The 72,089-nt window shown below is 39.3% G+C and overlaps 1 protein-coding gene across 1 annotated transcript; it reads left to right on the top strand.

Moving 5' to 3' along the window:
• Positions 1 to 18,233: 18,233 nt before the first annotated feature.
• Positions 18,234 to 68,500, top strand: TAF1B (TATA-box binding protein associated factor, RNA polymerase I subunit B; the record flags this gene model as incomplete). Its single annotated transcript, XM_081998171.1, has 15 exons — positions 18,234 to 18,251; positions 19,268 to 19,366; positions 19,862 to 19,949; positions 21,765 to 21,862; positions 22,145 to 22,240; positions 22,859 to 22,988; positions 26,427 to 26,583; positions 33,104 to 33,203; positions 55,343 to 55,490; positions 58,003 to 58,180; positions 58,481 to 58,527; positions 61,269 to 61,359; positions 61,829 to 61,899; positions 63,967 to 64,192; positions 68,308 to 68,500. The coding sequence occupies 15 exons, from the start codon at positions 18,234 to 18,236 to the stop codon at positions 68,498 to 68,500; spliced, it is 1,740 nt and encodes a 579-aa protein (XP_081854297.1).
• Between the last annotated feature and the right edge of the window lie 3,589 nt (positions 68,501 to 72,089).

Below are 72,089 nucleotides of genomic sequence, written 5' to 3'. Positions count from 1 at the left end.
ACAGGCTTGGGGAGGAGTGGCTAGAGAGCAGCCCGGCGGAAAGGGACCTGGGGGTGCTGGTTGACAGCCAGCTGAACATGAGCCGGCAGTGTGCCCAGGTGGCCAAGAAGGCCAACAGCGTCCTGGCCTGTATCAGAACTAGTGTGGCCAGCAGGAGTAGGGAAGTGATTGTGCCCCTGTACTCTGCACTGGTGAGGCCGCACCTTGAATACTGTGTTCAGTTTTGGGCCCCTCACTACAAGAAGGATGTTGAGGTGCTGGAGCGTGTCCAGAGAAGGGCAACGAAGCTGGTGAGGGGTCTGGAGCACAAGTCTTATGAGGAGCGGCTGAGGGAACTGGGGTTGTTTAGTCTGGAGAAGAGGAGGCTGAGAGGAGACCGTATCACTCTCTACAACTACCTGAAAGGGGGTTGTGGCGACGAGAATGTTGGTCTCTTCTCCCAAGTAACTAGTGATAGGACAAGAGGAAATGGCCTCAAGTTGCACCAGGGGAGGTTTAGATTGGATATTAGGAAAAATTTCTTCACTGAGAGGGTGGTCAGGCATTGGAACAGGCTGCCCAGGGAGGTGGTGGAGTCGCCATCTCTGGAAGTGTTCAAAAAACGTGTGGATGTGGCGCTTCAGGACATGGTTTAGGGGACATGGTGGCACTGGATTAATGGTTGGACTTGATGATCTTAAAGGTCCTTTCCAACCTAGTGATTCTGTGATTCTGTGATTCTGTGATTAGCAGGAGCTATCCATCTGCCTGGTAGAAGTGAGTGTAAATACACACACGTACACATGCTGTACAGGACCTCACGCTTCCAGGTCTTCAGAAAGAGGTATGAAGACATACACAGACATACAGGTCTTCAGGTACAGGTTCATGCTTAGGTATGGAAACATTGGTTCCCCTTGCCATTGGAGTCATTTCTGTTGGCAGAAGAGGGTGAAAATAATTCCAGAACAAGAAAAAAGAGGTTCTTAATGCTGAGAAAAACCAATACACCAAGGGAGGCAGGATGCAAAATGGGGGTGCCTCCATGCACTGGGTGCTGGGAGGTCGCAGGAGAAAGTGGGGTGCATCACCCTCTTCCGCCATCAGCAAAGGTTTGGGAGCTATGCGGAGGAAAGGCCTGGGCCCTACTGCACAAAAAAAAAATCAGTTTCCAGGAGCAGGTTTACGCACGAGGAACAAACCTCCAGGACCCTCGAACGGTGAGCAATAATTTGCTGACTGCAAGTCAGCCACAGCTACTGGACTGAGAAGATGGAAAAACTGTTCGGCATATACCACAGAGTCTCGGGAAACAAAGTCATCCCAGTCCAGATCCCCGTGGCGTGCTGAAAATCCCTTGCAAAGAGAGCTCTGAGAAGAGTTTGGATTCCCTTTGCGGTGATACGGTTTTCTCTCCGAGCACCTGCCCTCGTGTTGTGTGATTAGGTGATAAATTCTGCCTTGCGATCGCTCATCAGGCTGGGTAAGACCAACAGGGACAATTAAATGCTGGAGGAAAAGATAAGGATCACTAATCAACTTGCAAATCATCTAATCAAACAGTGCTGTTCACATCCCACTGTTCCAGTGGATTTATAACTATAATTATCCTATTTTAATTTTTTTCCCAATCAATTTTACATGAGTATTTATTTTCGTGCGCTAAACATATTGTCCTCCATAGACTCAAGGAGTTTTTTATAGTCATGCTTCTTAAACAGCCACCTTGCATGGCAACTCTTAACCTTGATGCATATACAAAGACAAAAAACATTTCCAGGGTATTGCTCTGGGCTAAAGTACAGCATTTTATGGTGTATATATATGTTTTGCTTATATATATTTTACTTTGCATTAGGGATTTTGTAAAAAATATGAATACTAGTAGATTATTTAGCTGTACCATAAAAGATTACAGATTAAAAGATATACTATAAAAGATTGCATAAATTGTTTAGAATGCTTGATTCTCAGAACAACTAAAATCCTCACATCTTCATCAGTTTAGTTGGACCCTGTGCACGCCTTGCCTTTTCACATCAGCTAGACCTAATATATTACATATTCCAAGAAGAGTGGTAAAGAGGAGGAAACCATTAGCATGCACTTAGGTTACCTAATATTTTACATTTTAAAGGTTTTTAAAGGAACTTTTGGAAGATCTCGCTCTTTTCCATAACAGGTCAATCCAACAGGAGTCCAGCAGTTAATGTGAGGCCTCTTTTAGACTTCTGAAAAATCTCTCTAGACCTGACAACATTGAAAATAGCCAAGGATCTATAGGTTCAGGCATATATCTGCTAGCTGGCTTTAATAGCATGATGCCTTAATGACTTTCAATAGAGTCTTGCAGGTGACACAAGCTGTTGAATCCTGGCATGAGTTTTGTTAGGTAAGGATTGAAATTCTTGGCAAGAAATTCAGAGGCTTCACAGTTAAAAAAAGGGGACGGAAGCCACTGAGTTCTTGAATTATCCATGTAGGAAAATGTAGTCCTGTCCATCGTACTGAGCCAACATGCTAAGGATAAAAACAAAATTAAACTATTATTTCTATACATAAAACTTCCCAAAACTATCCAAAATAATATTAATGACAGAATAGCTATCAGGATTGCACAGTGTGTCAAGCCAAGGAAAATTTTAGTCATTCTAGGTATAAAGCTTTAGAGCAAAGAAAAGGATCTATTTTCCACAGCTATAAATGATTTCACTTCACCTTTACGCTGGACTGTTCAACCTGCTATGACAAATCCCACCATGAAAACCCTCTTACTGACCTAAGAATTTCAACCCCCTGCCATGCGTTGCTCCATTGCAATAAGAACCAAAGTAGGGCTCATCACAGCAAATATATGACACTCAGGAAATTAGAGAGCTTTAGTAAAAAGAAAATAAATCCCACCTTTTAAATCAAGAAGCTTTCGTGGCCCTTTATGTTTTCCATATGCAGCGATACTGTGAGCCGAGCCAAGAACATATTTACATCCCCAGTCTTAAAGCATAGAGGTAGCTGCAACATATCAAGCACAGGTCTATGTTGCTACTGCAATAAAAGACTTCACCAAGATGCCAAAAATAAGAATAAAATGAGCCCCCCCTCTAAAATGTATTCCTGCATTTCAAATGGTAGCGAGAGATGACAAATAGCTGGCAAAGGCAGTGATTCATTGGATCAATAGATAAACTACCCAAATTCCAGAAGAAGCCTGGAGAATGGCATTACTGAAAAATAAAGCACAGCCTCCGAGGCAGCTCCTGCAGTCAATCACACCACACATTTAAGGCAATTCCGCTCCTCCTGGGTTCAGGGAAAGTTGCCCAGAAAGAAAAAAAATCCCTGGAAGACATACAGAAGACAGAAGAGCAGCCTCTGCAAGCCTGGCTTTAGGGCTTGATTGGGGGTTAATCCCGATTGGCACTAGTGGACGGGAGTTTTCTGGCTGGGCTCCTCCATTGCAGTTTTACAAGCAGTAAATTCAGAAATACGAAATAAATGCGGAGGCTGTGTAGCCCATCGCTCCTTATCTGACTCCGGCCGGCGCAGGTCCCTGCTCCGCGGGATTTATCGTGCCTGGATCCAGCCGTCAGCAGAGGCTGAATACATGCGGGAGACAGACACGGGCCAGGAGAAGAGCCGTGTTCAGGGCTGCGCCAGCCGAACTTCCCCCGGGGACCCCCCAGGGACCCCCCAGGGCCGGCTGTCGGGACGCTGGGCATGCTCGTCCTGGTGCCCGCTGGCAGCCAAACCACACCGAGCTCCCAGGCTGATAACAGGATTATTAAATCTGCTCAAACAGCAACAGTCTGTAATTCTGGCCAGACACGAGAGTAACACCCTTTGTTTCTCTCTCTGAGCCCCGCTTGGAAATAAATCCTCCAAATCCCAGGACTAGCTATTTTGGCAAAGGTTCTTCCCCTACGAGAATGACCACGGCCCCTCCTTGATCACTGCCGCAAGAGTAAGCTGGAAACTGCCAAAAATCCCAACACTTCCAAACGTGCAAAACAAATGAACAAAATTAGAAGAAGTGGAAATCCCTGACTGATGAAAATCCTGGGAAGCCAAATATATTAGAGAAGTGGCTGCTTATAGCTCTGTGTTGAAGCAGCAGATAAAAACCCACAATATTTAAAACATGTGATGAATTATCACCTGTCAGTCTCTATAGTACAATCCAGATAAATCAATGATATGTTTAATGGGACACTGGTGTGAAAGCAATATTGGGATTCAAATAAAGAAAAAAAATGAAGACAACAGTAGAGGACTACATTTCCATTCATACTTTATTCATCAATGCTTGGGATAGTACCTGCACTCCAGTAGGCTCCTGTGCTATTTATATACCAGAAAGCTGAAAAAATGTGAACCCTTAGAAACACATAAGTTGAAACCCTTATTCCTACAAAAACGTCTTTGTTAAGGATTTTCCAGAACTGGGATGTAAAGCTGTACATACACCTTCAAGAGAATTTTAAAATGTTGTTGCCAAGTGCAGGTAAGAAATTACCTAAGGACAACGAACTAAACATGGTGTTTTGAAGATGGTGGCATTGCATCAGTTAGGAATTCATCCCAATTTTATTATTTGGATACATTACAAATGATTTCTTACTGTAGCCATTTGCTTATGGGCTCAATTAATAAATATTTATGCAGCTGTTTCTGCTATATATGGTTTATCAGCAGAACTTCAGTGGGTATGAATGATGTCATTTAAAACCAATATAAATTTAATGGTCTATTCAAGGTTAAATTAACCCGTATAATGCAATGTATGATATTAATGTGATGCCATGATTTTTTTACTGGGAGGCATCCAGATACATACATCTATAGCAAGTACAAGAATTTGTTTATTAGATGGCTTAACTGCCTTAGATTAAAAAGCAGAATTACTAGGCGAAAGCTTTGAAGAACACCTTAGTACTTTGTGATCTCTTAGGTGTGCAACTGGAGATGGAAAAAGTATATTTCTACAAACAATATGCCGTAAGCATCGTTATTTGTATTGCTTGGAAGTAAGATGGTGCCGTTTCGTATCAAGGAGTGTGTTGGGAGACCTCGGCCTGCATCTCTCTCGCAGGTGCAGCCCCCATCTCCAGGAGAGGTTTGAGAACAGCCCCCAAAGGGCAGTGTCCTGGGCTCTCTGAGGAGGTGACTCTCCCAGCAGAAGGAGGTGGCCTTTTACATCCCAGTCAGAAAAGATGGTGGAAAGGACTTTGGCAAGAGCTGGAAAGGAACCATACCCCGTTCTGAGCGGCCTGGTTTTGTTTGCCATCCGTACCACCTGAATCAACCAAAGGAAGGCGTGAAGAGGAGAACTGAAGCTCTCCTCCTGACGCAAACTTCGTGCATCTTCTCCAAACACTGTTTCTGCCCATCATTTGATCCTCCCCAGCTGAGATGCTGGAATCTTGCTTTAACGAGACACTGCGATTTTCTACCTAATTCACTGCCTCACCGTCACACCAAGGTGCCTGCCTACAGACTGGATCCACGTGGGATGACGCAGCTCCATGACCAGCAGTAACTGTACGAGCTGCTGTGTGCACAGGGCTTACTCACTCCGTCAATATTTTAGCAGGACGTGTGTTTCTACATCGGGCTGACATGCTGAAGTCATAGGTTCCACCACTTCTATTAGTCCTGGGACTGCATCTTCTTTTTCAGAATGGGGAGAATGTTTTATGCATCTTATTTTGCTTGTAGGGGTGAAACTAGAAGTAGGTGCAGACATGTAGACACTTCTTTACTGTTTCCCATTCTCTGAATTAGGCTTTTTTCTTTTTTTCTTTTTTTTTTTTTTTTAGGCAAGCCCTCTGGTCTCTATTATGCTTTTGCTTCAAGAATGTCGTCACCAAACTCCCCATAGCTGTTATTTATAAAGGACCCAGAAAACACGGGTTGCATTGACGGCTCTGCGGCCGCTGGTGGCCCACAGCCAGCCTTGCAGCGCCGCGCCGGGGCTGGGCGCAGCCGCTCCGCTTGTGCAAACCGCGGCTACATTTGAAAGGCTGAAAACTCCCCTGCTCTCTTTGTATTTGCTTGGCCATATTTACTTGTTTCTAATTTGGCAATCAAGCACATAAATGTGGAGCAGTATAAACTGTATTGGAAGGCAATCTGTGTTGAAGAAGGTGCCATCACCATAGCAGCCTTGGTGCAATACAGCAGCCAAACCAAACTTCTGTCGTGCCATTGAAATCTTCCGTGATGTTTTTTCTTGAGAGGCAGTAAAAAGTGGTTTAAGAGTGTATCCATACTGATGCTTTAGAAACTGTAGTGTGCAGCAAAGAGAAACTACCAGTGTAGGGAGTGGGAAGGGAGGAACGGGGTTTCCTCAGGGAAGGTGTGAGAGCAGTCACTGCAGCAAGGCAGACGGGGAGCTACGGCGGCAACACTGTGCGCTGCATGAAGAAACAAACTGCTTATAGCTCTGCGTTGAAGCAGCAGATACAAATCCACAATGTTCAAAATGTGTGATACCTGTCAATCTCTGTAGTACAATCCAGCTAAATCAATGATATGTTTAATGGGACACTGGTGTGAAAGCAACACTGGGACTCAAAGAAAGAAAAAAAAAAGAAAATGTAGAGGACTACATTTCCATTCATGCTTTATTCATCAATGGTTGGGATAGCTAGCCAGCATTAAGGGTGCTTAGAAAAGGAAATGGGCACAGATATGAAAATCTTTTCCACTTTCTCAGACAGGGAACTGAGAAATACATTATTTTTTAAACTATTGTACACCCTTCAGTATAAGGATGAAGGCATGCAATTATGGAAATACGAGTTCTTTCAGCAGCTCTTAGCGTGTTGGGAGCAAGGCATGCTTATCACACTGCCTACTTTAGGCATCTAACCCAAGTGTGATACAAATGATTGAAATTAGGAGTTTGACTTTATTATAGATGCTCCTGAGAAGTTGAAACGAGAGGACCGGCGTGCACTTTCTGAGTGAGGATGCTCTGGGCAATGCCAAGAGCTTACGCCGCAGAAACCCAAGTAGCAGCCCAATACAAGTGAATTTGGATGGAGAAATCAGTGAGATAGCTTTGCCGCGCAGCAATACCTGTGAGAAGAAGGCAAGTGATAAGAGTAAATAGGAAACTTTGCAAAGGGTCACCAGCTGTTCCCAAGGGGTCCCATAGTGAAAATCCTGAGAGAGTTAGGAAATCGTCTCCTTCGGGTGCTTCACTTTGCATCTTTGAGGTTAACAGGCTACTGATAAGAGTGACCAGGAGAGAAAAGGAGTGAACATCCTTCTCTCAGGAGGGTGGGGAAGGTGAACAGAAAAAAGGACTCAGTTTGGCATATGCATGACACAAACGACAGGTTCCTGCCCGATCGCTGTGTACTGACCACAGCAACTGCATCTACAAAGAACCTCACACTCTCCTGATGATAAGCATCCCAGACAGAAAGTGGCAGACCCTGGGGTTCAGTGACAATCAATTCGTGATTCATGAATAGACAGGTCCAAAAAGAAATAACAAACAGGAACTTTTCTATATCTTTCTGCCTCAGATGAAGACTTAGAAAAATGATCTGTATTTTCTTGTTCTAGTGGGAAAGTTCTTCATCATACTTTTCTGAGTTAGGCCTGGAGAATATTTAAGCTGTGTGTTAATCCATACTCAATCTCTGCTTCTTAATACAAGACATTCCCAGAAAGTGATGGTTGAGTGGAGAGCTGTGAGAATTGCAGCTGCATATTAAATATACATATAAATATATAAATAGTTAATTTTGCTTCTCCTCAGTCTCCTCACGTATTACTTTAGCTTCTTTAATGATGAAGTCTTTGGAGTGCATGAAGGAGTGCATAAGAGCATTCGTCTGGAAAGCGCCTGGCAAGCCCAGGGAGCAGCAACGTCGCAGCCCTGCCAGCCCTGCACACCCCAGCACCATGTCCCCAGGTGCTGCTCCGTGCTCTGCAGCAGCTGATCAGCACCTGCGCGGGGCACCCAGACTGTCAACGTCAGGGGAGGCTGTAAAAACCTGGATCATATTTTCCATCTTTTTTTATAGCCAGAATGTGTATATGTTTTAGCCGCTCTTTCTCTCAATGGTTACACCCCGTCCAAAGAGTGATGAAGACGCAAGGACGGAGCATTCAGACCTGACTGCAGGTCTCTGATCTGTTTGCCAGGCTGGAAACTCTCTGCTGCCCAACAGAGTGCACTTTTTCCTTCAGAAGGATAATTCTGGGCTAGACTGTTTTGTTTCCCTGTGTGCTAGCACACAGCTACTCAGCCATGTATGTTTTCCTGTGTGGGTGGAGATAATGTCTGTGCCTTTGCCAGCGCCTTCTTAACTCTTTTGAAGCTAAGGGTCACATACGAGCACTTTCTGTTGCTGTCAGCCTGTGCTTCAAAGTTATTTCAGACTTGCTTTGTGAATGGATTATTTTAACATACTTTATTATATAATCTTGTTGAAAGAACCTTCCTGCAAGTTTAGAAGTCACAAAGTTAACTAATAAACCATGTGTTGTTTTTTCTCATGGGTTTGTGAATGAGTAAGGGTGGAAAATGGACAGACTTTCACTTCAGATGTTAATTCTGCACCAATTTCATGTATTTGCCTTGTATGTGCAGACCTTTTGTCTGCCAGGCGAAAGAATGCACTGGGGTGCAGTAGAGAGGCAAATATAGACAATTTCTCACTTCCTTGCCAAAGCTTGAGATATCTCAAGGACCGTCACGCGAGAAGGTCAAAGCTCATGCGCCAGGCCCTAAGTATCAGGCAAGTAGCCCCAGTTTCTTTGGAGAAGTTGTGAATTTTGATCTGTCTCTTGATATTTCCAAGACTTTCTTGTCCTTGGGTGTAGATGGTGGAGAACTATGGTATCCCCCACATTTCTGGAGCGTAGTCCCTGATGCAGAAGTTCTCATCCTACATCTGTTTCCCCTTTCCATTCCCAGCCTGTACACCAGCCCTCCTCCGCACACCCATCCAGCCCCAGGTGTGCTCCTCTGCCTACTCGGGGAGTCCATGAAACTTCAGGCAGAGGGGGAAACACCGCAGGCTCCTTTATTCCACCTTCCCAGGTCTGGTGTGGAACAGAAAGACAAGAAGGAAGACTGATGAAGGCAACCCAAAACAGATGGGCTCTTCCTACTGAATTCCTGTACCTGAGAGGTTAACCAAGTTATGGCGTGGCCTCCAGTATCCGGGCCAGCAGAGTTTTCACAGGAAAGTGGAAAAGACTGAAACGTGTATGAGCTACAGAAAAACATTTTGACAACTTTAAGTAATTTTCAACTTTTTAGCCTAGCAATTATTTCATTGTGGATTTTAAAAAATATTTCACACAAAAGTTTAAGTATTTTCCTCAATGTTTCCATTTTTCAGCAGCAGAGAATTTACAAAAAGGGAAAAACATTCTCCTGCCACCATCCCCGAATTTATTTTTTCAAACCTTCACATATTTCCTTCTGCCTTATCTCTCCTTTCCCCACTTCCCTGCCTCTTGAGACAGAAATTCTGATCAGATGGGGTTTCCCCTCCAGACTGAGCTTTGTAGGGCTTCTCCACTTCGGATATCGGCTCCAGTCCCAGCAAAATGCTATGAGCTACGGGGAAAAAACCAACCAACCAACCAATGTTGGCAAGACCACAAAATACAGTGTGTCTGTAGGAGGAATATATTCTCAGGCTGGGGAAATACTGAATTTTCACAACATTGAAGCAGATAATCTGGAGGAGGATGGAATTTTTTTCCCGAGCACTCCCTAGTACAAATAAACACCGCTGAGAAAACAAACTTGTTTAGGTGAGAGAGGTTTGAATTAAACAGCGGTATCCATTTGTGGTCACCTAAAGCTGCTTCTATGCAGATCGCTTATCTTTGTTTACTGCTCTAAATTGCCTAAATGGTGTGAGCAATTCTGGGGATGGGTGTATGCTGTTTATGCCTTTGTTTGGGTTTGCTTGCCCTTGTCATATGGACAGGGATAAGATGAAAATAAGATTCCTGGCCTGACTTTCAGACCTCCTTTTTCTTCTTTTCCAATGATTGTGAAGGATACTTAAAAGTACATTAGGATTTTTAAATCAGTAGGATTAATTAAATTATTCTTTCCCTATCTTGCATATACTCTTGAATCAGCATATAGTGTCTTATGTGTGCAGCTAAAAAGAAGAAATGGAACAAAGATTGTAAAAGCACAAGTAATTTGGGCACGTGGCCTGTTTACCACACATTACATTCGTGTGAGAAGGAAAGGATCTATCTGGCTACCGTCGAAAATAATCCCTGTGTAAAAGCAAGCCCCAAATCCTCACTCCATGAGGCCACATGATTTCACATGTTAACTTCAGGGTGTGATCAGACCACTAAGCAAAGGTGACTTTATTACACAGGTATGTGCTGGCTTTTTCTCAGGGTAAGGGTGGGATTCCCAGAGCCCTCCATGTGTCGGGGATTTGCATCCCATCTTCCCAGTTTCAAAGTCTCTTCTGAGGAGAGCTCATTTGAAGAGGTGCTCTAGGTAGGCAGCAGGGATAAGGAAAGAGAATTACTACTTTTTTAAACCTTTATAGCCAATGTGCAATGTTTTCTGTGTGCAGACTGTCCCAAGCAGTGGGAGCTGTCAGCAAATTCATTATTTCTAAGTTCTTCACGTGCCAGGAACAGAAAAGAAGGTATTAATAAATAAATAATAAAGACATGGCAGGGAAAGAAATCCCTGATGCAATAGTAAGCTATCGCTCCAGAATTACGTGCTGCAGGATTATGTGCTGATCTGACTAATAGAACTCGTGGTGTGCAGATCTACAGATCCATCTGCAAGTGGTGACAGCGATACTTCTGTTTCCCAAGTGTGAGCTAAGGCTAAGTACATTAATCTGTGATAATTGCTACACTATGCATACGCACACCTAGTCCAAGACAGTGTCCAAGAGGGCATGACCCAAAACCCATTGAAACGAGTGAATTTTTTTCCACTGTCTTTAATGGGCTTTGGATGGGATCTTGAAGTTTATGCTTTAATAAGCAACCATATAGTTTTATGTTTAAAACCAAGAAAACAACTAGTGCAGGAACACCATGAATAATTTTAATGGTATTAAAAGGTCACCAGATGAACAACTGTCAATCATAACTAACCCACTCTCCTCAAGTAGAGACTATATTGTTCAAAACCTAAAAAGTCTGAAAATGAAACATATCAATAAGCTGAAAAAAAGCATGACTCATCCCTAGCTTTCCTCTTCTCATCCTCATTACACCAAACCTCTTAAAAATTGGTTTCAATGTTTTTCTCCTGATTATAATGCTTGATTCCTTTGTCACTGCTAAACGCATCCTCTTAAACCAAAAATTTGCTAGAACTGAACTGGTAAAACAGGGGTGCAATTCCATTTGCTATACTCAAACAGGTCCTCATAGAGTCTCAGGTACATCTCAGTCCTGGCCAGAGCCTTTCTGCACTTCTGCTATTCCCATTATACAATTGATACCTGAACCAAAGACGTGTGCAGTCTTCAGCGTTGCAGGAGCCAAGCTTTCCTCTGTGACCTTTCAGCGTATCTACAGAAATAAGTTGTTTTAAGGATATTATTATTAAGGGTGAGACAAAAAGGAACCATCATGGCTCTGTCCCCTTGCCATTACGGTCTATTTCAGTAACACCACCACCACAAATGCCCCAGTGCACAGGTGAGCTCAAAACAGCACTGAACCTTGCTGAGGCACAATATATTCACGCTGGTGTGAAGCTATCTAGGTACCACAGCATGCTGTAACGTAAAGGCTTAATCAGGTTTTGAATAGAGATGGTGACCTTTTCTTTCTTCAGAAAGAAAGGACAGAAAAATAGATGGTGAGAAAAGGAAGGCAAAGCCATTGGGGAAATGAAATTGTAAGTCAAAGCAAACCTATGCCTCTATTTTACTGTTTTTTCATTTTTATTATTATAATAGCAATCACAACTACTTTGTATAGCTCCCCTCTTTGAAAAATAGTTCATGAACTGCAGGGGTCCTAGAAATTCTATTGCAATTTTTTTTACTGTTGTAGTTAGAGCAGAAAATACATGTTTCTAAACTCTCCTTTTAAACTCCACAATCCTGCATTAGTATTTACAATAAAAACTATCTTAAAAGCTGTGTATTGTGGGTGGGGGATAGAAATTGAGAATTTTTTCTTTATTTGAAGGGCATATTAAATATAATTTTTGGTTAAATTTTCTTTGCGGAACATTCACTTTGCCAGGACCATATCTAGTTTAGAAAGGCATTTATCAAACATCATTTGTAACCTTGAGGACGCATGTCGGTTTTGAAGAGTGCAGCATCCTGGCTAGGGTGATCCTACTGGTTCTTCTGGATTCTCCTGAATGCTGCTGCATTCTCCTTTTGACAGAGACAGCCTGGGAAGTGCAGATTTGAGTCCAAAGCTTGGGAACATTCTGAAAATAGGGGTTTGCATTCAGCTCATTTCTATTTCTTCTAGATTTGGCTCTCCTTCATCGCTATGTATTCTAATGTGGAATCATCTATCATGGTTTTTTTGGAACAAACATTGGGAACCTGCTCTATGGATCCATGCACCATGGTCTCTTGGAAGCACGACAGAATGAAGTATGATAGGAAAAGGTGCAGGGTTTTTTGAGATTTCTGTATTTTTGAAACCAGAACACAAGTTCTTGGCTCCTTGCCATAGCCTTGTTGTGTCTTTGTATTAATTTTCTCCTACTGTCACATGTCATCTTATATGTGGTTACATTTAAATTAGTCGGGGAAAATTTAAACCAGTTTGAAGCGGCCATCAAGGATACCAATAGATATCTCCTGTTTACCAAAACAATGTTTGAACAAAAGGGGAAACTGAACTCTATTAAGCACAAAGGATATGTTGGGCAATGTTTGTTAAGACTTGACCTAAAAAGAATGACTTCTCATGATTGCTTTCACATGCTACTTGCTTTGTAGTAGTCTTTGGGGTATTAATGACTGGTTAACAAAGATTTTGAAAGTGGCATCTTTTTTGAAATTTAATTTAACTTAGCGATCTGCTAGCATGTAACATTAAAAAAGCTTCTGGAGCTGAAACTTAGCTCACTAGAAGATGGGTAAAAGCGTGGCAGACTGCTCAGTGTTTAAGTCCTGCTCTGGACTCGGTGTGTCAGGACTCAATAACCAGACTGATTACGAGCAGATTACCAGCCCTTTACCTCAGCAATGGCTTTTCTAGCACCTGGAGAATGACTCCAGCATCACAGTCCCTTCTCTTTTGTGTGAGTACCTTTAGATATTTAGGGTCTACCACATAAAAGTCTAGACAGACTTTTAAAATTTGTGCTTATAGCAAATACTTTTTTAAGACATCATCTGATGACAATATGTGCTGAAGATGAAGTTGCTGCTGCATAAAGGTACTGAAAAAAAAAATCAAACACCTCCGTTTTTGGTAAGACCATGTGCTGGTATCCACATATTGGTACTGACAAGCAGCTCAGGGTTCATCATGAGAAATGATGGGAGAGAAATGGTAAAAAGACCATTTTATAGTCCCTGTTGCAACCTCCAAACCAAGACTACTCTTTACTTCTAGGCAGAAACAATGACTGGTGAATACTCCCAGTTATGGATTATGTCCATCAGTGAACCCATCTTTGCTGTTTCTCAGGTTATGGAGCATGGGCCAGTATTTGGGCCCTGGAAGTCCAGTTCTCAGTGTTAATGAATGACTGAAGAAGAAAATAAGCCTGTAACAGAAATCTACATATAATGATTCCAAAACTTATCAGCAGTTTTGAGGACTTAATTAATTATAGGGTGAAAAATGCCCTGTGACCAATACTACCCCCCCACCAAGGTTGTGTGGGACATGAGTACATTACTTTGCTTCCCTGATTCTGCTGCTTTCTGCATTTTTCTGACAGTCTTACATTCCTGCTTGCCACTGCCTGCAAGTATATTTCTTTGCTGCCCAGTTTTAGTCAGCAGAGGAGCTGTGTACTGTGCACTCACTGAATATGCAGCCATGTGCATGTTTACCAGGTTAACAACCTCCAGGATCCCATTGGATCTGAATTCCCAGCAGTGAGTAGCTCTTCCCAGCAGTATTATTGGGAGCCCCTTCATGAATCCCAGCTCCACAAGGTGGCTCTCGATTCCTGTAAAAATACTACTGTGTTTGTGGATTAAATACATCTGAGAATGATCTTGAGAACGCTCTTCAGGACTCTACGGACACACAAGGCTATAGTGGAACCCAAGACCCCCTTCAGTATGCTATGTACTTTTCTTTCAGTAAAGCTGGAAACTAGCCAAAGTCTGATACTGTTAAAAGTATTACAATTTGAAGGAATGTTTCGTGTTAGCTGCTCAATAAAATCTGAAAAAGGAGAAAATAAAGGCATTATACATGCCTGGAATGAGAAACGAGACATTGAAACACTCACTGCCTGCTCTATTCCTTTGTGGCTGCTAAGATCACCTCTCCTAGAAGGTAGCTCTGTAGGATCAGGTTAAGACGATCACCAGGTACTGGGGTGGTGCGACCTCTGCTAATATGGAGAGAGAAAGCAGCTTGGTGCTCCTCAGCAAGGAGATCCCGCCTTTGAAGGCCAGTACCCAGAACGAGGTCTTTACTTGACTCGAGCCAGGACTTCAGCATCCCCAGGCAGACCTCCCAAATCACTTCGCTGCTGACCACATGTTAGCATGGCTTCAGATCACATGAGGAGGTTGAATGTAAAGAGTTATACATCCTAAAGCAGCTTATCTGAATGCAAGGTCCTCCCCTGTGGTCTGTCTCCAAACACCCCATGTTAGATGATCGCAGATGATCATCAGCTCTCTGTAGCATGGACAGTCACATGTGAAACTGGAGCAAGACTGTGGCACCACAACGTACCTCCACTGAGATGGGCTGGGCCGCAGCATATGCGCAAAGCAGAAGCTGATGGTGCAAACCCCAAACTCAGTGCATAAGACTGGATAAGTCTGCCCTCCTTCCTGGGTGGAGTATTGCTGCTTTTGGTAGTCAAAAATGCTGTTGTTTTGGATGTTTAAGGTCATATTTACAGGTTTTCCAGGGCTAGAAATGTATTTAAAAAATAAAATTTGAGAGTCAAAGTGATAAACACTATCACAAGGCAATGCTGGGTGTGTCTAAGCTGTAACGTTAAATTCATTCTTAATGTCGCTTCCTTCAAAGCTACGCTGAGCTCAGCCCCTCCCTGGTTAACCTCCCCTGCCGAGCCTGCTGCAACCCCTACGCTTTGCTGCTATTCCCACCTTTGTCCCTTCTCCTGCCGGCTTCTTGCACAACTGTCTCTCCGTGCTTTTGCCTCCACCACACTTCTGACTGGCACAGATTTTCCCCTTGACCCTTTCTATAGTGTAGTCTCTTGTAAAAATCAGAATGAAGCCACCTGCTTCTTGTTTTCCTAATTTCCCTTTTGTTTTCTGTCTGTCTTTAAACATGAGTTCTTCCATGGAGAGATGGTGCAAAAATCAAATTGTGGGTGCTAACAACTATGTATATTTTCCATAAACTCAAGTCAAGTCTGGTAGATCTGCCCTCTGTTGATCTGCACAATCTTTAGGGCAGCTGAGGTTGCCTTTCTGCTCTGTAGTAGGTGTCTGACAATGGGTAAAGAGTCTGGAGAGAATCTCTGCTACAGAAGTTTGTATCCTGGAGCCAGCACAATTTCATGAGCAATATCCCGAAGGATAGGCCGAGGGACATATCTTTCAGTCCAATATGTAGTTTTTTCGTTTTCACATGTAGAAAATCTGCAGTTGAGAGCCAGAAATGTGATATCAGCAATGGAACCCAGTTCATTAAAAATTCAAATCAATGGAAACAACAGGACATATTATTTATCTAAGCCTTGAATCAATCTGACTACCATGCATAATGATCTTAATTAGAAAAGTAAGCCAAAGCAGGAAGACAGTCTGTCTCCTGGCTTTGAAATTATCATACCCCTATCAGTATGCTTGGGTAACTTGTAATTAGGGACAAAGGTTACACATAATTTTATATGCTGAAAAACCGGTTTTATACATGTCATTTCAAAAAATATTTAAGAAATAGATGTAAGACTTGCTACCTCTATTATGCTTTGATTTTTTGCTACTAGATTACTCGTCTGCACTAATTAGTTGATGGTCTTAAGAAATACCGATAGAAGCTTTGCATTTAGATAGAGCCTGGATACTAATAAGTAGCTAGTAATATCAGTATTAGTCTTTTTACAACTTCCCTTCTGAAGTTTGGTAGCTTTTTGTATCTCTGTTTCACCTGCATGGAAAATGCAGCTCAGAAAAGCAGTGTGGGTTGTCCAAAAGCAGAGAGTAAGTGCTTGCCTGTTCAAAAACTTTACTGGCACATTACACCAGTATGCCCAGAATTACACCAATATAGTTCCCCGTGCAGTCACACACCCTTTTCTTCTTGTCATGCTTATCTTCAGCTGCTGCCATCGAGTATGAAGTGTCCTGGTTTTGACAAATTGGCAGAGTCCTGTGATTACTCTAACATTTTTTTGACCAGCTATAATTAGAAAAGAGAAGTCCTAACTCCGAGGTCCTGCCTCATCAAAGCAGTCACTTCCACGCTTAATGTAAACAAGTTCTTCCATTTAGTTAGATCCACTGAGCAGGCCCCCTGCCTGCTCACAGCATCGAGTCACACATAAGGACTGCTCTCAGCAGGAGCAGTGCCTTATCTTCTGAATTGGAACACAACTCTTCCTGCTCTATCCCAGATACAGCTACCCTAATTTTTTCAAGGTAGTATGTCATCTTAAAAATTCATTACAACAAGATCAAACTCTTTCCGTCACACGAAACGGCCTTGCTTTCCCAGAACAGTATTTCCACAAACAAAAAATATGGAAATGAAAATCACAGGTAGGATCTGTTTCATCAAAGAATTAGCTACCTTTCTGTGAGGTTGACAATCACCTTTTTAACATGTCAGGAATTATATGCGTAATTCTCTTTAATGGGTGTTACAAATGTTCATCCCACACTGAAAAAAGATCACAGTTGGTATGAGTAATAACTTTGCTTCTTGAACATCAACAGTTCCCCTCTAGCTCTGTACATATCCTCCAACATCAATGTAACCACAGCTGTCAAGGCAGCCTCACCTCTTTCTATGTATATTTTAGCTTTAATTTTTTCCCATGCTTTCACTTAGTGGACCTTTTTTTTTTTTTTAAGGGGCCTAAACCTGTTCTCCAATTTTGTGGGCAAATTCATTGCAATAACAGATCTCAGTGTTTAGACATCTTTAAACATTATTATTAGCGTGCAAGAAATTAGAGACCTACATCAAGATCTGGAGGTTTGGGGTTGTTTTTTTTAATTGAAAGCGAATTTCAAATCATAGTTTCCCTCATTCAAGGATCTCCAAACACTTTACATAGTTAAATGGGTTCTTGTGGCCTCCTTTTGTACAGGAGTAGCCGTCCCTCTTCCAACAGCTTTGGCACAGCCTCAGCGGTCACCCACTGCGTGTACGCGGCCAGGGCAACGTGAGGGCGAGGACGCAGGAGCTCAGCGCAGAGGCATGGTGGTGGGCTGGGCCTGGAGGGGCAGGTGTCTCCTCCGGTCCCTGGGACACCGCTGTGGAAACGCATCCCATGTCCCCTCAGGAGTGAAATACCCATATACCCTCAGTGAAGTGCACAATGTCCCTCTGAGGTGAAGCACCCGTGTCCCCTCACAAAGTGCCCATGTCCCCTCACTGAAGCAGCCTGTGTCTCCTTGAAGCACCCATGTCCCCTCTGAGGTGAAGCACCCATGTGCCCTCAGTGAAATGCCCCATGTCTCTCTCAGTTAAGCACCCCGTGCCACCTCAGCAGGGACGCGCCCATGTCCCCTCAAAGGGGAAGGGTCCCGTGCCCCCCCGGTGCCTGGCTCTCCCACCGGGGCCCGTACGGGCCCCTTGGCCACCGCGCTGGGCCTGTCGCCACTCCAAGCAGCGCCGGGGCGCAGGGGTCCCTCAGCGCCTTCCTGCCTCACCGCCAAGCGCTCTCCGGCGAGGGGAGATGAGGGGACGGGACGGGACCCAGCGGCGCCCGGAGCGGGCAGCAGGGCAGGGAATGGCGGTACCTCAGCCCGGGACAGGCTTGACAGAGGCAGCCAGGCCGGGGGTGCCCGGCCCCGCGGCGGGCGCGGAACGCAAGTGCCAGGGTTGCCGTTTCCAGGCCGGTCCGCAGTGCCGGCGCTCGGCACGGTTGCCATGGTGTGGGCCCCGGGGCGGCTGCCGGCATGGACGAGGAGGACACGGTGGGGCCCGGGCGGCTCCGTGGCGCAGGGAACGGTGGGGGCGGCTGGTTTCGCTGGGCCGGAGGGAGCTGGCGGAGCGCGGCAGCTGCGGCCGCGTGGGAGGCGCTTCCCCGCCGGGCATTCAGCGGCTGCGGGCTGTGTGGGGGGGGTCCGGCGGCGCTCGGCGGCTCAGGCGGGCGAGCGAGCGAGCGGGCGGGCGGGCGAGCGGGCGGGTGGGCGGAGGCGCCGCTGGGTGCTGCCTGCCCCGGCCCGGCCCGGCCCGGCCCGGCCCCGCCTCGCCTGGCCTGCTGGGCACGGCCGGGGCCTGGAGGCGGCGGGCGAGGCCCTGCCCGGACCCCTCGGTGTGGCGGCCGCGGGGTCGGTGCTTGGCAGCCGGCGGTGGCCGGGTGCCCTGTCCTGGCCGGGGGCCGGAGGAGGCCGAGGGTGTGCCGCCAGCCGCCCCTCGGGCCCGCAGGGAACTGGCCGTCGTGTGTGCACAGTCGTGTGGGGTGCTTCTGGAAAACGCTTTTTTTTTTTTTTTTTTTTTTTTTTTAAAATCTGTTGTTTTCCCCCTTTCTCCTTCCTCCTCCGGTTTCTCCGGGAAGTCTGCTGCCTTTCTCCCGGCATGTCTCTTCACCGGCTTGTGCAGGCTTTCTTCCACTGCATGTGTTTCTTTACAGCTCTAGAAGTTTACTTTTACTTTGATCTCCCGCTGGCTCCTGTTGGTCTCTGCTCCCGTTTCTGATGGATTGTGTTTTTCAAGCTGTGTTATGTGTGCGAGTTGTGGATTATTATTCCCCTTGCACTAATGCACACACACACAAGAGCTGATGCTTGCCAGCTGAAATTATCTGTTCACAGTTATCTATGACTGATAGCAAATACTGTGATTACTCGATATCAACCAGCGCTAACATAAACGGCATAAATATTCTCCTCTATGAATAATCTCAAAAGCTGTGCAGTAGGCTAGTAGTAGTGCCATTTGCTCTACTTGAACACATGTGAAATTCTTTTTTTTTTTTCTTCCCTTTTAGAGCGATTTTGATGAACGCTGTGCCCAGTGTTCAGAAGTGAACTGGGGTCTGACCGATGGAGGCAGATTTTACTGCAAATCTTGCCACAATGTTACTGAGGTAAAAAGCTAAGCTACTGGCCTTGAAAAAGGTTTATTTTGATTGTTTCTTGGATGTATATTAAGAAAATGTTAGACTTCCTTCTTGGCATTAGGAGTTGAAGGCAGTATTGTGATCCTTCCTTTTTCATGCTTTACTTGACACTGTTTAAAACTAATGTTCCCTGAAATCAAAAAATTTAAAATGAGCCATTTTAAGATGCTGTGTTGCTGTAGCTGTAGTGCCGGCATGCTGTCTAGATGCTGTAGAGGTATTGCCTGGATATTGTTGCACTTTAGTACAATACCGATGTAGGCAAACCCTGATGCATGTCACCTGTGTGTCCAGGATAGCAATCCTCTATCTTTGCATTGTCTGAATGAAAAGTTCGGAATGCTCTGTCTCCCTTTAGTTTAGGAAATTTGAACAAGTTCCTCCATTAGGTTTTATGATGGGACAATCTATGCAAGTTAGGCCTGGCTTTTTTTCTTGCTAAGATATATTCCTGTCTTGCAGAGAACTAGAGAAGTTGTAAACACTGATTTTATTTCTAATACAAGAATCCAGACAATCTCCAAACGTTTAAGAAAGCAGGAAAAAACTGGTACGTATGAGTTTCCCCCCTGTATTTTTCATAAGAGTGGCTGTTCAGCCAGGATTCACCAATCCCATTATATCTGACGGTGGCCAAAAGCAAATAGCTAGGAAAGACTATAAGAACAGGAACAAAATACACCCCCAAAATGCTGTCAGTACCTTAAGTGCTCGCCTTTGGTGACTTCCTGAGCCACAGGTGGTGTTTGTTGTTTTTTTTTTTTTCCATTGAACAGAACTATGTGTTACTTATTGCCACTGTGGCTTCCACAAATCAATACTCACTGAAGATACTGGTGGCATGCATTCAGGTGTGGTCATGCCTTTGTTCCTTCCTTGTGATGGCTATAACAAAACCAGAGAAGTTAATATGTCTTCATAAGTGAGATGTGATGGTGGTCCAGTTCTTAGAATGTCAGTCTGGCTTGCATTACGGGTACTGGGCCCTGTACAAACCTACATGGAAGGGATTTCATAGAGTTACAATAGCTAAACCAATATTACATCTTTCATCCAGAGTCACTTCTATACTTTTAATTTCATGATTCCAAAGAATAGTAGTCATTATATGTGATATGTGCTGTAAGGATGTTATGGTAAGGCTGCTTGCTGGAGCTATGTATGCATACTGTGGTGGCTGGATAGATGTTTTACTGTTGTGACCACTTTCAAAAAGCAAAAATGCATTACAATGCTAAGTGAAGCATGGGGTTATCTTTGTCTCTGATACGCTGACCTATCTTCACTTTGCTGCGGTGGGAATGGATTACTACATTCCTTTGGAAAGAACAATTGTGGGGAAGCGAAGGGAGGAGTCGAAAGGGGAACAACCTTAACACCTCCTGAAGTCTGAGCTGTGTACGACTTCACGCTTTTTATTTCTCCTGTTAAGAAGGTCATTAGACATCGCCCAGGCCTCTTAAGAAAGAAATCCTTAGCTTCGTACAGTCCCTTCTGCGAGCGCAATTACATTATACTATGGCAGCTTATTTTCATGCATTTATAGGAGTAAGCTGTATCTGTGGTTAACAGTTAAGCCAACATCATTAAAGCAGGGCAGAAGCTTTGGGCAGGTAACTTCTGCGATGGTGAGATGCAAGGTTTGATTGGAAGGAAAAATAATGAAGAAGAGGTGTGAAGGGAATGAAAAAGAAGTTGAGAAATGCAGAGAAAATTTTTAAGACCAAAAGCCTGTAGAAAAGGAGTCGTAAATATAGAGAAGTAAGGGTGAAAAGTAAATGTAGCGCAGCCTGAGGAATAAGGAATAGATTGGAGAAGGACCATTGCTTATTAAATTTGTGTTATGCTGAGATTTGCTAGAAAGTTTCTCAGATATTCAGAGCTTCTTTCATTTAAATATCCATGATTTTGTGGGAGAGAATGGTGAAGAATGTGGTGATATTGGTTGTTTTTTGCCTGACTCACCACTGTAATGTGTTCCAGTTTTCTGTGCTGGGGATGGGAAAGAAATGATCATATTTCATTTTCTAATGACAGGTTCTTAGTTATTTTAAAACTGGTCACTTAACAACTCTCCACTTCATTGCCACACTCAAAATTATAGCGAAATATATTATTATTGGGAAATGTGTGGAGTGCTGAACAGTGCTTGTTCAGTAGCTTTTCTTCTGATTAAGACTGAATAAATGGAAGTTAATGGAGTATTTGTCATAGCTAGTCTATGCTCTAGGCTCTGAAATTATTTGAGACATGTCTCTGTCCTCATAGCAAGAGAACAGAACATTAAGTGGAAATAGGTGTGCATAAGGTTAAAAAAAACACAACAAAACACTACAAACAAAAAAAATTATTTTTTTTTACTTAGATGGAGGCTGTGAATGGTATGTTTGTGAAGGCTTTCAGCTTGTGCTCAAGAAACAAGCTGAAGCTTTGGAAGCATTAGGAGTATGTCCACAAATGAAGGTATGTAGACGTCAGTGTGAGTTCTCCACACTGAGTGTGTAACAGGGGGTATTACCTAAAAAGATTGTAATTTTTAAAGTTAATTGAACAATTCCCTGTACAGAAACATTGACAATATGGAACTTAGTTTCTCTGGTAATTTGAAAACATAGTTTATAAATCTCAGTAAAATTAGAGCTGGAACATTATTCAGATTCCTGAGTTAAAAATTACACTCTCTTCTCTCAGCAATTAATGATCTTGTAAACTTTGCACTACTCACTGTCCATTTGTATTTATCAGGATGAAATTTTGTGCAATTTTTGGAGGCGTTATCTTCAGAAGAGCAAACAGGCATATTGCAACAGACCAGCTGGGGAAACTGTCAAAGCATTGTCAGTAAGTGAAAAGCTCAAATCCCGTGAGATGTTGAGTATCTTTTTAAAAACCAACACCAGAAATGTTCTTCGTTCAAGCTACATATCTAACTTGTATTAATGTCACTTCAGTATAAAGGATGACTTCTAAATAGGGTTCCATATGTCGGTTTTGTTGTTTGTTTGTTTTTTTCCCATTTTGAGAGGCAAATACTTCTCCAAGTGTGGAAAACTGCTTCTTTAAAAATATTGCTTTATCTTGGCATAGATAGTCAGTAGATAGAGCAGAAATACAACACAAAATGCATCATCAACTATCATCTTTTCTTGCTTGCTCTCTTGAAGTTACTTACTTCATCAAGGTTTAATTCCATGTATTGCGAACTTTCTGATCATTGTAGCAGATTGAAATCTAATGTCATCACTAGAAATCTTTTTATCTTGAGAACTTCTTTTAAAATACTTTTTTTTGCAGGGCTTCTTTACGTACTGGTGATGCATAGAGGAAGTAAAAATGTGAACAGTTGGGGTTTAAACTTAATTTGCTGTTCATCTTGCATCTATTGTGCTTTATTTGGTTTCTTCAGATTGAAACAATAGCTAACAGTAGATAATACAATGACTTATTTACAAAAAACAGGTATGCGATAGCAGTACTGATGTGGACAGTGAAGCAGAGAGACGTAGCCTCCTTTACTCGTCTCTGTCTGAAAGTGAGGGGGATCTACAAACTGATTGCAGCTTTGCCTCATCAACTAGCAAGGTCTCAGGTAGGAGCAATGAATGGAACTATCTGGAAACCATTTTTTGTATATTTTTTTTTAATATAGATAAATATATGTAAAGTGTATGCGTGTACAATGAATTGGAGGAGCTGGTTGGAAAGTGTAGAATTTTCAGTCCTGTTTGCCACTAAAGTATTTTATATTCTACGAGAAGTAGAAGACTTGCCCCCTGCAAATCCCACCCAATGAGATGGCAGTTGAACAGGACCTGGAAATACAGTGGGAAGTGCAGGAGGAAGTTCTATTGTATAACAAGCTTGTTCCATGCCTCCTGTTTGGAGTGAGAAAAAATAGCTGTTACACCTGCAAAGGTATGTGTTCACAAGCATGGCAGCTTCAAAGAATAAGCACTTGTTTAGCTAAAAGCAGAGCTGTCAGTTGTGACTTTGATGTTAAAAAATAGGAGTTTGTTTTTTTGGGGGGAAGTTTTGTTGGTTTGTTTTTGGTTGTTGTGTTTTTATTTTTTTCCCTATGCCATAGATATATTATGATTTCTAATTTTTTTCCTTACAGTATTTTTGGTACTGTATCTTTCATCCCTGCATTCTTTTTACTACTTTCCCTATAACCTCTTCTATCAAAAATCTTCTTTTAGCATTCCATCAGTTTCTCCTTTGTGTTCACAATATCAACTTGAAAATATTTACAGAATGCTAAACATTTTAATTAAAATGTTATAGAAAACTGGAGTGTTTGTTGCTACTGGGAAAGTGTAATGCCACATAATGCTGCAATGTCTGATACTGGAAATACATTTCAAGGCACATTTGAAAGCTTTTGCTTGCATTTTAAACTTCTGATTTTTTTCTTTTTTGCTTTATTCTTTGCTTGCCTTTTCCTTCTTTGTTTGTTTCAGTCTTTTTTTCCCCTGTTACGTACTGTCCTCTTTATGTTCCATTTCTTTTCTTCTATGATATTGCCCATCTACCCTCAGAAGAATGCAATCTTGTTTTTCCATGTCTTTCTCTTTATTTTTTAAAGTTCAGAAATGGTAATAGAATGAGAAACTTGATCTGCAGCAATTAAAAAAAATTAAGAATTTTTTTTTAATCCACACAGAGTTAAAGAGAGGAAAAAGGTGCAGAAATGATGATACAAATTTTTGTGAATATAATGCAAGTATGTTTCATCTGTATGTTTTAAAAAGACAAAATTTTCAGGTAAAGAGTCACTGCATGTTTGTACATGTAGCAGATCCTGGGTGTTACACAAATTTATATTATACGAAGGAAAAAGAATTGAGTGAAAAATTTCTAGTGAAAATATTCCATTGAATTTTTTTCCTTGTCTTGATGTCTAGAGGAATTCCTTTCTTCCTTGGTATTTGTGCCTTTTATAGTTATGTTTCTTAGAGTTTAAGAACAGCTAGATGGTCTTAAGATAGGCCATAATTTAACATGTTCTTGGCCTGTTGTTTCAGAAATGGAATTCAGCTTTAAGTAGTCATACCGATTTCACTAAAAGCACTTGAGATGGATTAAGAGTTCAGTGACACTAAAAGTACATTTTGGTGAAATCAAACAAACATAGGAATTGTTTTGTATATTGAAATTTAAGACAAGTAATACTATATGTGTTCTAGTCCATTATAATTGTTGTGAAAATGCATAGGTTTCCTTTTCTGTGCTGTTTTTACTGAGTTGTTATTGCTACAGACTAGAAACTTCAACACCCTTTTTCTTCCTAAGAGGCTTGTCCAATGTGCAAGCATCTTTTTTTGTTATTTTTGTGTACAGGTAATAGGAGATTCTACTGAGTATAGCACTGAGATATTGCTGAAGAAGCCTATTAAACTCTTAAATTATTATGTGTGTGTAACTGTGTGTTGTCATGCCTAGCATAAGCTGGAAGAAATAAAAGGAAATTGTGTGCCATCATTAAGGCCACAAATATCATGAGGATTATTTTAAATTGAGTTGAATGTGAAATTAATAATGAAGCTTCGGTCATGAAGCTGCCTTTAAGCACAAGTATCCATGTAAAAGGTGAAACTGTTGATTGAAAGGATTAACTGATGTTCCTGCTCTTGTTCCCCGACGCATCTATCCCTGATAGACCTCGTAGGATGATAGACCTTGTCTTTGTACGAGGTGTATGTTTGAGCCGGTTCTTCTAGCCTGTCGCCGTGTCCTTAGTGCTACTGGCCGGTCTTTCAGGAGCCGGTAGGTGGCATCAAAGATCAATTCTGGGTCAGGAACACACTATTTGCTGTCTCTGCCTTGGTATTGTGTGTCAGCGGGCACTGGACCTCTACTGCTGACCTCTGTCACTTTACAGGCTTGGCCATCACTTGCCAGCATAGCCATGGAGCTGCCAAGCTGTCTGACTTTTTAAACTGTTTTTTGCAGGCTGCTTGCCATGGCCCTGCACCTCCCAGCTGGGGAGCTGTGGATCCAACCCTCGCTGTTCCTCTCTGAACAGGTGAACAGTCTGTGGGGAAACACAGCGAGAAAATCTCTCTACAGAGTCAATGCTGATATTTTGTGCTGATGTGCTTTAAATGCAAAACATTTTCATCCGTCCTAGCTGGGTCATGATGTAGAGAAGAGAGGCTTTTCTTTTTCTCTTCCTCCTTCCCTGAACTCCCAGGTTTCACTGCTGAAAAGGTTCCTAACTCATAAATCACTACCTTAAATTAAATTTCTCATTGCTGCTTCTCTTAGTTTTCAGTGATTCACCTCAGTAAGGAGTGTTGCTATGTATGTTATTAGTTGTTTTTTCCCTCTGCCTTCCTTACCGTTTGCTATGCTTTTGTTCTAAAGGTGTTTTCTTTGTCGCTGAATGTAGACACGTTTTTTTAAAAGAATACTTATGTTTCCGCAGTTAAAGATTATATGGCAGATGGATACATACCTTAACCTCAGTAAAATTTCTGCAATGTAAATCATGTTCTTGTTAAAGTCCTGACTGTGCTGATTTAAGATAATGTGTTTTAATCCCCAATTCTGAGACATTGATTTAAGCACATTGAATTTTCTCTTGTTCCCCCACTGTTCCTTTATCTCTTAAATGGAAAATAGTATTTCCAGCTTGTAAGTACTGTTAGTTACATGTTGTGTAGGAGTTAATGTCCTTCTAGAACTCCAGGTTTAAGTGTAGTTCCCAACAAAAGGTCTGTTTTGATTGGTAGCAGAGTGACTTTTGTCTCTTCATATGATCCAGTGTCTTAGTCAAGTGAAGTAGCAGTTTATGAAATGGGTTTTCATCTCATATCGTGGTAGATGAATAAATTAGAGTTAAGCTGTTAAGTAGAAAAGTACAGAAACTACAAAACTACTCAGAGTAATTATTTCAAAATGTTACTAGTTGCTGAACAAGGGTCCTTGTATGTTCCTTTATCTTGTTTTCTGTATACCATGGATCGTGTATATATCATATCAATTACTTTTTTATTTTCTTTTCTGTTTTTAACATAAACCCAAGAAAGCACCTCTGTGTGCTCTGGATCGGTGGATGGTAGCTTGTATTTAATGAAGAACCAAAAGGAGAAACTGAGGATGACGATGCCAATGACCCTTTCATTTTGTTACATGGCATTACTCTGGTTGAGAGAACCAATGACGTTATCTGATCTCTTGAGGTATGAATACTCTCTAGTGAAATATTTGTTGCTTTTATAAATAATAAATTTAAAAAAAAATTAGATCTGTACTATTGCCTTCTTACTAATTTGCTCAATAATAGTGAGAAGTTCTCTATGTTTAGTTGTCGTATCTTTTCTTTGACATACAATTTGTGCTGCTGCTTTTGGAAAACATTCTCCTCTGTTGCTTGCAAAATGACCTGTAAAGGAGAAGATTTTGGAGCTAAAGAAGTTTTTTATCCTTCTCCTTCAAAGTTTCTTAAGATTCATTGGTCACACTTTACTGTTTTTGCTGTTGTCAGCATGCCAGAATTAAATGAGTAAACATTCTCCAGGACTTACATCAGTGTTATCATACAAACAATACCAGCTATATATAATGAGCTGAAAGGTAGCTAAGTAGCTTCATGAGATGGAGTCGGCCACAGAAATTAATGTAGGAAGTCCTTTTTTCCTTCATATCTTTGTATCTGTAATTATCAGAGTTCAAAACAATACAGCTTTTAATATAGTAGAAATAAAATGTTCTAATAATAGGGTTTGATGCTAAATGGAGACTGTCAGGCTATTGCTGACAATGCAGTTCCCTTGTCCCCCACTACAACAAGGCTATGAACACATTCCTTATTTACTTAAGGAATGAAAAATAATTCAACTTTTCTTGATAGCAATAAATATTTTAAATCAGGCCCAAATAGTTCAAATTCTCAAATTCTTAGATTTTTTCCTTGGAAGACCTTTTGTATACTGATACTCCTTTTTAACAAGTGTTAAAATACTGGGTATTTACAAAAAGATGCGGGGAAAAAAAAAGTGTTACTTTACCAAAATTTAAGGAAGAGAAAGACTCAAGTAACTGTAAATTGGCAATTCAAATTGCAAACTCAGGCAAAATAAAGGAAAAACTGATTCAGAATTCAGTACTTTAATTTTTTACTTTCAAGTGAGGTAAAGACAAGGCAATGAGTACGTCATCCCCCACGTGTGGTTCATATAACTAGTATTGCTGCTGAAAGCGTGATGAATGTGAGGGAAGTTTACCCCAGCACCTGATCTTCCATCATGGCCTCTTTCCTCCTGGAGTGCCAACTTCCATCTGCAGTTTTCTAGCTTTGTACAAGCTTTCTGAGAAGGATGGGTACTGAAAAACGCTCTTTTGCAAGTACTTTTTAAAAAGGGGATGTTTGAATGTCTCAAAGTACAGTAGTTAATACTAGCTAATTTATTTCTATGCAAAACAATGTTTAACCCTTTGATTGAACCTTAGGGGGCAGCTGTTGCCTTCATCGATCAGAACTGCACACACCATTGCATATTTGCATAACTGGATATGCTGTTGCTGCATAAAGATGCTTGTAAAATGTTCAGCAAAATGCCCCAGTATTCAGAATTCAATATGGAAGCATTTATTGAGTGGATTAAGAAATAGTAGAACTCAAAAGTAGTTTTCAGTAACAAGATTTATTATTGACCAGTATCTTCCTAAGAAAATTCTGTAGGAATTGGAACTACTGTAATGTACTCTGTATTTTTGTCAATTATCAGAAAATAAATACATAAATCCTGTCTGATAATGTTTGTATATGGCAAAAATCCAAGTAGTAAATTGCAATTACTGGGACGGAGCAAGTGGTTCACAGTAAAGAATTCTTGCTTAGCCTATCCTGTTCAGAGAGAAAAATGAATAAATAAATGAATAATTAAATACCTATTCTTGAGTTACTGTATCTTGGAAACTGTTTCTGGAAAGCATGTGGGGTCATATGAGGCAAATACATCCTCACAAGTTCCTGTCTTAGTATGATCGGGGTTTTTTTTAAACCACACCTGTCAAATTCAACTGTTAAGAGGAAAGGTAGATTGTGTTGTTTGCATATTAATGGTATATTGTTGTATTTGGCACTTTAAAAATTGGGGACTGCAGAAAAGATCCATGGAAATGATTCAGAACCTGGAGAACATCCATTGTACTGATATCCTTAAGAGCTGAGAACATCTGCTTGAAAGGATTTAAAGGAAACATGAAAATAGCAGAAAAAGCTGGAAGAGGAGAGAAAAAAAAAAATCAAGTACCAAATATAGCACAGGAAAGCATAATCAGAAACTAATAACTGGAAATTGAAATAAGATTATTTGAATGAGAAGATACTTAATTAGATACAATTTATGGGTTTAATACTTTTAATAGTGGGTAAATCAAAATGATTCCATGACTTTAAATGCACTGAACATATGTACTGAATTAAATGCAGAAAATTATGTTTAAAAGAATGTCATTTGTATTGCAAAGTTTTACAATGATACGATAGTTATATAAGACCGTAATTACATTATCATGCTTCCCTCCCTACCCTTAAGGTCTTTGCCTTTCACAAGTTTGAAGAAGGGGAAAGATTTTTAAATTGCTTGAACGACCATAAAACTCTTGTTTTCCAACTTCTGAATATTTATGTTTTGAAAAATCAGACAATGTTAGTATTTTTGTATGCATTAAGATACACAGATCAAAATAGTGACAGACCAGAGATGAAAACTATGCAGAGAAAACATAAAATATTCAGTATTACCCTTTAAACCTTTATAGGCAAATTGTTTTATTTAAACCATATGAATTACAGTTGTACTTAAAGTTCTGCCTTGTTTTTTCCTCAGTTTGGTTTTCTCCCTGCCCTGAAGTCAGCTGACTACTGCTCCTCCCTTGTGATACATGCTTAGGCACCATGGTAGGGCAATTTGCCAGCTTTTAAAGGATTTACAACACCAAAAATACACTCCTCCTTGCTACTTGACACACTTAGCAGAAAAACACTACAATTACCTCATCTCGCAGGGACATTTTGGTTAAAAAATAACATTTTTATCAACTCTCTACTCAAGTCTATGCAACACATTAAATCCTTTTCCATTGTGAATAGTCTCACAATACTCCGTATGCTGTGTATTATTTATCTAAATAATAAAATTCTTGGCTTGTGGAAAAGTTTCAAGATGCTAGACTTCGAGATTCTGAGAACTAATGCGTTTCAAGTGAGGTTATACCTAGCTGTGCTGGCAAGACTGAACTTGTCATCAGTTTGTGGCATTACTGTGTGTGTGGCTTTAACAGATGCATCATTTCCTCGTAGCATGCAGAGGACCGAGGATTTTTTTCATACTTGGACTTTACTAACGTATGTTGCTGCTGTAGTTAAAAGAAGATGGACTGCGTGCTGTATCTGCTAGTCAGGTTTTCAAGCATTTCACTGATACAACATAGTCTTACAAGTGTTTTGATTATCTCTCTGTTAAATGAAAGATTTGGAAGAACAGCAGAAGAAACTGAAGTGCTATTCCAATTTTAGTCTTTTGGACTAAGTTTTAAAAAAAACGAATCAACAGCATATTATATTCATAACAGGGCATTTATGCTGTTGCATGTATTTCTAGAACGTAAAAACAACCTGAGAGAGAAGAGCATTCTTTTGTATGGAGACAGTAATTTCAAGCTAGGAAAGATGTCGTCATTTTTTAAACAGTTGCAATGCTTTGACTTGGTACAGCTAAGTTAGCGAAAACTTTTTTTAAACAAACAAACAAACATTTTTATGGACATTGCTTGTCTCTTGCAGTGTAAGGATGTAGTCCCAGCATCAGTTTAAGCTGGTATGAGTTTCTGTTGCTGAGGTCCTGCATAAACATTCCAGCTCTTTCTCTTGCCCTGGGTACTGGTGTTCATCTGGTTTATGGTGTATTAGTTGAAAGAAGTAGATCTGCAGAAAACTAATTTTGCAAAAGAAAGTGTCAATGGACATTTTAGCGCAGGTTAATTTGCTTCACCACACTCCTTTTCTGCCTTGTGCTGGCAATAATGTTCCTGCAGTCAGCTGAGTCTGGAAATCTGTCTGGTTGAAATCAAACCCTGGAAAACAAAAGACTAGTTCTCAATCTAATCCTCTGTCTGAGAAGTCACACAAGTGCTTTTGTCAGCAGGGAGGAGTGTGTGGCAGAGGACTGAAGGGAGGGTGGGATTTCCCATTTCAGAGGCAGCAAGCTGTTAGTGTGGTTTGGCTGCAATCACCACTACACCACACCCGAAGGAAGGTCTTGATTGTTTGTCCTCTTCCAGCTGTTGCTGTGCTGGCTCAGGAGGTTGCTGCTCTTGGTGTCTTGGTACCAGCTTTTCAGATCTGACAGCTAATTGTGTGATTGTGCCTTAACACGTGTCAGCCAAAGCTTATCATCAGCTGAGCCAGTAATGGGTCACTGTTGCTGAAAGAGGAAGGTTTTGCTTCCCTTTGTCCTCTCCTCCTGCCTGTGTGATGCATCCCCTTCTCTCTGCTGACTCTTGCACTTATTGGAGCCATCTGTGAGCCTCCATGGGAAACAAACCCTCCGTTCTTGCCATGGGGTAATGGGTAGTCTTCTGCTGCTCTTGTGAGTTACATTCATGGAAGAGGATGATGAGCAACAGGTGCACACAGCCAGACCAGGAGGAGGGAAGTACGCCCAGTTGTGTTGAGCTTTTAGGTTGGCTCAATCCATTTTGTCAAACCACCCCTCAAGTTTAAGTTCTTCAGTTTAGTTCAGCTGACCTTGACTGAAATGAGCTAAGGAACTATTGTGCAAGCTGCTCAGATCAGACGGGGTGGCAAGGACAAGCAACTGGTGCTGGGTTTGGATGATAACCTCACTGAGTATGTGGACTAGTGCACATCTCCAGCTTGGGGTGGGGAAATGCTGTTTACGCTGGTTGAGGAAAGCTACTGAAATTTCATTAGCAAAATGTACATCACAAAATTTGATTAGAAAGGTTTGTGCAGTGACTTTTGCATCTTCGTGTAAGAGACTAATACGCTGAGCTTCAGAATAAAAAAGTATTGGGCAATGTGATTTTTCAGACTGCTGTTATTTTTCAGAAATCATTCTAAATGATAGCTTAATTCTAACAGAGAGAGTTTTGATTAAGAAATGCATTTTTCATTTTTCTCTCAGTTTGAATTCAATTTTTTTTATTAAACTGAAAATTCAGTTAATTTTTTAAAAACAAAACTAGGATGTACCTGTAAACTTTGCAGTAACTAGCCTTTAAATAGAATTTTAGTCATCTTTGGGAGGTATACACTACATAACATGCAACAAGTGGTGATTAGGGCACGGGACTCGGAGAGGGAAGGAGAGCTTGTGAATTGCCGTAGGCTCAGGAGGCAGATGGATCCTGTGCAACAGTGGCAGCTCTGTCTGTGAAGACATTATTCTGCTTTATTTTTGTTTTCTTCCCCCCCCCCCCCCCCCGACGCGTTTTGAATGAAAGTGGCAGACTGCAGTGCTTTATGAGGAACTCGGTGTTTCAGCTTGCGGGGTTGGATCCAGCTAGCGATTGAAGTGCTTAGGTGCTGCCCTGCGTTGGGATTAGGTGCAGAGCCCAGCTGTACAACCCCTGTAGGAACCCGGGAGGGACTTGCAGAGTTTGTAGAGCAAGAAGTTACTAACCTACGTAGCAAGATCGGAGAGATATGCTACAGATAACACAGCTGGCAGGAGAGAAAATTGTTTTCGAATCTCGTAATATTATTTAAAGAACAGGGACTTCTCTGTCTGAAATGTTAATTTACTGCCGTTTAATGTACTCTTTTTAACAAAATGGTTTTGGAGAAGAGGAGAGAGGAAAGCAGTTCTAGCTTAGCGCTATGGGAGACCACTAATATGCTTTAATCTAGAATGAGAGTAGTGTCTGTTCCCTTGCGAGGATCTGTGCTTGCTCAGTGCTTGCTTTGCCTGGTTTGAATGTCAGCTGAGATGTTAGATAAGACCAGGGGTTTGGTGTGGTCATGACTTTTTATTGGTAGCTATTGTCAAATGTAAGTATATATATATTATATATATATATATATATATGAAAAAGTCAAGAAAAGTACCAAATAACATTGTCGATCACTTACCAAAGCCAGTTTTTAACAAAAAGGGCATTATTTGGGTGCAAATAAAAGAAGTATTTTGTATTTATTAGTATACAAAATCATTTCTAGTCATACTCAAATAATTAAAAAAAAAAATCAGAATACAGATCGAAATAATGGGGTTTCAGTTCTGTGTACCTGCTCATGATTCTGTGATCTTCCTCCCTACATTACCTGACTCAAACTCCTCCAGCAGAAAGTGTGTGTTTTAGAAGTAAAATTTATTTAAAGCTTTAGAAATTTGGAAAAAAAATGCCATACCATTCAAAGGAGGCTTAAAGCAGTTTCAGAAATGCAGTAGCTGAAGAATGTGAATGAACTCCATACAAGTGTGTTGATTGTAAGCTTACTGCCATAACATTATCATTTGTCAATCATACTTGAGCTTGAACTTAAAGGCCTTTTAAATGATTGAGCTGATTTTTGTCCTGTGGAGCATTTAGGGGTGTGTAACTTCAGATAGAACTGTTTAGGCAGTTATTTCAAATCAGAAGTTGATTTGTATATTAATTGTAGAATAAACATATGCATCTGTCATACTACATACTATTTTGATTTAGTCGTCTTTTTTTTTTATGCAGGTTTGTTGTTGAAGGTCATATTCCATATTTGAATGTTTTTCGGCATTTTCCAGAGAAGATGAAATTGCGTGGACTTGATCTTAAGATCTTTTGTGTAGAGGTAAATTTTTTTTTTAAGGGGAAAGATTAAAAAAACAGACCAAAACCTAGTTATCTTGTGGTATTTCGATTTTTTTGGTCACTGTACTAATAAATTGATTAAATCTATTCTTATGTTGTAGAGTTCATGTTTCGCATTATTGGAGCCTGTGCAGAAACCAGTGCGCTCGGTGACTGGGAATGCTTTAATCTTTAACCAGTCTTATTAAGCTGATTATCTAAGTTAAAGTGAAATCAATAAGTACTTGTGGAGAAAAAGGTTTTCGGAACTGCTTTTGGAACACTCAGAAATAGGATTTGGCTTCACATCTAAGGGCAATATATTATCCTCTTTGGTGCTTATTTAAAATATGTCTTGAATTTGTTTGCAATTCCATATTCTTTTCATAAAATATGGTTTAGATGTTATCTCTTGTTCTGTTTCTTCTTGTATTGGTTGAAATATATCAAACCTCAAATCTATGTAAGGGGTTATAGCCCTTCTAGAAGCTGAATGGTAATGGACACCTTGAGTAAAATGTAAATTTCCCTTGTTTAAGGTTATTATGTATTGTGGTAATGATCACCCACTGGTGTTGATGTTGTAGGAAAAAAGTATGGATTTTTGAAGTGTGCAAATAAAATCTTAGCTTTGAAGAGCAGAAAACAGCAATACTGCTAACAGGAAAAGCTAGGGTATGGTCTGCTGTAAGGTGTTTGTAGCCTAAGACTTCAGTGATGATGTTGCGAGTAATGTTACCATTCTCCAATATGTAGTTTACATTCAGTAGGTTGTGAGTTGTTCAGAAGCTGATCTGTGGCGCTTTTTTTTTTTTTTTTTTTTTGGTACCACTGCTATCCTGTCTGGATAAATAGTAATTATGACCTCATCTTTTAAAAATCAGGAGTATATAAATGGAGTATAAAGCCTCTTGATTTCTTTTTCTGTCTTAAAACTTTTCCATTAAGAAAAGTTCTATCAGGTTGAAATGTGGGTGTAAACTTCTTTTTTTTAAAAAAAACTCTTTTCATTTTCAGTCCCTTTGTCCTCCTTTCCCTCCACCCTTTGGAGGTGTTTTTGTCTCTCAAAAATGGTTGCATAGAACTTGTAGTCTGGCCTGACTACATAAAATAACACCTCCACCCCCAATCCTACAAATCATGCAGATGAAAATTTTTTTATGAATTGCAGCTGTAAAACTTGTACCATGCCTCAAAGTGGGAGCTCTGGTGGCTCCTCTAGCCTTGGAGGATCCTACTGCTTTCTTTTGGGATAGAGCTGTTTCTGGCATGCAGGATGATATGACGCCAATGCTGAAGGTGATTTCGTCTATCCCTATTAGCTTGCTGTCTCCCAGAGCTGTCAGTTTGGATTATTCTACGTCCCTCCGTAAGCATGCTTTCACTATAGATCGTAGCATGTCCTGATGTGGGAGTGGGGACTTCACAACTTGAAAGCCACAAGCTGGTCAATTTAATCTTGTTCCACCTTTTATATAAAAGAGGAAGTCTAGCCATTTTACCCTCTGTCTTAAACACTTATATAGTATATATGCACTTTCCTTTTTTCACAAAACGGAAAAAATCTGATTTTTTTGTCTTAATATTGCATACAATGAATCTGTATCTAGTGTGGTCTGCTATTTAACTTATAGGAAATTGCTGATCTAAAAGCTGAATTTGTTTAACTTTTGCCTACCATCTTGCTTGTCTGTGATATGGGCACCTGCACCCCTCACTTTCCAAAGTATAAGTAGATACACATACTAATCAAGTAATCTCTTAACTTTTGTTTTCATTGCAATACTTAGGTAAGGTTCTGTACAGAAAAAACTGTTTGTTTTCCAGCCACTCCAGTATTACTGTGGCTTCCTCTTTCTAGGAATATCTGCTCCCTGCTTTACCTTCAATGTTCCTGTAGTAATATGTCCTCAGGTTTATTTAGTTTTAACATTTTTGACTACGTTATTGGGCTGATAATTGCAAAAACCTTACTACCTGTTTCCTACATCTTGTGTTTCAGAACTGATCTTGCTGCTTATTGCAGCACTGAGATTACCAATAGCTTACTGTATCTAGTTTTGACATCTGAGTTTTGAGAAATTCAAGAGATGAGGTTATTGTCCTGGCGCAGGAAGTTAGATTACGTAATACTCCATCCTGAAAATACAGCCCGCATTCTTTTCTCCTTGGTGTTCTGTATACACTGTTCTATTGACAATTATCTTCAAAACCTTCATGGGATTATGACTGTTGATAACCAGGCAGGTAAGATGCTCTAATGCCATTATTTGTCGTGCTTCAAGTCTGGTGAATGTAAGCTGCAAACATCTTCAAAAATCTTGATAACTGACAGGACTATTCAATATGTCTCCTCCTTATTTTGAACAGATTTTTAGTGCATTTAATTGTGTCCTGTGCTAATACCCTACAGCCCAATTTTGAATCAAGAAGTAGTTATGTCGTAGTAGCTTGAAGGATTTGAATTCATTCTACGTATCATTTTATCAGTTAAGTAAAGATGAAATCTAACTTGATAAGGCTCATCTTATATAAAAACATTCTCTGTGGCTTAAAGTTTGGGGTTTTTTTTTCAGTGACAATGTCCCATATACCCAAAATATACTGAATTTGTACAAGGTTGAAGTTGTTACAGCTTTAAAAAAATAAATGCAACAATTATTACAAGGTGAGTCACATCTACTTGCTATCTTTATATGTAGTGACGTGTGTATGTGTACATGCACAAGGGTTGTTTTATGCCTCATCATTTGGTAGTAGTATTTCGTATGCAGGGAATGTGACTCCTCTTTGCCTTGCCAGATGATGAACTTCTATGCTGTGTAACACAGAAATAGAGTCCATACCACTGACAATTTTTCCCTGTCCTGTGTACAGTTTAGCGATTAGAGGTGATTGCAGCATCTGTCATATGAGGAGAAGCTGAGAGCGCTGGGATTTTTATCCGTGGAAAAAGAAGGCTAGGGGAGGATTTCAGTAATGTGTATAAACATCTGACATGAAGCAATGGGGATGGAGTCAGACTTTCTTCTTGGTGGTGTGCAGTGGAAGGACAGGAGTCAACAGGCACAAATGGAAGTACAGGAGATTCCATTTAAACGTAAAACTCTGTAAGCATGACTGACCGCTGGAGCAGGCTGCCCTGAACCACTGTGGAGTCCACATCTTTGGAGATGCACAAAACCTGACTGGACACAATCCTGAGCAACTTGCTGTAGTTGACCCTGCTTTGAGCAGAGGCATTGGACTCTACAATCTCCAGAGGTCACCTCAAATATGCTGTGATTCAAATGGTATAGTATACCTTGTATTCTATTTTACACTTTCAGTGTAGGTGGCAGATGAGTCCTTCATATTTTAGTAATGGCACAGCTAATAAGAAGGGCATAATTTTTCTGTCCAAACTGAACTTTAAAATACCTGCCACAAAGGTGATCGTATCTGGTCACCTCTGGCTAGAAGTCTGGGAGCTCTGGGCATAACTGCCTCATAAATAAAGAGAAAAGGAGCCTCCACCTCTTCATATCATCTTTATCATGATGCATAACTGTTAGACACGTGTCAGGCCCTAGCTGGAGATAAGTGCTACCTCACAAGTATTTTTTGAAGGACAAAAGTACCTTCTAAAAGATCTTAATGTAAAATGAATTGTTTATCTTTCCATTGCTCCAAGTCTCTTTTCTAAGCCTTCATTGGTTATCCTTTTTATCCCTTCCTCTATTAAAATCATGTGTATGTTAGAAGTTAGCCTTTGGTAAATGGGTTTTGCCAAAACACGTGATCAGAGGGTTCACAGGGCAAAGAGCAGCAGTAGCATGATGTTCCTGTTTAGTTCTTCGTTCAAAAGTTCTAAGTTCCCAATACAAGAGAAGAAAAGCAAGTTTTCATCTTACCCTGCGAAATTTCATTTTTTCTAAAACAAGTTTTCTTATTCCATTTGATTAAAAACTTTTTTATGCATCCAGAAGGAATAAGATACTTAAATTTTGGGTTTTGTTCTATGCAGGAGATCAAGGTTTTTTACTTGCTATGTGCGATTTGTTTAACTACAGTAAATCCCTGCTGATCTTGAGGCTTGTGCCAGTAGCCAGCATGTCTTTGATGAGCGCAGTAATCTTTTCTCTTTTAGGTGGAAGTCATCTTTGTTTCCTTTTTAATGCAGAGGATATATATTTCTTTAAAAGCATGCTAGTGTAGGAGTTAAAACGAATTTGTAAATTAGTAGTAGTATGTATAAAGTTCCATGGGTAATTTGCTCTCGACTTGTTTTATTTTTATTGATAGTATCTGTCCTCCAGTGGAGCTATACACAAATTCCTTCTTCCATTTCTGCTTGAAGTAGGGATACATCCTTAAGATACACATCCTCTATTTTGCTTTTGGGGATTTATCTTTATCCTCATACAGAATTGATTAAAAGCATCCCTTTTCTCTTGAGCCAGCAACAACTTGTCCTTGCCATAGATCTGATTTTCCTTATATTTTTGACTCAGGACTGTATACCTGATTATTTCTTACGTAATTATTGTGTTTGTGCTTTAAATTTGGTTCTGCTTTGCTGTCTCAAGTTTACGTTTAGCTTTCATTACTTTTTATAAAACTCATTACTCTTTGGCATATGTTACCATTAATGAGATTGATTTTTTTAATGTCCCAAAATATTTTTTGGTTTTGGTTCTTACATTCTTGACACACACACGCAAACTTAAATGTACGTGTGTATATATAGGTAAGCAGGTCACTCCCATGGCTGTTGGGCAACATGATTTACTAAAGTACTGAAGATAAACACGTTGGTTTGGAGTATGTGCTCTGTGGAACAGGATAGGTGTAGTCTCATAAATATCCTTTGGATCCTGTTGCTCTGAAGAGCTTTGGGAATGGTCATCTTTTTAGGTGCCCAAGTATCTGGACTTGGCAAGGAGCCCTATGTGTGACCTCAGTGAAGTTCCTTTCTTTCAATCTCTCCTCCAGCTTTAAAATAACTCCTTTTTTCTTAAAGTTATTAAGAATCTGTTTGGGTTTTTTTTAAGGGATGGGAAGGCTGGGAGAAAGTTGAGCTTGGTGAGTGTTAGATGAATTCTGTTTAGAAATTGTCCACGAACCTGCCCTCGAAGACAAAAGGAACACGTATTTACCTGATGATCTTTGCTACTACTTTTGCCCTGGAGTAAGGTCATGGAATGGCTTCTCTGTACAAGCCCTTCTCTTTTTTTTCCTTTTTTTTTTTCTTTTTAATCTTAGATGGAAATAGCTGCACAATTCTAAGTCTGTCTGAAACCTTCTGTCTTTTGAGAGGGCCACTGAATGCTTCAGTGTTGACAGAGGGTTGTTGATGTATGTTGCTGTCTAGGAATCTATGTCTTAAAAATGCTTCCTTTTTTCTTTTGTGATTTAATTCCATTCCTGTCTGTCTTCCTCTGCACGTTTTTGTTGTGTGTTTTTTTTATCATCCACTGAGTATTGCTGCCTCTAACAAGAAATATACTTACTTAGACAGCTTTGACCTTGCAAGGTGAGAAAATTAATATATAGGTTACTTTTTGGTTGTCTTAGCATACATAATTATTTTTTTTGTTTCCTTTTACACATCTTGCCTCCAACTTACCTGTATTAACAGAAGCACTGTTTAGTTTGAATTCTGCTTTATATAATTCACCTTTTTCCATCTCTAGATATCTTGATTCTTAAATAACTCCCAGTGTTATTAAACTTCCAGCTGAGAGGGATGTTAGCATCTTCCTTACCTTTGCCTGTAGAAAATTATATTGGGCTTGTCAGAAATTAGTGGTGTGGACAAGAGGAGAAGAATCATAAAACTCAGAACCACATGTCATGATTTTCTCCCCTTTCTCCCACTTAACTGAAAGGCTTCTTGTTTCTTTCTTCTCCCTAATATCTTTTTTTTTCTTTCAGGCTTATTTTTCTGCATAAAAATGATGTCTTTTTTGTGTGTCAGATTAGGCCAGTATTTCTGGGCAGCTCTCCATTGTGTTCAGTTTAATAAGAATTTTAATTCATGCTCCATTATGAACTGGTGTTGGCTTTGATAGGAGAAGGAAGAGTTCGAAAGGAAATACTTGCTGCCCTAAGAAAAGGTCTAATTCATCCAGGGTCTTGCTTTTTGTTAAAGTAACCTGTGATAGGTGTTGGAGCAGGTACCATAATATGTTTATAGAAAATCTCAGCTCTTTTAAGAAAGTGCCGCTTCAGTGCAGAGTGTTTTAGTCTGCATGATGCTTTGGATTTATTTTGAGTTGAAGGAGTATATACCGTGCACACACAAACCCTCCCTATCGTGGATTATTAAATTTCTTTCCTCTTTTACTTGGGAATAAAAGGCTTGCTTTAAACATTGAGAAATGATCATTCTTCTCTATGTTGTCTGGAAACTTTTCCAGTTCTTTGGTTTCTTCTCTTACCGTATGCTATAGCTGTATTTTCTTTTCTGTTCTTCTCTTCTGTTTCTTTCTTTACCTTTTTTTCTTTTTTATTTTGCCTGATTTTATTCTTGGCAGCACTTTTGTATCTGAATTGCTCTGCCGCTAATCCTTCTACCCTCCATCTTTCTATGTCAGCTTCAATCAAATCTCACTTCTGAGGATTTGAGAGATCTGATTTCTGAGATGAATTTGCCAAGATTTTCCTCTTGTATCAAGGATGCTTCTGTTTTCCTTCTTTGTTCTGCGTGCTTTGTTTTCCAGTGGAGCAGCCCTTGAGTTTTGGGTACAATTATGAGTTACTGTCTTCCAGTGAGACTTTGTGGTAATTTTTTTTAATTTGAGTCCCCTTTAGTTATCACATGAAGAAGGAAGAAGTTTTCAGAGCAGCAGCGCCAGTAGATTGTGCTGTCTTCCTTGTGGGAACTGGAGCTTCAGTCATCTCTCTCCTCTCCTGACCTTACGAAAGTTGCTTGACTGACAGGATATTTTTAGCTTCCATTTTCCCATTGCCATTATATTATTTTGTTCAGGATCCATGCCAACCTAATCATTCTTGACTTCCTGAATCTCTCCTTTTACTTTTTTTTTTAAATACTGCATATTAATGTGGAGAGTTCTTTGATGTTTAGAATTTCTTAAGATTATTTAAAAAACAACATTTGTGTTTCAGAGAGCTCCTCAGTTATTTCCTTAAAGCTTCTTGTGTGTAAATTATCTGGGCCTCTCCTTTGTAAAATACTCAGTTTTATCAGATACTGGTTTGCTTTTTTGCAGACATAATTTTTCTCTTCCTTACATATGATTTTAATGAGATGGCATCGTATTCCTTTTCCACTTACAGAACAATCTTGCTTTTTCTTCATATTTGTTTCATTACTTATACATTTACCTGTGGCATTGAAATTCAAGGTTTTGGCATTTGCTTTTTTTTTAGTTTCCCTGCTGCTTATGGCTTAGTTGCCTCTACCTCTTCTTTCACTGCAGAATATCTATAGTGCTGTTTTTTGCCTTTTTTTATCCAGGAGATTGTCCCTGAGCACTATTGCAGTCAAATCCCCCCGGGATCTCCCCTGTCCGGGAGTGTAGTGACCTACCAGGACTGTATTTGGAGAGGTCTAAAGCGTGTGCTTTCATGTTTAGGAGCTACACAGTTTTGTTTCCTCTCCTACTTGAGAACAAGGTTTGAACTCGGGACTTGTATCCTTGTGCAGTATTACCCAGTGTGGGACTTGTCTTCCAGGTTCAACATACTGGTGTAATGTTAATCATTTATGTTACGATACGTGTAAATGTTGCTGAGTTTTACTATGGCAAGAAAGTTAAAGAACCTCAGATTTAGCCCCTCTTTTTCTTCATTTAATTTGGAATACAGTTGGAATTGAAATACAGTTATTAATACTTGTGCTGTATAAGTATTTTGTGCCTTGTGACCATCTAACAACTCAGTTGCTTGGTAAAAACTGGTTTGAATTAAATGGGGATGTGCCACAAAAATGTATTTGAATCAATTCAGCATTGTTCAAGCATAGTAAAAGCCATTTTGTTTTGTAAATTTAGCTGACAAGTTTAAGTAGTCTAAGATGCTTCCTGATTTTGATTTCCCTGTGAATGCTGGGGGCAGAAGAACTGTCAGGTAGCCTGGAGGAAAACATAAAATTGGAGGGTTTCTCATGGATTAAGAAAAGAAGATTGTTCAATATTTTGATGATTACCTGCTGTATATAGCAAAAACTAGGACTTGATTGTAGTTTTCAGCTTTCAAGGCTAATGGCTCAATTTTAGAAGTAATTTGGCATTCAATCCGCACTAATTTCTAATCATCTCTGCCAGCTTGTTAAAAAGTGTGAGGGGGTTCATGTAATTTATGCTGCTAGGATTGGTTGAGTAATTTGACTATGTTATGACCAGAAGTAGCATCAGTATTACAAGTTTCTTGAAGACTAGTTCTTTGAATTTACAGTACTGAGTAACACATGGAAACTGTCTATCACTTCTGTATCTAAGTGTATTGCTCGGCTTATTCTCCTTGGAAACAATTGTCTGCATTTTCTTCTTAGATCCTTTGAGCTGCTTCTGTTTTGTTTTGTTTCCTGCAGTCAGGAGCATATCACAAATTGATAAAATATTTTACTCTGTTTGAAGTGCCTAAACCTTAGACAGATAGGATCTTCCTTGGGAGGCTTTGAAAAGTAGCTACCTCTTACTGAGAGCATTTTCATTAGATAGATGTGGATAATGAAGAAGGATAGATAGAGATTAGCAGAAGGACTGTTATTAGAGTATTGATGCTTCTGTCTTCTTGCTTCAGCTCTTCCTGGAGGGCTGGGCAAGCTCATAGAGTTTGCATGCTGCTTTTACTCCTGGTGATAATTCCTCCCACCTTGCACTGAGAACAAACCCTAAGTACTTTTTCATCATTCTTTTGAATACAGGAAAAAAAATAGCGTCTTCTCACACAATAAATAGATGAGCAATGAACTTTATTGCACCACAGGAAAGAGTGAGGTCTGTACTCAAACTGTGAGGTGCTCGGGGAAGAGCACGGTGTCTGTGAGGACAACATTACTTAGGAACGGCTGTAGAGCACGCTGATCATACCTGCCTTTCTCCAAACATAGAGCTGGGGGCTAGATATTCTGGGTAAACTCTAAGCTTATGTGGCATAAGCTTATATGAAGCTGTAATACTGACCACTGAAGATCCTTAGACATCTCGTGATGGCTGTTTTTAGCATCGCTGAAAATATGGGTATTTGTTCTGCTCTTCAGGCCAATGCCTCTGTCAGGTTTGCTGGTATCATTCCTTGATTGGTACCTGAAATTGGATGTGATGTGGCTGAGTGCTTTCATACAGCAAATGGTATTACATTCTTCATGATTGTTTTATATCAAAGATGCTATTTATGGTACTATAATTTCATCAACTTAAAAGCAGAAGGATTAGCATTTGCTTCATTACAGAGTTTGGGTATGTGAATAGAAGTTTATCAACTTGACAGTATTTCTTAAGTGCTTGTGTTTCTTCAGTTGTGGGTGTGGATTTAGTCTCCTAATTATAGTACTGTTCTAGGAGGGGCAGATAAAGTGAATTACTGTTCTAAGGCTTTACTTTTTTTTTTATCCAACTGTCTAAGGAGGAATGAAATTCCTCTGTATGCTTTTGTATTCTGAATATTGCATGAGGTCACTGTACTGAAATTCTTACTGTGAAAATGATTTATACCATTTGGTGACTGCTTTGGTATTGCTAATTTGATAGGTGACAACAATGCATTCTCTAAACTGACATTACTGTTTTGAACGCTGTTAAATCATTTTCTAGTCTGAAGATAGTTTTTAAAATAAAATGGTCTGCTGACCATTTTTTATGAGTAAGCCTTGTAGGAAAAGGTAAAATGCGTATCATTGATGCAAGTGAAGACTACCTAACTTGCAGAAGTCATTTTTAAGGAAGAACGATAACCTTAAATGAAAAAATCCCAGTGTTCACAAAATTATACCTACAAGTTGCTTAGTCTTCATCATTCTATTCAGTCTTGGTTTTTTTACTTTTATTCTGTCTTGATAAAATTATTAATCTTATGTTATGAGCAGTTTGGAGCAAGTCTTGAAAAAATGCTACCCTCCTGATCAGATTTATTGGGGGGGATGAACCAAAAAAAGGCAAACCTGTCCCATTCTGCATCTACGGAAACATATAATCTCTGAGCTTCACAGTTATGAGAATACAGATGGAGCAAATACAGCTTGAAATTTCTCAACTTTTCTTCCTGTCCAACAGTTGACTTAAAAAAATATCTTGAGTCTATTTGGAGAAAATAGTAGTAAGGAAAGAAGAATTGAGTGGGATGGAGAAGACCTTAAAAGCCAGATGCAATGCAAGTTTTGGGCTTTTTGTATGGCTTCATTACAGTGCGTAGGCATTACATGTTAGTTTTTGGTTTTATTTAGAAAAAGATTATAATTCATTGACCCATGAGCTGCTATTAAAACACAGTTACACTTTTTTTTCCACCAATGTCTGTTTTGTGTCCAAGCATGCCCATGAAGTAGATGTCAATCAACAGATTCTTCCATGCTGTTATGTTTGTTAAATAGGAAGAGATTTTATTTTTAAAGGATAAAATACGTAGCTTTCTCTAAAAGTTGGTGTTATCAATGCTATTATGTTCACGTACCAGCCTTAATTTAAATATCTGTGTGATCTTAATTACACATGTTTCTGTAATCCCTTCATGATGCTGTTTTCAAATATGCCATTGTCATAGCCCAGCTACGTTGGAATTATTTTCTAGCAACTCCTGACTTCTAGTAAAGAAATGGAGATCAACTTTATATTAATGTGTATCATACCCCCATATTTTAAATACTCCATGGAATTCTGGTTGCATTTTTTTTTGCTTTTCTTACCCTCCCTCTTCCCAAACTTATAGAAGACTTAAGAGGTACAGAGTGTCACAAGAAGAATTATCAAATGTAAGGACAATTTTCCTGCAAGAAACAACTAACTTTACTTAACTTTCAACTTAAAGAAGAGGTGACTGAGAGGAAGATGTGGTGATAGGTGATAGTTTGTAGAATGTGTTTAGGAGGCAACTGTTCAATGCCTCTTCCAATACAAGGACTGGAAGGTGTTGGAAAAGGTTGCTGGTCTGTGGGTTCAGAATCAAACAGCGGGAAATGCTGTTTCATACATTTTGTGGGTAACTGGTGAAACTCTTTGCATTGGGATGTTATGGATGTTAAAAGGGCCAGATAATGACTGGACAAATGCCATGAAGGAAAGGGGATCTGGAACTAAAAAATGCAGAGAACCCACTGCTGACTCAGCCACAAATGGTGTAAAGTGGGACAGATACTTGGTAAAGTATCACTGTGGCTTGCTTGGTTCCTAAATTCCTCCCTACGCATCTCTTGCTTGCTGCTGGATGCAAGGGTAAATAGATCTTTTTTGGATTGATGTGGTACAGCCTCTTTCTTTTTTTTGTTCTGGGATTTCAGTTAGAGTTTCACTTTGTGGTTTTTGTGTTCTGGGGAGGCTTTTTTTTTAAGATCGTAAAACTTCATTTTTCATTAACTAGTTATCTCACAACTCTTTTTTAAGTCATAGTTCAAACCTTTAAGTTAGGTGAACTAAATACCGTCCTTTAAAGTTTCAGATTTAGAGATCTAGGGTTTTTCTTATTCAGCTTGAAAAATATTGGGGAATGATTAAATGGTAAAAGTATGCAAAATAATTGCTTAAAAGTGGTATCTCTAGCCTATGGCAAAGAATCTTAAGCAATGAAAACTATACAGTTTTCTTAAGCGAAAACTTTGCTTTTTGAAAAAAGATTTTGCATGCTTGTATTTTTCTAGTGATCCTTTGCTTTGTTTTGGTGGAGGAAGTAAAGGAATTACTTGTCTAAAAACTCAGGATGTAAAATTTCTTATTGTTAACTAGTGGTGATGATCCCAATACCAGGAGGAAGAAAGAACGCTTGCAAGAAGTCTGGCCTAGAAATGTGGCAAGAGGAGAAACGTGAAAAGCCATGTAAGAATAAATAAATTCTAGGTCATGGAGGAGCCATCCTGGAATGGCAGAGACAGCAGCTTAAGGGTTTTTGCACTTTATCTGTAATATTTCTAAACAGCCTTCAGTTCTGTGCAATTCTCTTTTGGCTCTAAAAGTAAGCAAAAGTCTTGGATTTGTGAATAGTTTAAGCTAATACTGTCTTCTTTGAATAACGATTAAGTTTTTAATGCTAAGCATATGAAATTTAGGAATTACTGGAATGAATTTGCTTTTAGCTGAGACTGATGTATAAGTGTGCTAGGGTGTAGTCATTAATCATTTCATCTCATGCTGTTTCTAAACCAAGATAGCGTCTTAGTTTAGCATGCGGAAAATAATGAGCTGCTCCGTATATCTTTTCCCTTTTCTTCATTTAATGTGGGAGTTTAAGCCTGCTTTAGTGCGTGCCATGTGAAGCCGCACAGTTGCGTTATATTTGGTTCTTGCTCTTCTTTTGATGCTGGTCATTCCCCCTTGTCACGCGATGGAGCCTTCAGCTGCCCGGTGGTGGCTGCTCCTCTGGGGCCGGGCTCTCAGGGGTGGTGTTGTGCTGCTCTATCGCAAGGTGGAAAACTGGGACAAAGAGACCTGCCTGAGGCAACGGGGTGGGTTTGTGGCACCATCCTGAGGAAACCTGAAGATTTCCTAAATCCTGTAAATTTGTCCCTGTATTTAATTTGTTTTTCACACTGGCTTTTTGAAAGCATTTCATATCACTTAATGTGCTACTGGCTAATACCCACGTCTTCAAGCCATCATGCATCAGCAGGAAAGTGCTGCCGTTTGGATTGTCTCACACTCCAGGTTTTGATGGACTGCATATTTATATTTTAGTTCAGGTCTGATTCAAACAAAGTAATCCCTGACTAAATCTATTAATAAACTCACGAATGCAGGTCCCAGTGTTTGCTCTGTTTCTCCCGGACTTCTTCAGACTGGAATGACAGTGGCTTTCTGCTTCCCTGAAAGTGTATCCACCAGACTGGCTTTTAGACATGTTTCTCTGTTTGCTGAAGTCCTTTTCTAAAAGCATTCAAGGTCTGATGTGTAAGAGCTTCTTCTCCTGACTAAAATTTGGATAAGCTTAATTGCCATATGATTTTTTTTTTCTTTTAGTGGTAACTATTTAAAGAATTCAAATTAAGACAGAAGCCGGTCATTCTTGTTTATTTAAAAAAAAAAAATCTTCTAAGAGGTATAAAATTCTAGCCATACAAATTCAGCTAATCAGCTATGCTGCTTTTACTTTCCCAAACAGGCAGTGATTCCTACTTTGGTCTGCTGGTGCTTTGAGATACCTTGTGATCTCACTTTTGTTGGGGGTGGGTGTCTTTCTCTCCGTGGGATTTTTTTTTTTTTTTCCTGTTTAATTCTGTACTTTTTGTGCATTTTAACAGGTGCATGCAGTTCAGGATAGAAAGCAGTGCAGAATTAAAAGAAGCAAGGGTGAGGCTTTTATTTGAAAGAAAAAAAAAAAGCTGAGGAGGAAGTTCACTGCTGAAAGGGTTATTGTAATCAAGTTTATCATGGGAGCTTACTGTTGTGTAACAGAAACTCTAGCTTGTCTATACCTGTCTTAAAGCATTACTTAATGAAGAAAGAAAACAAACCTACCAAAATATTCATGAAATTCAATAAAATTTGTTCCCAAACTCTTAAATTTCAATACATTATGACGGTTCAGCTCCTTATTGGATTACTCTCTCCATTTGTACAAAGACTACATTTTTTAGAAAGGCGATATTTGTCAGAGTTAGCTTGTGAGCATGAACAGGCAAACGCTTAAGCACGTGTCACTGTTGCTTTAATAATATTGAAACTCATTTATTCAAAAACAACTTTAGCCAGCAATCATGTAATGAACAAGATGTCTTCTTCTGAAGGTAGTATATTAAAAGATCTGCTATGCATCCAACAAAAATCTCTTCTTCCTTCCCCTCCCCCCAGGAAAGCAGTACAGCTGTACTGGGTGTTCAGTTAGCTTTTTCTCCTGTGTGTGGGTTGCTGGCTCATCTACAAGCCACCTTGAATTCTTCAGTAAAAACTGCCTGTGTCAATTTAATGCAGTCCAATATCCTAGCACACCTCAATTTTTTTTTTTCCTTCTCTCAAAAATGCATAAATGTTGTTTATTGAGTCATCTTCTAAAATTAATCTTTTTTCTGTACAAAGATCCTTCTCACTTCCTCTGCAGCAATGATACTGAGTAATTTGGGATTTTGAGGTGTAGTAGCTATTTCAGCTGAAACAGTTACCAAAGCAGAGAGCAAGAGAGAGGCTGCCAGTGTGACGGCTTCTGTGATTTTCAAATGGTATCTTGACTTTTTTTCTGTTTTTTCCTCTGCCCATTTGTTGCCAGACAGATCACTTGGGCAACCCATTTGCCTGTCTTCAAGGTGGACAAATTGATTTTGTTCTCCTGTCTTAACCTTTCAGTTATCCTTTCTTCTTGATAGCAGGCTTGTAAAGCAGCAACTTTATTTGTGTGCTTGGTCTCTGTCTTTTCTAGTGGAAGAAGCCTCATGAACTGCGTATTAGCAGCTGTCTAAATGGAGTTGTAGCAGTTTCACCTGTCTTTGTTCTTCTAGTCATTTGGTTCCCTTTTAATAATTCCAGGCACACCCTCTCACTATTACATCAGCATCTGTATGTGATTCATGGATATCAGGGGTAGAAGAAGTGTATCTGCTGATTTAGTCCACATAAAAATGGCTGCACCGAGTTGGACTCGAGGCTCCTTGAATCTGGTCTCCTGTTTCTTATAGTGACCTAGGAAAGGGTGTAGGAGCAGGGTGCAATGGGTTCTCCCCGGTATACTTTCACACTCACCAGCAATTCAGAAGCCTGGGATGTTTCTATACAGTAGTGGTAACAGTGCTTACAATGTTATATAATTGTAGAATGGTTTGGGTTGGAAGGGACCTTTAAAGATTCCTTTTAAACATTGCATATGTCTTTTCTGTATACCCTATGCTCTGGCAAAGAAGGCGTTCATGAAGAGACTACACAGAATCTAACTGTGCAACTGAGTTGACTACATTAGGTTTTTTTCCAGTGAGGTTAGATGGCAAAAAAGTTTTGTGAGTGTTGCTTATTTTCTAAAGTTTGTAGTCATGATAATACACAGTGTTACAGCACATTTAATTTGTGTGTGATGGCTGTAGCATTAGTTTGCTGTTGTTCTTGGTGGAATGGTGATGATACATAGGTAGAGGTTAGGCAAGGGGGGAAAAAATGTCATTTAAAAAATACACATCTCAAAGATTCATTGGTATGTGTTTGCATGGGAGGTAGCCAGATTGGTGGTACTGTGAAAGTACAAAAAAAACATGGGGAAAAAAAAAAATCTTTCGCAAGCTAGGAGTTTGGGCTTGCCAACCACATTAGGGATCTAGTATGTAACAATTGGTTCACAAGGCCATTTCATTCAGTTTTAAATACTGATTTGGGTGTAAGTTTCACAGCTGATACAGTTAATTGTCTTTATTGTCAATTCTCTGTAACCTGTGTGCACTGTGGCTGGCATCGTCCCACATCAGGCTTATGCTGCAGACGGGTGGATATATCTGAACCAGTTGAGCAGCAGAAGCAAAGTAAGGTGAACCAGGCTCCGTAAAGCACTTGACTGTGTTCGTTGTTGGTACCTAATTTTACCTTACATGATTTTAAAGCTAGTTTGGGTTCCTGGAAATATGTGTTTCAATGCAGGCTGCATTCAAAGATATTTACACATGTTAGGGCATCCACTTGATTTATTACTTTTACAATGAATATCTTTTGTTTTATGAACATGTCTTGCTTTATGCAAGGATTGAACCAAAATTCTGGATTGTGATGTAAAAACCCCTTTTCCAACCCTCCTACCTTGATGTTTTTCAAATCTTCACGTTAAATTTCTGTCTTAATTCATTTCCTGAAAAGTTTGGTACACTCTTTTTCAAACTTGGTCTAAGTTGACCCAGTCAACTTAAAAATGATGAAGACTTGCTGGTTTTTAGATAATTCCAAGCATGTCCAAGATGCCGAGAGACCTACAAAAAGCTGATAATGAAAAAGTGAAGCTGAACCTTACTAGATCCAGTATTAAATGGTCAGTAAAAGAATCACTTTAGGAAAGATGTCCACTGCTGAACATGAGCAGCACAGGTGAAGGTAGAGCCTTCAAGAATGTGCAGTTATGGGAAGAAAGGGTTCCCAGGATGGAAATTCACAGGTTAGAAGGTGATGAGGAATGGAACTGTGCTGTGAAAAAAGTACTGAACAGGAGAGGAGGATGGAGGAGTGGAAATATAAAAGGGAGAATTTAAAACAACTCTGTAACTAATTATTTTCAGAAAGGATAGAACATTTATCACAAGAAAATAAATTGAACTGTGACTAGGTAAGTAATGGCTGCTGGGATATTGTCCTGATACAGGAAGAGGAAATGGCCTGTACAGTCATCTAAGAAAAGAGTCAGTCAGACCACATTTAAAACAAGAAGCTATGGAGCCTGCAAATGAATCTAGAAAGCCAGCCAATGCGTACTGTTTTCTATTTGTTGGTCAGCAACATTCTGATATTGTCCAAACAAGTAGGAGAGGCTGCAATCTTGGCTTACCCAAAACAATTACCTGTTACTGTGATCTGATTATCATGCTAATAGTTTGGCTCATCTGCTTCTGAAAACCAGCTTGTTCTTTCCTAACAAAGGTGAAAAATTCCATGTAACTTTGAAAGATAAAGGCAATCAATTTAAATAGTCTAATGAATATTTATCATGATGAAAATCTTGTTCTAGACACTTCTTCACCAACTCAATAGTGTGTCTTTTGTCCTCCTATGCTCAGTTGAAGATGGGGGAAAAAAGAAAAGAAAAAAATATTCTTAAGTAGTACTCATCTTTCCTACTGCTTTCTGGAGAAGACCTGAAGTTACTGTGTTTGTCACATGTGGGAAAAAGATACAAAGACTTTAAAGACAAAACAGTAACCTCTGTACCCAATCTAGACAAGTTATAGGCTCTGTCAGTGGTGTTGATCAGTCTTGAAGAAATCCCAGCTTGCAAAACACCTGAAAAGGCTAGCAGGTGGCATAACTTTAGAAGAGTTTTCTGTCAGTCTTCCTGAAATTATTCAAGGGTTCATAACTGAGTTTTGTACATGGAGTGTTTCCCAGGTTCTCAAAACAGGTGAGAACTCAGTAACTCTATGTGCTGATGGGCAAGGGAGTTGTCCTGATATTTAACACAGAAATACAACTTGAAAATACATAACACAAAATTTTTTAATTTATTATTGAATAAGTGAAAGTTGTGCTTGGAGAGCCTGTGGCATGTGATCTAATGTTGTCCCCTCTTGTTCAAGTACCCCTTCTTTGGGGTTTAATCATGGGATGCTGGAGGCAGAGTTTTTTCACCTGAAGGAGGGAGGTCCCAGCTCTAGATCTTGCTTTTCTAGTTGATTTGCTGGTTGACTTTCAGTGCAACTTGTTTTATCAGGTTCTTTTCTTCTGGCAGAGATACATAGCTAGGTAGAATGTGGTAACTTTTATTAATTTTGAAGCCGTTTGTTTTGTATCTTTCTTTTTCATAATGTTGTCGTAACATTTGCTAGGAATTTGAGTGTTCTTTCTGTTTTAACACTCCCAGTATTTATGAAGCTCTGCAGAATAAGAGATTTGCTGTATGAACTCACAGAAACAGAGTATGAACAGAGTATGCAGTGACTGGTGAAAATCATCAATGCTTGATTACTGAAACACTCTACAGTCTCTGCAGTCCTCAACCTTTCAGCCTTCAGTCCTTTGCTATGATGTGTCCTACTGAGATGTGATCTTGTGTTGGATACAGTTTATGCTTGCAGTTTACAGTTCAAGAGATTACTGCGTACTCCTGGAAGCGTGGTGTTCAGTTCAACTTGCATCGTCATGACTCAGCACCATGTTGCACAAACATGAGTACTACAGTGAATGTTTTTGAGCTTAGGGGTTAAAGCCCTGGAAAGTAGCAATTGATTTGGTTGATCTTTATGGTGGATTAGTTTGCCGTTCCTAGGTCCGCATGTCCAGTTGTGTTTACATCTTTTTATGAACACACATAAACTAAAATCAGTTTTTGTCAGTTAACATCCATTCTGAAATAAGCCAAATGATAGCTCTTGGTAGTGATTTTTACTGGTGGTTTTTACACTACTTGTTTGCTCTTAAAAAAAGAAAAAGAAAGCATCAGTTGCCATTGCAAAGCAGAGAGTGTTTTCTAGCCTTTTTGAAAAAGAGCGGAATTGCCTTCTCTAAGTTGCAAACAAAAGCTTTGAAACTAAAGTTGGTGTTGGGCTTGAGGAAGAAAGGATGATTCACTAGTACTTAGGGCAGGAAAGCTGTCTCCTTAGCCTGATGCAGTGAGAGAAACTCAGATGATACAGGTGCCTACCTTGAGCCCTCCAATTAAGAGCTATATTCCTTAAAGTACCTCTGTGTTAAATTAGACTTTTCAGATAACTTCACGAGTGATGGGTTAATGTTTGAGAGTGGAAGTGCTTCAAATGACTGAATTCCCGTGTCCTAATTTATTTTCATCTGTGACATGTTATTAAGAAGCTACTAATTCAACTGCTTTTCATTAAAGGAAAAAATGTGTTTTCTTTATGTCTAATTAGGAATTGTATTTATGTAATGCTTTTATTTGAATTATGTGGGGCTTTAATTTTTCTACAAATACACTCAAGAGAAGTTACATATGATTCAGGTTTTGTTCCAGATTGTTTTGGTATTAAATTTAGCAGTGCTTTTTAAGAGGGATGGAAAGTACTGTGAGCCTGGTCTTCTGTAGAAGTCTGGTAATGCATGTTTTTCTTGTTTCTCAGGATAGTCCTGTAGCAGTCTAAGCCAATTTTTAACACTGTTTAGAAAATATAATGAACATGGTACAACTTCCTAACTGTTACAGAAAGTTGCATGTGTAATAGTAAGTGACAGCAGAATTATTCATTTGCTTAAGCATGTGTTCACGCATTTAAGCAAGTCTGAACTGCAGTCTGAGGGGAGATCATTTAAAAAAAGAAAAGGAAGTGTTGGCAATCATTCAAAACAATAAAATTTGAGCATTGGCTACACAGCTTGTGTTAAAATAGATGAAACCAAATGGTTGAATAAAAATGCATTATTTCAGTCTTACTGGTGTTGTAAACGTGATTGCTCTCTTTTTAATCTGGTCTAGAAAAACCAGAGGGGAAGGTTTTGAATCTGTGCATGAAGTGTAAACCCCTGCTAAATACCTGTTAAAGGAAAGTACCTTAGGCACAAATTGACTTGATAAATATGAATGCATGATAAAGCACTCTGCTAAATTAGAACCACCAACACAAGCAGAAAAAGCATTGCTTTTTATATGTTTAAAATGGTAAAGTAGCCTGAACAACTGAAAATTATTGCTTTAAGAGATAAATTCAGATAATCATTTAAAATATAAAGGATTAAGAATGTTTAATAAAACAGTCAAAGTATTAAGAAATGAGGGTCAAGTCTTACAGTCCATACTTACACAAACTTCAGGTCCTGCTGACTTCACTATGAATAAGCATGCCAAAATCTGTCTGTAAGTTATATTTTCCTCTAGCAGGAAAACCTCAGTAGAAATTGGGAGAACTTCATGCAGTCAATAGTTTTGGAAAGAGAGATGCAGATTTATTTTTATGAATAAATATGCCAATATGGAATTAGATTTTTTTTTTTTTAAATGAAATGGTATTTAAAATTCTGTGAAAAGGTTCTAGAGAATTTGGGCCTGCTGCTGAATGGGAATGGGGATATAGTCACAAAGACCAAGGAGAAGGCTAAGGTGATGGATGCTTTTTTTTCCTCAGTCTTTGCTGATAATACTGGCCTTTAGCGGTCCCAGGCCCTTGAAACCACTGGGAAGGTCCAGGGGAAGGCAGACTTACCCTTGGGGGAGAAGGAGCAGGTTAGGGAATATTTAAACAAACTGGATGCATGGAGGTTCATGGGCTGTGATGGGATGCAGCCACACAGAATCATAAAATCTTTGTGTTGGAAGGGAACTTTAAAGGCCATCTAGTCCAACCCCCCTGCAATGAGCAGGCACATCTTCAACTAGAACAGGTTGCTCAGAGCCCCGTCCAACCTGACCTGGAATGTTTCCAGGGATGGAGCATCTACCACCTCTCTGGGCAACCTGGGCCAGTGTTTCACCACCCTCATTGCCAAAAATTTCTTCCCTGTATCTAGTCTAAATCTGCTCTCCTTTAGTTTAAAACCGTTACCCCTTGTCCTCTCACAACAGGCCCTGCTAAAAAGTCTGTCCCCATCTTTCTTCTAAGCCCTCCTTAAGTACTGGAAGGCTGCAGTAAGGTCTCCCTAGAGCCTTCTCCAGAGCCTGGAGGGCTCACATGTGCTGAGGTGGCTGACTGGCGTCATTACAAGGACACTGTCAGTAATTTTTGAAAATTCTTGCGGGAGTTCCTTGAGGACTAGAAGAAAGCAAACATCATGCCTGTCTTCAGGCTGGGAAGGAAGGAGGATCTAGGGAGCTAAAGGTCTGTCAGCCTCATATTGATCATATTCATATTGATAAATATTATAAATAAATATGATAAATATGGAAGGTGATGGAGCAAATAAATGTGAAAACCATTTCCAAATATAGAAGGCAAGATGGTGACTAGGAGTACTCAGCACAGATTTATGAAGGGTGAATTGTCTGACCAACCTGATAACCTTCTATGATGAGCAGAAGGCTTGGTGGATATTCAGTGTCTTGACTTTAATTAAGGCTTTTGCCACTGTCTTCCATGACATCCTCATTGACGACCTGATGAAGTTAAGAACTAGTTAAGTGGACTGCAAGGTGAAAATTAAGCAAGTTTGCAGACAGTGTGGAACTGGGAGGAGTGGTTGATAGTTCAGATGGGCATGCTGCCATTTAGAAGGATCTCAGCGGCTTGGAGAAATGGGCCGACAGGAACCTCATGAGGTTTAACAAAGGGAAATGCCAAGTCTTCCACCTGGGGAGGAATGAATGCAGACACCCGCACATGCTGGGGGCCGATGGGCTGGAAAGCAGCTTTTCAGAGAAGATCCTGGGAGTTTTGGTGGGCAAGATGCTGTGAAGATGAATGTGAGCCAGCAATGTGCCCTTGTGACAAACATCATCCTGGGCTACATTAGGCAGAACATTGCCAGCAGGTCAAGGGAGGTGATCCTTCCTCTCTGCTCAGCACTGACGAGACACAGCTGGAATGCTGGGTGCAGTTCTGGGCTCCCCAGTGCAAGAAGACATGGACATACCGGAATGAGTCCAGTAAAGGGCCATGAAGATGATAAAGGGAGTAAAGCATCTGGCAAATGAGGAAGGGCTGAGAGAGCTGGGACTGTTCAGTGTGGAGATGGAGAAGACTCAAGGGGCTATGATGTGTGTATGAATACCTGACAGGAGGATGCAGAGGGGAAGAAACAGATCCTCCTTGTGGTAACCAGTGACAGGATGAGCAGAAATGGACACAAATTGACATACAAGAAGTTCCATTTAAGCATTAGAAAAAAACCCAACCTTTTTTCTTTTGTACAGTGTGGGTGGTGAAACACTGGAGCAGATTTCTCACAGAGCTTGTGGAGTTGCAGTCTATGGAGATACTCAAAATCTGGTTGGACATGGTCCTGGGCAACCTGCTGTAGCTGACCTGAGCAAGGGGCTTGGACCTGATGATCTCAAGCAGTGCCTGCCAACCTCCACCTTTCTGTGGTTCAGTGATCTCTTAGCTCTTCAGAGAGTTCACCCTCAATTGCACCCATTTGGGGTTTTTGGTTTGCTTTGGTTTTGCTTTTTTCAGTGCTCTTTCAATTTTGGAGCATCTGGAGACATACTGATCACTTCACAAAAAAGGTAGTGGGTTGACTGCAGGTCTGAAGCAACTTGTTACTTGGGCTTTTTATATATATTTTGTGGGCTTTAAAATGAGCATGTTTCACTTTTTTTCTGCAGTCCAGTTCCATTCTTGCATACATGTTTAGTCATACAGAGTACTAAAAGAGTCTGTATAAATAATTCTGTATTAAATAATACAGAACTTTAAATGGATAACTAATTTAAAATCAATAACAAATATGGTAATAGAGCAAATGTATAACACACTTTAACTGTATCTTTCAGTCGTGGCCTGTATATGGAGAAGTATACAACAAAATGCTGGAGCTTGCAGCATTTTTAGACCTGCCTCGTTTTCCAGATATAACAGACAGCTGCTTTCTTCATCCAGACATGTTGTGCATGAAGTACCTGATGGAAGCTAATTTACCTGGTAAATATTTTCCCAAACCTGAACTGATAAAATTTTTTTGCGTTAGTAAACTCTGGCAAAAAAACTTGAATTACTACTTTAAAAGTGCCTATTCTTTTCCTTCTAATTTATACTCATTTAAGCTTGAACTGAAAGATAATTTCTATAGAAAGCACCTTCATCAAACATTTAGATGATGTATGATAGGCCATGATATGCAGGGGCACTCTGGTCCCATGCTGGCTCTCTAAGGCTGTGGAGTGGGTGCTTTATTTCAAATCTTTCAGTATCCATGTGAACTAAGAGGCACTAGTTGAAGTCACTTGATTTATTAGCTTTAGCTAAGTGATTAATTAAGTTGGGACCTGATTGCTTAGTGCTGGATTGTCATATATAATAGTGAATATATATCCTATAATATTGCATATTAGCATTAATTTTAGTATTAACAAGCGATGCTGTGTGACAAATCAGCGGCTGTCTCTGATTAGTTGATTTTTGATTAGTTTTGAAATCGTATATTGCATAAATAATTGAATATTTTTGTTTATCCTAAAATTAAGTCTTGAATATTGAATTGCCAAAGAAAGACTAATAAGTCCTAGAACATGAACTGTCTGTTGGGCTACAATACCTCCTAGCAAATACCACTGTCACAGAAGATGAGTTATACAGACAAATAGCCTGTAAAATAATTTTTTTTTTTTCTCAAAGCATTCCAACAATTAATAGTTTGGGGTTTTTTATTGTCTTATTTTGCAGTTAGTTACATTGAATAAAGCTATTTGGCTTTTCTGTGTACTCGCAGTTGAACGAAGAGAAGACAAAGAACAGATTTAGGGCTAAAATTCCAGAGTAGAGATTCTGATTTTGTAGTTTTACACCAGTGTTGCGCTAGAGCCTACAGAGAATGACATTATGTTTCAGATTTTGAAGTATCAATTGAATCAAAGCAGCAGCTAGAATTTGGCATCTTCAGATCACAGAATCATTAAGGTTGGAAAAGACCTTTAAGATCATAAAGTCCAACCATCAACCCAACACCACCATGCCCACTAAACCATATCTTCAAGTGCCACGTCTACACGTTTTTTGAACACTTCCAGTGATGGTGACTCCACTGCCTCCCTGTGAAGCCTGTTCCGATGCTTGACCACTCTCTCAGTAAAGAATTTTTTCCTAATATCTAGTCTAAACCTCCCCTGGTGCAACTTGAGGCCATTTTCTCTCATCCTATTGCTAAATAGATTTATTACAGAGAAATAAAGCTACGTAGTCTTTGAAAATTACTGGAAAAGAATATATCGTCCTTCACTTTTTCCTTGCTACTAAACTCTTTATCATGTAGAAGCATTTTTTACAATTTGAAAAAGGACTGCTGTTATTGTCTAACAACTCCTAAAAAAATAAATTAAGCAATGGATTGGTAGTGCCTCTTAGGACATTACTTAAAATGGCCTTTCATTATTATTTATCTGAAATCAAAGAAAATATACTGACAGTATTCATAAGAAAATTTGGTTTCCAGATTTTGTTTAACTTTTACTGTTAGGTATGAAAGGATTAAAAATGAGTTCCTACTGAACTCTTTGTAAGCAGCAAGAGAGTATAAAGTATAGCTGGATTAAGGTTGTACTTAGTCATACATTGCTAACCTTTGTGGAATCTGATGGTGATGTAATCAACTCCTGTATTTCTTGCTGAACAGGAAAGGTGAGAAATTTGGGGCATTTGTATCTGTGAAAAATAAGCATAGAGTAATAAGAGACTGTATAGATATCATACTGCTGCTTTTGGAGCTGTAGTTGTATCTGTTCGACATAACCCAGCTTTACAGGGTAATGCCAGTTTTAACCTAGGCTGGCATTGGCTGTACCTCAGCTGGGTTTTGTCAGGGTAGCAGCGAGCATTGCCCTGCCACGCTGGGCTGCTGTTCACGCCCAGCTAACTTCTTTAAAAATAGCCCCTGTTCCTCTTTGAGGTACTGAATCTGTCCTTGCATGGGTGTTCAGTCAACATGGAGGGAAGAAATTTGTGACAATTTTTTGGCTTTTGGGGTTTTCTGAAATTGTGTTTATGTAGATGTAAGATAGGCTTTCCCACAACAATGCTCAGGATGATCTAACAACATCATTCAAGTAACATCAAAACACTATTAAAAATGTGATTTTTTTTTTTCCCCCGCCATGTGAATCTATAGTACCTCATAACTGTTTTCCACGCAAGCACAATGAAGATTGCCTAGTATTTTAAAAAATACCTCAAAATACTTTTCAGCCTGAAAAAAAAATGCTGTCCAATGGTCCTAAAAGACATAAGCATTCTTTTTTCCTCAAATGACCAACGTATTTGGTCATTACCAACCTGATCTAGTTGAAGATGTCCCTGCTCATTGCAGGGGGAGTTGGACTAGACAACCTTAAGAGGTCCCTTCCAACTCAAACTAGTCTATGATTCTATGATATTTGCACTGTAAAAGTATTTCTAACTTGTCTCAGCATACTAATTTTATGTTTTTATTTACATCATTCAGATGAATTGCATAATTGGACTTGTCGAGTGGTGAAAAAGATCTGTATTGGAGAAACTGATTTCCTGACTCTTGTGCCTGGAAATAAGTCAACAAGAAATGTGAAATACGATGTTCTTGCTGCAGCAGTTATTGTAGTTGTGCTCAAATTATTGTTTTTATTAGATGATCACTATGAATGGTAAGTGTACAGGTAAATCTGCAGCAAAGCCCAAATTCCAAATAGTGCAAATTATTGTCTTGCACTATTCTTTAGTAATACTAAATTTATAGTATTTGAATTTTGATTAAGTTTAGTAGCATAAAACATACACTGAAGGCATTTTACACATTAAATATTATTTCTTTTTTAAAATTGTCAGTTTGAATCTGAAACTTGGAATAAAATTAGGGTGTAATTTTTGACGGTTGTATTTGAACTTCATGTGAAAAGTGCAGTATTTGGATCTACAAAATAGCCTGATGTTTTTTTTTTTTCCAGGTTACTTTCAGACTTTGCTGAAGAAAGAAATAAAAATAACAAAGAAGGTACACAAATTTTATTGTAGAAGCAGTCTTATAATTTTGTAAATGAAATAACTTTGTAATCAGGCTTAGAAAGTCTTCTCTTACTGATCGTGAAAATGTGTTTTTCTCATTTATTCTTTTAGGGCAAATCTTTATTCAAAGAAAATAGTAGATCTTGTTCGTGTAAAATCATCTCAGATTACCTGCGTAATCCTTATTGTACTGAATAGGGGAATCTGGTACGCGTTTTACTACGCACCTTTCTGCTTCTCCTTGTGCATGTTTGCCTCTTGTTTTAGAATTTTATGCATGGTAGGTGAAGATGAATGGATACGCAGTAAAGAGGGAACGCACTTTGATCGTAAATAGCAGATACTTATTAGGGGCATCAAACCACGTTTATGATAAAATCCAAACTTGTTTAGTCTTGTTAAATAAAATATCTTGGTGTGTAACATATTTCAGATGTAATCTATTTTCTTAGTCCAAATAATCCTGAGAGAGTGTGGAAAAGCTAGCAGCAATTAAGATAGAGAAGATAATGGTGTGAACATGGTTCTTTGAGGGCAGAAAGACCAAATCAAAGATTAGAAATCTTCAGGAAGATGTTCCATGGCCTGATCCAGATCACAGTTGAAGATACGATCAAAGATGTGTTACAGTGGTTTATCTTTTAATCTTTCCATCCAGTTTTGGGTCTATTTTGACCCTTCTGTTACTTTTAAAAAATTCAAGTCAATAATAAAATCGGTGTTAGCCATGCGTGAGCACAATTACTGCGTATCTAGAGATAGTCATCACTGTTAACTAAAACCGGTAATTCTCATTTTCAAGTGGATACAGAAACTTATTTTGGATCTTATTTTTTTTTCTTTTCATTTCCCTTGAAAACTTGAAGTACATAATAGTGACAAGAGTGGAAGTTGTGCAACTGCTTGCAAGCTGAGGCTCAAAGCCATTAATGCCTTAATGGGGTTTTCTCCCTTACTAACAAGTCTCATTGCCCTTGAGAATTAATAGCTCATTCTTTGACCACTTTTTTACTTTAAAATCCACTGGTGCAAAATGATCTATATGCTATGTTATGTTGTCCTTATCCTTAAAACGTTGGGGTGGCGGTGAGCAGCTGCGCAGAGGAGCTGATGTGAGAATTTCTGTTAGAGCACTTATTACTGCCAGAGCTCAAAACTGCCTCTGGCATTTTCCCAAAGTTAGCTTGCTGAAATGAATAATGGTTAATACTGAGTTTTAAAGGTCCAATTTATGTTGACTCCATTCTCAATTTAACTACCCTTTCTCCAGTCTCTCACTTTTTTTTTAATTAAAAAAAAAAAATTTGGCTCCTACAGTTTTTCAAGACAGACTGGAAGCTGTACAGTAGATAGTTGTAGTTACCTAGTGTGTTTGTGTGTGTATATTGTATGAACTGCACACATACCAAGCACTGTTTATGTTCAAATAAAAGATGTGACTGAGATGTATATATGTATGTGTGTATCAGAGAGCTGTGTATTTTCCCATCAGCAGATGGGGAGCATCATGGCTCTGACAATTTTACTTGTGACAGATGCTTAATAACTCATAGGAAGTTTAATAAAAATTTCTGCCGCTCCTTCCCTCCACACCCCCCCAGCAGTTAGGAGTACTTGCTTAAATCTCTGAGTTTAAGGAGTTTGTGAAAGAAGTTGTATCCACACTTTTGAATGTTAAGAACTACTGAAGGGTCTTTCTTCCCTTCATTTGTTAGTTGCTTTTTGAGTCTATCTATATTTCTAGCATCTAAGACATCCTGTGGCAGGATAACTTGAATAGCAAAAATGCAGATAATACAAAATGTATATAGGCTTGATTATAAGAACAGTATATTCACCTTCAAAACAGTTTAAACAGGTCGCTGGCAAAGCTAAGCATGATGCAAGCATTGCATGCAGTGCAGCTGGGGTGATGGGGAAATGCAAAGCCTAGTTAATTCACAATGCAGATAATCCACCCACGGGTAATGAGAGTTGATTATATTTTAAATATATAAATCTAGACCATAGTTCTGTGTGGAATTCTTATACTTACTGTACCCAGTTGGTCTACTTCAGTCCTGTGCCTCTTTGGAGCATTGATGATAAATGGGCTGTTGGAATGCCATACACATTAATGTTTTCGCATGTGCTGGTAAATATTTGTTCACGTATCAATGAGTGAAGTTCCTGTGCTCAGAAACATGGGAGGCTGATACAAAGTGAATACAGTTCTCTAGTCCATCCTTGCTGCCCTGTAACATTTCATGGGTAGCAGGATAGACAGTGGGGAGTTGATTAAGCTATTTGAAATCTTACATCTGAGCTCGTTAAGATCTAATTTGTTTAAACCAAAGCTTGATGTACAGTTTCATTAATCCCTTGAAGTCAGCTTTCAAACAGATGAAGGCCATTGTGGAGATCTAGTTCATTTGGTAGAGAAGGGGTACTTTCTAGGCTTAACTTTCAGAAAGGAGGGGAAAGGACTGAATCGTGCTAAATCTATGAAGTCTATTCTAAGCTAAGGAGCTTCCTTGCACTTCTTTTGACATGCTGTTCTTTCACTGTGTTTCTGCATTTCTCTTTCTTACAGAATTGTTAGATCAAGTAAGTCTTCTTAAAGCACATAGAATTCAGGATAGCTTTGCATACAGGTGGAAGACGCAGGGTCTAACTGTGTGGAGACCACCTTCTGCGTATTATATGTTTCTTTGACTTCTTCCCAACCTAAAATGTGAATGTTTTATTCAGGTTGTCCATATTTTGAGTTCAAAAAGTGGTACAAGGTTATAAAATGTTCCTTGGATGCGGAGCAAAAGAAATTGGATGAAGAAAGAGCCAAGTAAGAGGTTTTCAAGTACTTTATCTTTTTTAAGGTAGAAAGGTTTATGTGAAATCCTGACACCTCCCCCCCCCCCCCCCCCCCCCGAAATTAAAAAAGTTAGGAATTTGCTCCACACTCCCATCCAGCAAGCTTGGGTGAATAGAGTGATTAAATCCCCATCTTAATTTTCTATTTACACTCATAATGTTTATCCAGCATGTTAATTAAATGCTCACTTTCTGTGACAAGTAGCTTGTACAACTGCACAATTCACTGATTACAGCAAAACTAGGCTTACATACCTCAGTTTGCCTATTCTGAAAAAAGACTTCCTAGATATGTTGGAGGGGCAGTGGGTTTTAATAGCACTAACCATTAGATTATTTTGTTTTAATAGCTCTAGCAGCATTTGTAAAAAATTACTATTCTTTTACTTGTTTGCCCCAGCTTTCTTTTTCATAATACTTCTTATGTCTCTTACTGGTAGGTACCTGTGGAGATGTGAAAAGCCACTGTTTTATTCAGCCCAGAAGAAATCTAAAGTTCTTAAGAGAAGACGTGAGTAAACTTTGCCTCTTCCCAGCAGCAGAGAAATATGCCCCAACTTTTCTCAGCACAGAAAATCTGCAACCCTGGCTGTGATAACTTTAACATCTTGAAATGCTTTCTATTCTCTCTTTCATCTCTGGGTACAATGTACTGTTTTACAGCCTGTGGCTGGAATTCTCCAAACAGACATTTTCCTCATGCTTAACTGAAACTGCCTTTGCCAGTCTTCCTAATGAGCTACCGAACCTCACTCAGAATGAGTACTCTGTCCTTATCTTCACTGGTTGGTCAGCTGCCTTTACGTAACTGTGATCTTCATGAATTGTTGTTGGTCTTCCATAGCTTTCCTGTCCCTTTTCTCCTTTGCTTCCTCATATCCTTCCCACTCCTTCTTGCAGCCTCCTACAGAAAATGAGGAAGGCTTGTCTGAACGTGACTTGACTTGAAAAGTTAACTATATGTGGTCCAAATAGAGGTACATCTACTTCATTTTAGTAGCTCTAGAAGTACTTATAAGAAATTAGTGTTTTACATTTTTCATTTGACTGCTTTTATGTCAAAAACCCTACTTATCTGTGGAAATACAGAAAAGCAGAATTTTACTCAAACCACTTAGATCTGAAGTTCTTTGTTTTAAATTTAATAGTATCTCATAAGCAGCAGATATCTGGAGAGAGATGTTAAGTGTGGCAAGTGATTTTTTTTCCCTTTATATACTTTTCCAGTTTCTGGAAGTGACTGGTTCAGGGACTTCTAAACAAGTCATATAATCCTATTTGGTTTGAAAAACTCATGTTGGATTTCTCTTTCAAGAATGCAGTTGGGGTTTTTTTTTTAATGTTCTTACTCTTCAAAATTCAGTAGGCATGATCCTTCAGTCAAGTCATGTTCCATGGAAAAACATGTTTAGGTTTATTTCAAGCTGATCATTTGCTCAGATGTCCTGTAGTTTCCTGTGTTTATAAGACAAAGTGAATGATAATTCATTGTTCGTCATTTCTGGGGCACTCTAGATTCCTCTTCTGGATCTGCTTCTCTTTGAGCTAGAAGAGGACCACTTAGATTACAGGGCTTTACCACTGGCTGTTGCAAGCAGGAATGTCACATAATGCCATTGCAACTGGGCAAGATTAATCTAAAGTAGTAGAGACAAAGAATACTTATGCAAAGAGTGCTCTAGAACACTTACGTGCCAGATACAGGTTTTTAGAAACCTTCCTCAGCCTTTTTTTTTTATGGTAGTTTCCATCAAAACATTTTAGTGTCCTCTTGAATCCAGTCCTTGGATTCCTTTAGGATATCTTTTTTGCTTTTTTTCCAGTTTATGAATTAGTTTATTCAGATACAGGTCATAAAAAGAAGTTGAAGCTCCAACAACAGTGGTTTTTAACCTGCTTTTTATCCTAGGAAAACAAGGCTTAGGCAGTCATATTGCATGATCTGTCATCATATCTTCTTTCCCCGTTCAGCCTCAATAACTTACAAAAGTTTGTCGTTCTTTCCCTAGCAGTGGGGAAAGGTGGAGTGTGGGTTTTTTGTTGTTTTTTTTTTTCCCAGTTGAAATTTGCAGTATGAGAAGTTTAACTTTAAATCCATATGTGTATGAAACCAGGCTTCCTTAATTCTGGTACGCAGGAAACTACTCAAAAAAATCTTAGCCAGTCTGAGTGATAACATACGATGAGGTAAATATAGCGAAACGCATCCTGGGCTGTGACTTTTGTCAGAATAAAAATACCAGCAGTATCAAATGGATTTTGCTGTTTTTACTTGGGGAATCCTTTTGGAGTACCCCAGTATTAATATCATTAGGTATGAAAGATGTGGTATTTTAAGTTTTCTTTCAAAATCTTTTCCCTAAAGCATGTGACAGAGTTGAATTTTAAATGGAATGGGGGAGAGAACATACAGACCTTCAAGGTTTCTCAGTATTCCATACAGAGGCTTAAATAAAAAAGAAGCAAAAAGAAAAAAAAAAAAGGCACAAACACCTTGTTTTCTTCTTCTATTAATCACCTCTAAACAGTATTCTAATAGTTAATTCTTTTGCCTTGGTTTTTATTTCTATTTGTACAGAAATGGTTGTGAACTTACAAAATCAGTTTGGCAAGCTGTCTGGTTCAGTGCGACCTCCTGAAAAGCCAAATCCTTCAAGTTTTCAGTTACGTTGGTCTGAAGAAAACACAGATGGGAGTTGTTTTCACGGACATAGCCTGAAGGGAATTTTGCAAGAAAAATGTGGTTTACTTACAGCCATGAACCCTGACTATTGGCTGTGTACAGTTAAACTATGTACTGAGAAGTAAGTATTCAAATTTTTGTTAAATACATTTTGGAAAGTTCTCCTGAAAGTAAAGTGACATATAAATATATATTTTTTTTTAATTTATTTTTTTTTATTTATTTTTTTATTTACAAGTGACAACTATGGGGTGTGTACACATACAGTTAAAATAATTTGTAGAAAGGGGTGTGTGTGGAATGATTACTCTTGGATTGGGAGTAGACAAATTGTAATATGAAGAGTGATCAAAGTGAGCTTTTGAGAAGAGGAGATGAGACAAAATCAACAACTAGAGTCACATGGCAAGAGTGGCAGCTAGATACAAATATTCACTTTACTTCCTTCTTCATAGTATTTTAGAAAAAATGTTTCCATTCCTCTCTCCCCTGGCCCCCCAAAAAACATAGGAAACTAATTTTTTTATTTTCTGTCCTTCTTAATCAAAATTAAAGATAAAATTAGCAGTCAGAGATTAAATAAGCAGGCAAGTAATGCCTCCAGACATATTCTTAAAAAAATAATGGAGTGAAAAGGTCTCTATCACTATTTCATCTAAGTATATTGGCAATCAACAGTTGTATTTTTTGCAAGCAGGAAAGTAAAAGAAGAAATTTCTTTTACTGGAAAAGTAAAAGAAGAAATATGGGAAAATAAAACATTTTGAGCTATTAAGGAAGTTTAGTGTCTGTCTTTACTACAGAACTGTTCCCAAATCCTGAAAGGGAATTTTTTTTTTCCGCTTAAGGGTATATCAAAATAGTCATGCTATTTCTCAGTAAAATCATTTTCTTTAAAGGACCTATGTAGCAAGGAGAATGATAGCCCAGCTAATCCAGCCTTGTACAAAGTTATAGAGATATTTCAGTATCTGCCTGGTTTGTGTTGAACTTTTTGCTCGTCCTTTAATATCTTCTCCTCTTGCATCAAATTCTGCAAAAATTAGTGAGTTTTCTATTTGGTGGGTGCTGGCAGAGAACCATGACCAGAGACAGAGAACAAAAGCCCTGCTAAGGGTGGGCGTAGAAGTTTGGCAGAATTTACTCCAAGAAATCGAAAATATGTAAAATAGTATTTCTCACAAACTCCCTTGGTGGTGTAGATAAAGCTTCTGGATCATAGACCAGATTTTGGTTCTGCCATTGGTTGTATCATGAAATCTTAATCTAGAAAATGAACGTACTGGTGGATATCAGTGAAAAAGATGAACTTTGCAGATGGATTGGATTCTTCTGAATTTCGTGTGTGCAACTGGAGGGTTTTTTGGAAAAGGGGTCAGGGTACATTAATGTGAAATGAGATTTCATTAGCACATTGAATAATATCTTAAATCTTTATCTGGTATATACGTCTAAATGTTATGCTTAAGGGAGCAACAGCACCTACAAAATCTTAGTGATACGTTCCTGATTTTTAAAACATTAAATATTCCCCGTGAAAATAACTGGCTTTTACATGTATGCAGTCTTTTCTTTCAATGGATTTATTTGCTTATCTTTATTTTCCTTTTCGCATTACTTTTCACATATCCACCGTGACAGAAATGGGTTCGAATAATGTAAACACAGTGTTATATTACAGGAGCTTTGGTTGTATGGATTCATTCTTTTGTATGAATAAGGAGCTTTTTTTTTTGAAGGGAAGAGAGGTAATAATCCTTTTACCACAAATTTGCGTAAATCTTATGTACACACTGAATGAGTGGATATTTCGGTGTATGTTTGTGTGAATAATCTTTCATGCAAAATCTGTTTTTAAGCCTACATTTTCATATGTAATATATTAAAATGTTAATGGCAAACTGTCATAGCCTTCATGAAACAAGATTTGAATTTAAATTCTTACCAGTTAAATTTCCCATTATATAATTTGCAATGCAAGTAGTTAATTATACATCTGACACTTACTTAACTTTGGAAAACGTCATCTACTCCCTCAGATATGAGGTTTTATCCTATGCAAGTGTGTCTATGTATAATAGAACTAAAAACAAACTTACAAATTCTCTTTCTCTCAAAATCAGCATGGTCTAACTGGGACTACTGAAATGCTTTAATACTAGGACTATGGTATGATTTCAGTGTGGGCAAAGCTGAGATTGGTCAAATGGTTGGTAAAATGCTTTTACATTTTCTTTTATTTTAAAACTTTGCATTTTACACCGGATTCCAAATTGATTTGGAATAGAAGTTTTTAGGTGATATACCATGAGGTATTATCATGTGTGGAAAATGTTGAGAAAAATGGATTTCACTTATTACATCTAAATTTAAAATCACTTGGGATTTTTTTAGCTCTTACCAAATAGATGGTCTTTGGGTAAATAGCACAAAAATAGCACAAAATGAGGCAAAAATATGTGTGTGTTTAGGCACCTTTGTGAAAAATGTAACTCCAGCTAATCAAATAGGTTCTTTACAGTATTGATGTAATTATGCATTTTCCTCAGAATATACAATATCACTCCCTGACCCCGCCAGTGAAAACTGAGGTTTGACACTTAAGTTGCCATAAGAGCTTTAATTGCTGAATCTCAGGGTTAGGGCTTCGACATAGCAAAATGTCTTCATTCATATTAGCCCCAAAATGCAGATTTGGTTCCACGAACAACATTTCTCAATGAAGCTCGAATTTATCAAACGTGTTGGGTTGTGGGGTCAGCTAATTTGTTCTGACAGTGCTAAAATGTCTGACAATTTAGTTTTTGTAAGAAGTCACTGTAAGCTTTCAGGGAACGTTGAGGTAGGGCAGAGGATGGGACCTCCAGTGCGAGAGACCTAGTTTCAGATTTCTAATCTGCCAGACTTCAGGAGGCTTTAGACAAAGACTCTGCTTCTCAAAGCACACCTTGCATGGCACTCCGGGACAGGTCTATCTGTTCCTTCAGTTTGAGGTAAAATGTAAATGTTTATTGGGCCAGAGGGAGCGAGCAAATGACTCTATAGTCTAGTAATTAGCACACTTGCCCGTAAATTGGGACAGACAGGTTCCAGTCCTTGTTCTGGTGAATACTTAAGACCGCTGCTCTAAATCAGACAGAGGGGAAATTTTAAACTCTACTGCTCCGCATCCCAGGGCAATACCTAGTAAGCCAGAAGATGCATAGGGCTTAGGTGGTGAAGAGCACCTAAATACCTATATGAATGTAAAAGATTTTTTTTTAAATTGAGACAGCTTATACTATTATTATTTATACTATTTATACTATACTATTTTTATACTTTTTTATACTATTTTAAACTTACTGCTTTTAATAAAAACAAAGTTGGGACTAATCCAGAACAGGGTATTTTCCCAACCTAAATTGCTGAACTTATCATTTTCAGAGCTATTTCTGCAGTCTGTCCTCTGTGTCATCTTTGTTCAGTCTGACATTTGGTACCAGCAAGTCCAGTCTGCTATTTTCATTATATATTTCATCAATAAAATTACATAATCATTTTTGCCATGAAAGCTACAGAGTAATTAAGCAGAAGCCTGCTATAGTGCTTACTATCTGTTGACCTGGACAATGTTTGCCCCAGTGTTTCCTGTCTTACTCCATTGGCTTGAACTTAGCTTTTCTCTTTTGTTTCTAGACAGTTACTTTATATTTAGCGCACAAAGGCAATGGACAAGAAATGGATGGGTTATAATCACATGGCCCAGTGTCAGGAAGGTCCGTGGGACCCTATGGAGAGTGTGGGCAAAGAATAGGGAAAAGAGCCTGGGATGTCTGCATTGGATAGTCTTTAGAAATTTTAAAAGCAGGGTAAGGTAGCCATTTTCACATTTTGCTACATTTGCTAAAGCTGGCACCACGAACACTGGTTCAATTTAGTCCTGAAAGGCAAAGAACATATTCTTTGCCTGGTTGAGTATGACCCTGATTCATAGTGCAAGACACTATACACACTTTTTCTTTCCTACCATGTCTGCACCATCTCTGAATGTATCTTGGTCCAGTCCTCTTCTTCAAGGTTTTCCAGGAGTGGATGCCTTCACAGAATCGACATTGTAGACCAAAGTTGTGGTTTATGCTGTTGGTAAAATCTAGACATTTCCTCTAGTTACAATTAAATATCTAAAAGCTAGCTAAATACTAACTGAAATATACTTGTAATTTAGAGCTTTGTTTTTTTTCCCTTTCTTTTCAGAGTGTGTGGTCACGTGGCTCATTACAGAGAAGTGGACTTTCCCCAGAGTTACCATTTTGTACTAAGGTTATTCTCCTTTCTTCTGAGGATACAGCCCTCTCATATCCATGACGAGGTGTGTGTGATAGAACACAAACTTTTTGACAGAAGACTCTGTAAAAAGCCAAAATACAACACAGGCCTAAGGAAGTAAAAAGGCCTAAAACCAACAGTAGTTAAACTGTGTAGTTGGTTGGATCCCAAACCATGGTATTACATCTAAACTTACACTGATCCTTTTGCCTCCATGAAAATTTTTTGTTAAGGTAGTAGTGCTGAGATCTACTACTGTACTTTAGTTGTAGTGTCATTTTATCTGTAATTTAAGTCACTGGCTTCCAGCTGGGAAAGTTACCAAGGAAACTTTTAATCACAATTTATTTCCTCACTTTGCATTAGAGCCAACAGGAAGCTATGAAATTACTATTTTTGGGGCATAATTTTATATACTTGAAGTGTACTGGACAGCATGTTAGCATCTAATTACATTGTGAGATTTTGCAATTAAAATATTGTATATATTTTTATGTACTGTTTTATGACAGCCAATATATTTTTAGAAAGAAAGGTTTACTTTGCTTTGAAATAGTGTGTTAACAAATAAAAGAAGCAGTTGGTTGACGTTTTCACTGCAGTGACTTTTTTAGTCATTGTTTCTAAACAGGCTGTGCTGGAGCAACCCTAGCACTGTTTTCTACATTTCCTTGCATCCTGTATATCTCTCAGTCTCTTGTTATGCCTGAGCCTCTCATTCAAGTTGACACCTTTCAGGTCCGTGTTCCACTCCAGGCTTCATGGATTTTGCAGCTACTTTTATACCTGGAACTGCCCATCCTATTTCTTGTGCAACAGTAGCTGCCAGGTCCTCCTGTCATTCTTCTTTTGCAAGGCTACTGTTGTTTGAAATTCTTCTGACTGCTTTATAATCCATCATCTTGAGCCCCTTGTGCCTCATCCATTCTACCGGTTTCTCATGCTCAATCTTATTTATGCACTCTGTTTTTAAACTGTCCCAGACAACATGTAAATGAAGTTGGGTACTGCCACTATATTGAAGACACCGTAATGTATACATATGTTGAACGGAGATGTTGAGTAGATACTCAACAGTAGTGGGCCCCTCACTACAAGAAGGATGCTGAGGTGCTTGAGCGTGTCCAGAGAAGGGCAACGAAGCTGGTGAGGGGTCTGGAGCACAAGTCTGATGAGGAGCGGCTGAGGGAACTGGGGTTGTTCAGCCTGGAGAAGAGGAGGCTGAGGGGAGACCTTATCGCTCTCTACAACTACCTGAAAGGGGGTTGTGGTGATGAGGGTGTTGGTCTCTTCTTCCAAGTAACAAGCGATAGGACGAGAGGAAACGGCCTCAAGTTTCACCAGGGGAGGTTTAGATTGGATATTAGGAAAAATTTCTTCACTGAGAGGGTGGTCAAGCATTGGAACAGGCTGCCCAGGGAGGTGGTGGAGTCACCATCACTGGAAGTGTTCAAAAAACATGTGGATGTGGCGCTTCAGGACATGGTTTAAGGGGACATGGTGGCGTTGGGTTAATGGTTGGACTTGATGATCTTGGAGGTCTTTTCCAACTTTAGTGATTCTGTGAAACAGAATTCAGCAACTCCGACCATCAGTACGGGGTACAGAGGTTGCCAAATCCATTTGATCAAACCCAAAATCAACAGCTGTTTCTAAGCATTATTATAGACAAGAAAAATGGTGTCTGCAGACTTTAAAAGGAGTAATAGCTTCCTTCCTGAGCAAGGGCTTCAGTGAGATGTAATCTGGGAAGGTAATCAGTTCAGTGAGTAGACTCTGAGTATGGTGGAAGGGTTTAAAACCTGTTGCAGTTCACTCCGTGAAGCCGTTGTCTAAAAATTGAGAACAGGCGAATGAGAGGAGAGAAGCGCTGCCCTGCCTGTCTGGAGCAAAGTGATAAAGCCGTATTTCAAGCACGGGTAGAGCAGACAGGACTATTAAGGGCAAGTTGTAATAGTTACTTGGAAATACCGGCAAACCAGGAGGCTTCGCTGGCTCAGTAGAGGCAGGAGGTAATTGAGCATGGTGTCCTGGCTTAAAGTGACAGAAAAGACATGGTTTGGGTGAAAGTTTTTACTTTTTCAGATATTTTAAGTAGTTATTGTAGAACAGGGATTTGGAGCAGTGGTCCTATAAAGTGATTGTAACCTGCAGATGAGAAGGCGTAGTTTTAGCCATACAGAACTAAACTGTGCTTGATGGGGGAAGAAGAAAGAGCAGCCTGAGCTGTTACTTGTTGTATGTGTTAGAGATTTCCTAAGTGAGTACAGTTTAGTATGTCTAAATCTGTTGCCACGTTGTGCTAGATACCTCAGACTTCCAACAAGATGTTTCTTGAACTGGTTTTTACATTAATGAGCTCGGAATACACCAGTTTGAATCTCCTCTTGTGTCTGGTGTTTGTGTCTTAAAATTAGCCATTATCTGTTATGTTTGACCTCACATGAGTGAATTACTAAGGTTTGTAAATATTTAGTAAAATTATTCATTGTTCTTCTTTTAGGTGAGTATTTGTATCAGTTTAAAATCTACAGAAGTGTAATACGCGTTGTGTTTTCAACAGTGCTTGCTCAAGCGACTGAAAGTGTCTCATCTTTTTACTATAATATCTGTTAAAGTTTTGAATTAACTATCTAAAAGACACGTTGTTATACATAAAGGATTCATTTAATTCAGAAGTCTTTATTTGAAAGACTTATGCACTTAATTATAGGTACACCTTCCTTTTTAAACTACTGTAGTAGTAAAATCTGAGCTTCATAAATTTAAAATACTGTGCTCATTGTTACATTGTTACAAATGTAACAAAGCTCCCTTAGATGTTAGAATAAATTAAAGCTGTACTTTTAATAAACTGGAATAAAGCTTGCAGTTAATCATCAGGAGCCATGTGCCTTCTGGACACATGGGTTAAGAGTCAGGTTTATAAGTAAAGGGTGTGCCCCTAAAATACTTAATGTTGGTTCTATCCAGTTTAATCAATCAACACTTATGTCACAGTAATGATGTTTAAGAAGCTGACGAGCCATAAGAATGCCTTATCTTCAGTGAAGTGTAGTTGAGCTCTCTTGGGACAACTACTCGGAGTCCAGTTAATATAAGCCTGAGGTGGAGCCATGCTGGTTCAACAGACAGCTACCGGCAGATAGCCAAAGGGTAGGGTGTCTCCCACAACCCAGCAGTTCCAACCACCTCTTCTATATCTACTTTTAAGTTACAGCTCCTTTCTGTAACTATTGTCCCAGTAAAGCTCAGCTTCCTGATAGCTACTGTTTTGTACTTCTTCCTGTGGGAATTTTAAGTAGACTCGGTTTGTTTTGTTTCTTACTCTAGAAGTTGAATAGGAGTTCTTAAGTATATAGATAAAGGCAAGTGGGGTTTTCTTTAGATTAAACTTTTAAAATGGTATATATTGGGAAGACTTAGAATAGTTTAAATAATTATTAACTTAGATAATAGCAAATCAGTTATTCTGAGACCTTGATGTGCCTTCTAAAGTGAATTTAGGCTTTTTCCTAGTTTGAATGTTATATTTTAACACACTGGTTTTTTTCTGTCTTTAACAGTGCAAAATTAACCTTGCTTTATGAATTCTCCTAAATAATGCAACTTTTCTGTTATTTCAGTGGAGAAAAATGACAGATGCCTCATTTTCTTTTTGAAAGGTACAGCGTTCAGCAGAATTGGTATTTTACCGTATTAGTTTTTCG

Source organism: Phaethon aethereus (assembly GCF_964289735.1).
Source record: "Phaethon aethereus genome assembly, chromosome: 3".
NCBI classification, from domain to species: domain Eukaryota; kingdom Metazoa; phylum Chordata; class Aves; order Phaethontiformes; family Phaethontidae; genus Phaethon; species Phaethon aethereus.
The sequence above is the reverse complement of the archived record's forward strand: the minus strand, read 5'-3'. Positions and strand labels throughout refer to the sequence as shown.